The sequence below is a fragment of the Callospermophilus lateralis genome, chromosome 7 (assembly GCF_048772815.1).
Source record: "Callospermophilus lateralis isolate mCalLat2 chromosome 7, mCalLat2.hap1, whole genome shotgun sequence".
NCBI lineage: Eukaryota > Metazoa > Chordata > Mammalia > Rodentia > Sciuridae > Callospermophilus > Callospermophilus lateralis.
Genome location: NC_135311.1, coordinates 7,797,044 through 7,867,152, shown reverse-complemented (window position 1 = coordinate 7,867,152; position 70,109 = coordinate 7,797,044). Strand labels below are relative to the sequence as shown.

The window sequence follows — 70,109 nt, the reverse complement described above, 5'->3', positions numbered from 1 at the left end:
CCCCAGCCCCCACCCCTGCCTCTCATGGGAGACTGGAGAAGGCACAATAAAGGCTGAGGTCTGTTTGGACCCAGGTCCTGGCAGTACTGTCTCCATCTCTGTGATGCACTTCCTCTCCCCCTCCTGCAGGACTTGAGGTGGTGACCCGAGGGTGGTAAGTAAGACAGGATAAATACGCCACTCCATGAGGCGCTGAGCAGCCCGGCTGCTGCGGCAGGACCCAGGACAACTTGCCATTCCCTTCTGCTCAGGGCCAGAAGTGGTTGAACCCAGCAGGGAACCTTTCTGTCTGCCCTCCCTCCCGGCAGAGCCCAGCGTCCCCCATGCCCCATCTTTGCAGTCTCCTGCTCTATCTGGCCCCAGGGCAGGCATTTCCTCCCAGGAAATCCCAGGGCTGACTTTAAGTGGGAAGACCACGCATACAGCTGCCTTTGAAAGACATTATAGCTGCACCACAGGGGAGTCAGGGTCCAAGGCTTATATGTCAATGCCAGGACATCTGAAGGGGAAGAGGTGCAGGACAATGACCGCAAACCTTGATGAAGCAATGGGAGGGGCAGGTCACAGTTTGGGACAATCTTTTTTTTTTTTTTTTTTTTTTTAGTACTGGGGATTGAATGCAGGGCTTCACCATGCCAAGCACCCTCTTTACCACTGAGCTTCATGCTCTGTCCCTCAGACTCTTTAGTTTCCTGCATCTGTGTCTCTGGGACCACAGTGCTCAAGTTGCCACCCACTGCCACCAGTACTGTGCATCCTTGCTTGCGTCCTGCAACAAGAGAGCAATCAGGCAGGGTGAGACCATCTCTCTGACAGCAGCTATACTGCTACCCTGACAGAGTCAGGGTGGGCATTAAGGACCACCTTGGGGAACAGACCCCTCCTCTGCCCTTGCCCAGCATTGGTGACTGAAGCAACAGTGACGCCTAATGGTTGGCAACAGAACTGCAACTACTGGAGGAAAGAGCTGTACCCCCTCCCCATCTCTTTTTTCTGTTGCTGGTCTCCCCCAGACTTTTAGGAGAATGGAAGAGAGGAGATTCCACACAAAAGCCCTGGACCTAACATCCACACGCTCACACAGAGCTCACAGACATACTGAACCTGTACACACTGCAGAAGCTGCAGTGGGGGTCAAACCCTCTCCCACCAAGTCCCCAACCTCCAGTGCTGGGATTGCGTGCTCAGGAACAGCTGGTCACCTGGATGTGCTGGAGGAACTTTAGGAAGGGATTGGAATTTAAAGAAAAGAGGGCTTCAGGAATACCCTGCCTGCTGGGCACAGTGTAATCCCAGCAACTCAGGAGGCTGAGGCAGGAAGATTGCAAGTTTGAGGCCAGCCTGAGCAATTTAACAAGACCCTGTCTCAAAATAAAAAATAAAAAAGGGCTGGAAATGTAGCTCATTGGTATAACTACTGGTAGCTATTGGTATAGCACCCCTGGGTTCAAATCCCGAGTACAAAAAAATCCTGGGCTGAGGATATAGCTCAGTTGGTAGAGTGCTAGCCTCACATTCACAAGACCCTGGGTTCAATTCTTAGCACAAAAAAAAAAAAAAAAAAAAAAAAAAAAAAATCCTACCTGGGTTCTACTCTGAAGATGAGAGATGGCAACTGGCTCAGAAGGATTTTTGTAGTAGGGTATAGAGAAGCTAGAAGACAAGCCCTGATGCCATCTGTGTCCCAGAAAAGGAGTAGGTTTAACAAGGTAGCAAGAGAGCTGAAGTTTGGACTTCAGGAGGAACTTCCCTACTAATCAAGGAAGGCTTGTGGAGGGAAGACATGCCTTCTCTCCCAGGGACAGCTGGAGACAAGATACGGGTTGACCTGGGAAGGAGGGACGGACACCCACCACAGAGGAGGAAGGGTAAATGCATGACCTAAGAGAGAGAGTCCCGAGCACCCTTCTTTCTTGGGTGTGGTACTGAGAGTCAAACCCGGGGTGCTCTATCCCTGAGCTACACCCCAGCCCTTTTTATTTTACTTTATTTTTAATCTTGAGACAGGTTCTGGCTAAGTTGCCCAGGCCAGCCGTGAACTTGTGCTCTTTCTGTCTCAGCCTCCTGAGGCTCTGGGATCTCAGGCAGGCACCACCACACCAGGCCAGAAGCACAGTTCTTGGCCCCACTTCTCTGCCCAACTGGGACAGAACTCAAATAAATAGGAGCTGGGGTTGTGGCTCCGAGGGAGGGCGCTTCCTTGGCATGTGTGAGGGACTGCGCTCCATTCTCAGCACCACGTATAAATAAACAAACAAATAAATATCCTGCAGCTGGACAGAAGGTAGAAGATGGAGTGGAGACAGGGGAGCATAAAGAATGTTATAGAGAGTTCCATGTCTTGGAACTGTCGCTGTGTCCCTGTGACAGGTCCCCACCACCCAGGCAGAAGGGTACTGGGGATATTAGATCCCATGTCCCATCCCTTCCAAGCTCAGGAACAGCCGATGTGTCTTTGTAGGAGGATGGAGGACAGGTGCTCCGGGGAGAGAAGTCCAGGGACCCGGGGGAGGGGCAGAGGGAGTCGGAGATCAGGACAGCTGACCCCTGAGCCAGGCTTCAGTAGGGGCAAGCCCCAGTGAGGTGTCCATAGCTCCTCTTCCTCTAGCCTCTAGGCAAAGGGCGGCAGCCAAGGTGGCTCCCGGATATCACTGCCTGGGAAGAAGAGCAGGATACGAGGAGCTGAGCACAATGGGGCCTGCCTGCCATCCCAGAGGCTGAGGCACGAGTACAGCGAGCCTCAGCAACTTAGGGAGGCTCTAAGCAACTTAGCGAGACCCTGTCTCAAAATGAAAAGGCCGGAGATGTAGCTCCGTGGCAGCTCAGATGTAGCCCTGGGTTCAATATCCAATACCAAAGAAAGAAAGAAAGAAAGAAAAAAGTGGGTTCCAGGGAGAGGAGAGCAGCAGCCCACGTCTGTTCTTGGCGAGGTCTCTTACTCGCGTAATAAAGCTGTGCTCCCTCCAGTCCTAGGGGTCTTGGGCGGCAAGGCACCAGACCTTAGATGCCCAGTCAGGGGGCAATCCTGAAGAAACTGTGAACCTTCTCCTTGGCCTAAGGTCAACACCTGTGGAAGTTCCTCCCCTCCAAGTGTCTTGCCTTCTTCTCCAACTTTCTCTTGGGAGCTAAGGACAATAGGGATGTTAGTACACGGCCACTGTTTTAGTAGCTTTTTTTGTGTGTGTGCTGTGACTAAAAGACCCAACAAGAACAGTTTTATTGGAGGAAAAGTTTATTTGGGGACTCACAGGTTCAGAGGTCTCAATCCATACCATAGACAGCAGGCTCCATTCCTCGAGGCTCGGGGGGCGGACATAGGACAACATGGCGGAAGAGTGTGGCAGAGGGAAGCAGCGCTCATGATGATCAGGAAGCAGAGAGAAAGATTCCACTTGCCAGATATAAATGTGTACCCCAAAGCCACGCCCCCAATTCCTCACCTCCTCCAGCCTCACCCCACCACTCATCGGGAATTAATTCACTGACTGGGTGAAGGCTCTCATCACCCAATCATTTGTCCCCTGAACCTTCTTGCATCTTCTTGCACACGAGCTTTTGGGGGACACCTCACACCCAGACCCTAACAACCACCAACCCACAGCCGAGGTCTTCCACCTTGCAGTCAGGAGTTCCTGCAAAACCCCAGGGCAACACTGCCTGCCCCTGGGATGGAGGGGCGTTTGGGGTCCCCCCAACCCTGCAAGGTTGATAGGCTGATGCCGGCACCACATCAACTCCTTAGGAGTCAGGGGCCTGAACACTGAGTCATCTCCAGGTCATCCACCATGAAATTGAGCCATTCTGGGTCACTAGTAAGTGACCAGTAGGGTGACATCATCCCCGTCTGAAGAGGGTAGAAGAAGTGGCATTGAATATACACCAAACCAGGAATCCAGGTGGGTGGGCAGGGGATGGATTCAGACCGAGGATACCTGGAGAGCCCTAGTGCAGTCAGATCAGGGGGCTCCTGGTGAGCCCAGGTTCACGGGCGCGGAGGTCATGTTCTCACCTACATCCGACGCCTGGCAGAAGCAAAATTCTTCAAAGGGGCCACAAGGCTGAGTGTTGATGTTCCTGCTGTTTTTTTAAGTCCATTCTCCCCTTTTTCTCCACCCATGTTCTTGCTATTAAAAGGGGGCCCAGGCAAGTGAGGGGACACACACCTGTAATCCCAGCTACACAGGAGGCTGAGGCGGGAAGAACACAAGTTCAAGGCCAGCCTGGGCAACTTAAAGAGACCCTGTCTCAAAACAAAAAATGAAAAGGGTTGGGGAGATAGCTCCATAGTAAAACACTTGTCTAGAATGCAAGAGGCTCCAGTTCAATCCCCAGTACCACTCACACAAAGTAAGAGAGGCCTGGCTGGGCACGGTGGCACACACCTCTAATCCCAGCAGTTTGGAGCCCAAGACAGGAGGATCACGAGTTCAAAGCCAGCCTCAGCAACGACAAGGCACTAAGCAACTCAGTGAGACCCTGTCTCTCAGTAAAATACAGAATAGGGCTGGGGATATGTTCAGTGATCGAAAGCCCCTGAGTTCAATCCCTGGTGGTGGTGGTGGTGGAGGAGGAGGAGGAGGAGAAAGGTCCAAAGGGCCATGGGGCAAGTTTCACAGGGGCTCTGATGAGGAGGTGGGTGAGCACTGGGCCTGCTTATCTGGAGTCCCCTAACTCCGAGATACTTGCCAGAAGATCCAGCCCCTGCCCAGGAGCTTTGCTGACTGCGTAGATAGTCTCACCTGCTTCCACATGCCTTTCTGTGCACCCTGGGGATCACAGAGCATCTAAAGAGTTTGGTCTCCCCAACTCAGTGGAAGAGGAGCCCGAGGGATAGGGCAGGAGGGAGGCACTAGCAGGATCAAGATGGAGACGGAAGTCTTAAGACCAGTGGGTGCACAAGCTAACCTGGGGCACCTGGCATCCCTTCCTGGCTTACTCCCCACCCTCCCTTTCCCCCCCGCAGCTCTTCAAGCACAAGTGGTTCTCAGGATGATGGAAAGACAAGACGGGGAAGCAGGCAGTGTGGATGAGGAAGAGAGACCCCCAGAGGGCCAGGAAGAGCATACCTCTGACCCCCTGCCCCTTCAACCTGTGGGGTCTGGCCCCAGCACTGCCTGGGCTTGGAAACAAGAAGAGTGACTTTCTATGTGGTCATTTCTGGAGATGGGGGTCCCCTCCCGAAAGAGCAGAGGCACACTCAGGACTCCCCTCCCCTCAGGGTGTGTCAGGCTGTGTCCTTGCACAGGACTGGACGGGAGGAGGGAGGAGGCGAGATGCAGGGAGGGAGGGAGATGGGATCGTGGAAAGACTTCCACAGGGTGGGAGGCCCAGCTGTGAAGGGGCAGAAGTTTCTAAAGGGGAGACCTCCATGCAGGAAGGCCAAGGCTGAAATGAGATAATGGATACCAAGTGCTTGGTAAGCGAAGGCGCACTACACGAATTATTGTCGTCGTTATCTAATTGTGATATCATTTAAAAAGATGCTGCCGAAGTCCATTCGGAGACCCGAGGAGAGGGCCGGGATGAACTGCAGAGTGAAAAAGGGGCAGCAGATATCATAAGTGATGCCATTATTTTTTACATTGACAGGTTCAAACTCAGAACAGTGTCCGCAGTTATGAATATATACCTGGGTGATGGGATGGTGAATGATTTATCTCTTCTTTTTGCTTACCTGTATTTTCTCTTTGTTTTTTAAGCAACATACATTATTTATAGAGTGAAAAGCAAGAAGTCTTTTTTTCTTCTTTTTGCGGTACCCGGGGCCTCTCACGTGCTAGGCAAGCCGCTGCACCGCTGAGCGACATCCCAGCTCTACAGGTTTTCTTTCTAAAAGGTCAAGCTCCTGCCCAAAGGGTAAGAGTGAGTGCCTCAGGATGGCTGGGGACAGAGCCTGCAGGGCTCCTGATCGCGTACCGCAGGGCTCTCTCAGGTACTCCAACGACCGTTTTCCTCTGTGTTTTCTCATGGGCCAGAATCCATTTTCTTAAATTCAGGAGTGGCCATATGTTTTTGTAACCCCGTGGTGTTTTCCAGCTGGGGAGACCAAAAACAGGTGGAAGTAAAGAAAAGCAAACAGTTTTCAGAGATTCCCAGCAATTCTAGGCTCACCCCCAAGGAGGCTAACAGCTGTCGCACCTTTAGGGTCAACAAAATGTGAGGGGGGTGCTTCCCAATCTATAGGATCAGCTGCCACATAAAATGGCTGTACTTCATTTATTTCCTTTTTTTAAGGCAAATACTCTTTTAATATATATATTATTTTATTTTTATGTGGTGCTGAGGATTGAACCCAGTGCCTCACACATGGTAGGCGAGTGCTCTGCCACTGAGCCACAACCCCAGCCCCTCATTTATTTCCTTTCTTTCCTTTTATTATTATTAGTAGTAGTAGTAGTAGTATTTTGTACCAAGATTTGAACCTAGGGATACTTAACCACTGATCCACATCCCCAGCTCTTTTTTTGTATTTTATTTAGGGACAGGGTCTCACTGGGTTGCTTAGGGCCTTGCTAAATTCCTGTGGCTGGCTTTGAACTCTCAATCCTCCTGCCTCAGCCTCCAGAGCTGCTGGGATTATGGTGTATGTCACTGCCCCAGGCTATTATTTTTCATTTATTTATTTTTTATTGTTTGTAGTTCTAGGGATTGAATCCAGGGCCTTGTAGGCGATAGACAAGCATTCTACCTTGTTTTGTTTTTTTGAGCTAAGTTGCCGAGGCTGGTGTCAAACGTGAGATCCTCCTGCCTTGGCTCCCCAAGTCTCTGGGATTCTAGGTGTGTGACACCATGCCTGGTGACATACACTTTAATACACCAGTCAGGTGGGCTTCATTATATTGGTGACACTTAACAGATGAGAAAACTGGGCCTTAGGAAGTGAAGTAACTTGCCAAAATTCCCACAACTAATAAAGAGTGGTGACTTAAAGGCAGGTCTGTCCACACTCTTTTCCATTATATCACACTGAGATGAAAATTTAAGAATAAAGAGAGAGAACTGAGTTTCTAACAGATAAAGTGTCCCTTGGAATACGGAATGAGCGGCTGTGGACAACTCATGAGCCAGACAATGGAGCCCTGGGGACTAAAATGTATGAGTGCACTAAACAGCCCATAAATTATTTTGTGACTTTCCTCTTCCCTTACAAGTTTTCTGGAATGTAGTAAAGCAGAAACAAGACCTCAACAGAGAGAGACCATTTATACTTAATGAAGCTAGAGATAAAACATTTGATTGGATCAAAGGATGAACCTATCCCCAACATTGCCAAAAAAAGAAAAAAGCAAGAGGTATTAAAAAGTTAATATGCAGGGCTGGGGGTATAGCGCAGTTGGTAGAGGGCTTGCCTCGCATGCACAAGGCCCTGGGTTCAATCCCCAGCACCAAAAACAAAAGAAAAGTTAATATGCAATGAGTCTCTCTTTTCACCCAAATGAAAACTCAAAAACAAAAATAGGAAGCTAAGGGGGCTGGGGATGTGGCTCGAGTGGTAGCGCGCTCGCCTGGCAGGCGTGCGGCCCGGGTTCGATCCTCAGCACCACATACAAACAAAGATGTTGTTGTGTCCGCCAAAAACTAAAAAAATAAATATTAAAAATTTCTCTCTAAAAAAAAATAGGAAGCTAAGTTTTTGTTGACTTTTACATGTCTAGCCCAACATGCTCAGAGCGGTATAGGTGCAGCCTCCACCGTGACCAGACACAAGAGAGCACAAGGCAGGGCTCCGATTCTGTAGTTGCCTAGACCCTTTCAGAGAAAAGGCATTATGGGTGATCTAAAGTATCACTGCTCCTTTCAGTACTTTCATGGAGTGTTATGATCATTCATGAGGCTGACAAAACACCTTCTGCTACACACACACACACACACACACACACACACACACAAGCTATAGTTCTGCAGTTGAGTTCATGTTTGGGCTAAAACTGCTGCGAAATATACATTACTGAATGGGTAGAGTTGGGGCTGGTAGTTAGGAAATTGTCCTGGATTCTTGTTTCTTTGAGCTTGAAACTAGTCTTTCCAGGGAAATTCCCCACAGAGCTCTTTCATTCTAGTAATGGTTAAAGGTCTGAAAGTCCTGCTCCGTTTCCACCCTCCTCGGGTGTCTCTAACATGAAATCATTCCATGGAAAAGCAGCTACTTGGTGCCCATCCAGCTTTAGGGAGTTGAGTTCCTAACTCCTTGGCTGCTGTATTGACTGGTGGTTGAGATCCCAAGATCTGAAGCCAGATGACCTGGCTCTAACCTCTACTTCTTGCCTGTGTGACCTTGGGCAAGTTGCTTAATCTCCCTAAGTCTCAGATTCCCTGTTTGGAAAGCTGGGAGATTAATGATGGCATCTCTAGCCACACGTGGTGATGCATACCTATAATCTCAGAGACTCAGGAGGCTAAGGCATGAGGATGGCAAGTTCAAGTCTAGCCTCCGCAGCTTGGTGAGACCCTGTCTCAAAATAAACAAACAAAAAGGATTGGGGATGTAGCTCAGTGGTAAAGTGCCCCCAACTTCAATCCCCAATAATGAAAATAACAATGGCACAACTGTCCTGTCGTGGGCCTGTCATAAGGGTACATTCATAGCATAGAGCTTGCCAATGGCAAACACGCAGGACAGGAGGCCAGGATCTCTCTCCATCTACCATAATGCAGAAGTCCCACGCCGGAAGCTCCAGGTTCACTGTGTGACTGTCACTAAGTCTCTTGACCTTGATCTCAGTTTCCTCACCTCTATAATAGTGCCAAGTAATAAGGTAAAGCCAGGCCCTGACAGCTATTTATCAAATAATAACTGATTGTACAAGGCAATCGTGGGCTATTGTCATGGTACGGACTCAAAGATCGGGGGGGGGGGGTGGGGAGGGTAAAAATACAAATAAAAACTTATCAGATGGAACTGGAGACTGTCATGCTAAGTGACATGACACCCCAAAAAACAAAGGGCAAAGGTTCTCTCTGACATGTGGATGCTAACCCACAATAGGGAGCTGCGGTGGATAGAGTTCATTGGATTAAACAGAGGGGAATGAAAGGAAGGGAGGGGATGGGAATAGGAAAAACAGTCAATTGAGTCAGACATCACTTTTCTGTGTCCATATATGAATAAACCACAGTGTAACTCCCCATCGTGTACAACCCCAAGAATGGGAAGTTATACTCTTTATAATATGTCAGAATACATTCTACTGTCATGAATAACTACAAAGAACAAATAAAAAATTTTAAAAACTCAACAATTGTTCTCCCTGAAAGCATAACAGGGTAGAGACACAAAGTGAAGGAAGTTCTCATGAGCTCCTGCCTGGGCTATCCTTGGCATATTGAACACACATCTCTGATTCCCTTTGCCACTTTCTTTCCAAAAGTCCTGGCTTGGAGCTTGCTACAAAAGACAAGATGTTGCACCTTGCATTTCCTAGCATAAAGAAGCAAGCCTTGATGTGGCCTCTTTGATCCTGGAGACAATGTAAGGTGTGTTTAAGAATATAGCTTCAGGGCTGGGGATGTGGTTCAAGCGGTAGCCACTCGCCTGGCATGCCTGCAGCCGGGTTCAATCCTCAGCACCACATACAAACAAAGATGTTGTGTCAGTGGCGTATGCCTGTAATCCCAGCAGCTCGAGAAACTGAGGCAGGAGGATCGCAAGTTCAAAGCCAGCCTCAGGAAAAGCCAGGCAAAAGCAACTCAGTGAGACCCTGTCTCCAAATAAAACACAAAATAGGGCTGGGGATGTGGCTTAGTGGTCAAGTGCCCCTGAGTTCAATCTCCAGTATCAAAAAAAAAAAAAAGAGAGACTATAGTTTCAGAGCTGGGGTTGCCTAGCAGGTGTGAGACATTGGGTTTGATCCCCAGCACCACATTAAAAGGAAAAACTAAATAAAATAAATGTGTCCATCTACAACTAAAAGTATTTTTTTTAAAAAAGAATATCTTCAACCCAGTTTTTGGGTGACCAGAAAGTTGCCAGTTCAAGTGCTCTCAGAGCAGGTCCAGGGAGTAACCATGCTGCCCTGCCTCTCAGGCCATGGGTACTTGAAATACCTGCAGTGGACACGGGAGCTGTGTTGGCAAACCTCAATTAAGAATTGCAGTCATACCTAGGATTCTGGAACAAAGTCATGTTCTTTCTGACAAAGAACCAAGCTCTCAAAAACAGCTCCTGTTTTGCCCTAACAGGGACTGAATGCCTGACCAGTGAGCACCAAGTAGCCATTCAGCGGGAGCCACCCATCCTAAGCCAAGTGTTGTAAGAGCCACTTGAGTTATATGTTGGAGCTGAAAAGCAGTAACCAGTATGTGATGGAAATGGCCCTTTGGACTGGGTTGAGCTGGTCCAGAATGCAGACATCGACTGCATGAGCAGGGTGGCTCAGGCCACCTGCCTGAACTGCACTACTGCTTCCTCTTCAGTCAACACCTAGGTTATCCCGGGGTGGGGAACTCACCACCTGAGTGATATGCCTCGCACCAGAATCAGTATGGCCCCAGTCAATGTGTCCCTGAAGGACAGTGATAAAGGGAAATCCCACTAGGAATCAGAATTATGAGCATAGTGTGCTGTAGGGAGTGACCATCTGGAATAAAGATATACATGGACTATTTCCCAAGAGTCCCATGGAAAATGACCAGTCATTGGTCAGGACCTTGGGAGGAAAACCTCTTGTACCCAGGGACTCTCTGGGCATCTGTCAGTGCTGTCACGTCTGGAGATGGTTGGTAATGGGTAGCTACAACAATCAACAACAGGACCCACTCCTCTGAACTGGGCCTCGGCTGCCATGGGTAACTGTTATGGATGAGATGGAAAGAGTGGTTGCTGCCATGAATGACTTCGTTGTCAAGGATGAGATGAAAAGAATGAGCGATACACTGGAGCCATTGGCATCGAGTGGGACTATTTTAATCCTCAGCAAGGAGCAGGTGGAGAAGCTGGAGGAGCACTTCCTGAAGGACCTCTTTCCATCCCACAGTACCCTGGTGGCCCTGGACTCCCGCCTCGGCCTAGAGGAGAAACACATGCAGGATTGGTTTAGTGTGCAACGTAAGATAAAGCATAAACGAGGCTATCATCTGTATGCACGAGGCTATCATCCATATGCAGGACACTTCCATGGGCCCTCACACTCCTCCTGCGCCCACTCATCCTGGTCCAAATTCTGTTGTATATGCCCATCCTGCAAAGATAACCACTCTCCCAGCTCCAGGAGACCCAGAAGGTTCTCTATTCAGGTCCAGGCCTGTGAGAAACTCCGGGGTGGTTCCCAGCAGAGTTCCTGGCCCCTGAGGGGAGAGGAAAAGGAACTAGAAGCCACCTTGAAGAGACTCTCCGCTGCGGAGCCTGAGGAAGGTGACCTTGAAGACACAGACAAATCAGGTCCAGGAGATTTCTGAGTGGATGGGGGTCCTCCACCTGCCCCATTCCACAGGTCCCTCAGGTCCTCTCTCTGGCTATTATTCATCACCTGTCATTTGAGTCACCTGGGAGAGTCTGGGTCTCCAGTCTGGGAGTGGAATGGGTGTTCCTGGGTGCACTTCCTTCCCTTGATGCTGCCCCTGGCCAATGTTATCACTATCTTTCCTGGTTTATGGGGGTCTTGGTCTGCAGCCCAGTGCAGCGGTTGCCTGCATCTCCAGGAATGAAGGACCTCTGCTCTCCCACAAGGATTTCCCCACAGTCTCTGCTGAGCCACACCCACATCAGATCCCCACCCCCAGCTGCATCTTTTAGAGTCCATATCCAATCCAATTCCATCATTTTGAAATAGTTTGGAGCTTTGTCTTAATTTAGGTATTTTTTCCTTCTTATTTCCTTTGTCTTTGCTTTGTTAGTTGTTTGAGGTTATTTTTCTGCTGATTTTCCTCGATTTTCAATAAAGTTTCTTTTGCTTCAGTGAAAAAAAAAAAAAAAAAAAAACAATCAACAGGGCAGGGCATGGTGAGACCCTGTCTCAAAACAACAAACAAAAAAAGGAGGGCTGGGGATGTGGCTCAAGCGGTAGCGCGCTCGCCTGGCATGCGCAGGGCGCTGGGTTCGATCCTCAGCACCACATACAAATAAAATAAAGATGTGTGTCCACCAAAAACTAAAAAATAAATATTAAAAAATTCTCTCTCTCTCTTTAAAAAAAAAAAAAAAAAGGATTGGAGATGTGGGGTCTATACCTTTTGGAAATGAAGGTCTGGATCAACCTACCTGGATTGTCTTCCAGACCAGATGAAGTGCTAACTGGAGGTGGGGGGTGTCTAGAATGTAGGTGGAGAAAGGAAAAGATGAATATCAATTAGTGCTTCTGGCCCAGTTACAACTATGATTAGGCTTTTATCCCACTAATATTTTTACCTTAGTCTTTGAGAAAAACACTTGGCCATCCATCATCTTGAAGGAAACCCGTGACTAACTGGGTAATACAGCTCCCTTCTTGGGGGATAAATTAAGAATTAGAGCTGAGTGTGGTGGCGAGAGCCTGTGATCCTATGACTCGGGAAGCTGAGGCAGGAGGATCACGAGTTCAAAGCCAGTCTCAGCAACTTGGTGAAGCCCTAAGCAATTCAGTGAGACCCTGTCTCTAAATAAAGTACATAAAAGGGCTATCCTGGTACAAAAAAAAAAAAAAAAAAAAAGAATTAGTAATGTGTTTGTACAGAACAAATTTAAGCCTAATACTGTGGCATGGGAACTGGATAGAATGAGAGGGTTCAAGGTAGGCCCTTGTTGAATGCAACATTCGTATATTCCCCTTAGGATCTTTTTTGTTTGTTTTGTTTTGCAGTATCAGGGATTGAGCCCAGGGGAGCCCTACCACTGAGCTATACCCTCTACATCTTCAGCCCTTAGTGTTTTTTATTTTTGAGACAGGGTCTTTGTAAATCGCCTATGCTGACCTCAAACTTGCAATTCTCTTGCCTCAGCCTCCCAAGTAACTGGGATTACAGGTGTGCCCCACCACACCCAGCTAGAATCGCTTTATTTTAAAAAATACATATTTATTTTTTAGCTTTAGGTGGACACAATATCTTCATTTTATTTTTATGTGGTGCTGAGGATCAAACCCAATAGCTCATGAGTCTTAGGCGAGCACTCTACCACTTGAGCCACAACCTCAGTCCCAGCTAGATCTCTTTAATTGATTATATCCAAAAGGGATGCTCCAAAATCACTGTCACCTTTGCTAGAGTCTCACTCCTGTTTTTGCAGGGGCAGGAGTACCAGGGATTGAACTCAGGGGTACTCGACCACTGAGCCACGTCCACAGCCCTATTTGGTATTTTATTTAGAGACAGGGTCTCACAGAGTTGCTTAGCGCCTCACTTTTGCTGAGGCTTTGAACTCAAGATCCTCCTGTCTCAGCCTCCTGAGCTGCTGGGATTATAGGGGGTGCACCACCATGTCTGGCCCCCACTTCTTTTTTTATAGCTAAATCTGAATGGAGTCCAAGTTGAATTCTTCAGAAGGTATGGTTTTCACACCCCACAGGTTGAGCCCATCTCTGAGTCACCCCTCCATTTCTGATTAATACAAACACCACTTCATGGGCGATGGGGTCTGGTTTCCTGAGTGGATGCTTAGGAATGCGGAGCACACAGCCTCCCAGGTCAGTTCCTATGGGATAACCTTGACCAATGGGAGAGGAGGGCAAAAAGGAACTGAGCAGATAAACTCCGCCCCCTTTCTCCTTTCTGTGGACTACGCCGAGGTGTGATTGCACTTTGCCCTCTGAGAAAAATCATCTTTACCAAGTGAAAGTGCCTGTCACACACCTAACTACTGCTCTTTGCAGCTGAAGGTTCTGCAGCAGTGTGTGTGTGTGTGTGTGTGTGTGTGTGTGTGTGTGTGTGTGGTGCTGGGCCTTGAGCAAGCCAGGCAAGACCCTCCCCATTGGCCTATATGGGGTACTTTCCCTTTTCTCACTCTCATCACTCTGAGCTTGGCTCCTCTTCCAGAAACATCGGTCCCCACTCTTCAACTGGATTGACTCTCCACCACTCAGCTCCATTTCCTCTTCTGGCATCCCAACCCCCTACATACGTGTGCAATGTGCATGTGCACGCACACACAGCCCAGGCTAAATCAGGGGCCTCTGAAGGTGGCCTCCTCTAGCATAAACCCACATCATTAATTTGCCACAACTTTTTTTTTGGGGGGGGGTGTTATCAGGGATTGAATCCAGAGACACTTAACCACCAAGCCACACCCCCAGCCCTTTTCATATTTTATTTAGAGACAGCGTCTGGCTGAGTTGCTTAGGGCCTTGCTCAGTGGCTAAGGCTGGGTTTGAACTCTCGATCCTCCTCCCTCAGCCTCCCAAGCCGGGATTACAGGTGTGCACCACCACGACTGGCTCAGTTTGCCACACCTTTTAATAGGTGTCTGTCCATCTCCCCGACCTGATGTCTTGAGACAAGGTCCTTTATCCTCTCTGGGTTGTTGACCCCAAGAACAGCGTGTGAACCTTTGGCCTAAATCATAGTGAAGTTAGTTAGAGAAAGCATAGTTTCCAGTCCCAGCTTTTGAGACACTGAAAGACCCTGGTCAAGGTTTAATTTCTCTGAGCTTCAGTTTGCACTCCTGGGAGATGGGAATAATGTTTCCTGTCTCCTTCTCAGTTTGTAAAAATCAAATGGAAGAGGGGCTGGGGTTGTGGCTCAGTGGTAGACAGCTCACCTCACAAGTGCGAGGCCCTGGGTTTGATACTCAGCACCACGCAGATAAATAAAGATATTGTGTTCAACTACAACTAAAACATAAATATTTTTTAAAAATCAAATGGGTGGGGCTGGGGATGTGGCTCAAGCGGTAGCGCGCTCGCCTGGCATGTGTGCAGCCCGGGTTCGATCCTTAGCACCACATACAAACAAAGATGTTGTGTCCTCCGAAAACTAAAAAATAAATATTAAAAAATATTTAAAAAATCAAATGGGTGAGAATGGGATTGGTCTCCTGCTCTGGCAGGAGGTATTGAAAGTCTAAGACATCAGCACTAATATCAGCATATCTTGTACAGGGGATTGAATCCAGTACCTAGCACTGAGCTATATCCTCAGCCCTTTTTATTACTATTATGATTTTATTTTATTTATTTTTTTAACATTTTTTTCTAGTTGCAGTTGGACACAATACCCTTATTTTATTTATTTATTTTTATGTGGTGCTAAGGATCGAACCCAGGGCCTCGCACATGCTAGGCAAGCAATCTACCTCTGAGCCACAACCCCAGCCCTGATTCTATTTGATTTTTAATACTGGGATTGAACCCAGGGGTGCTTAACCACTGCTCTATTATATCCCAGACCTTTTTACTTTTTATTTTGAGATAGAGTCTCATTAAGTTGCTTAGGTTCTCATTAAGTTGCTGAGGTTGGCCTTGAATTTTCAATACTCCTACTTCAGCCTCCCAATTTGCTGGGATTGCAGGCATGCGTCACCACACCCAGATCTGTTATGTTTTCTCTTGAGACAAGTTTTCACTAAGTTTCCCAGGCTGGTCTAGAACTTATGATCCTCCTGCCCTGACCTCCTAAGCCACTGGGATTACAAGCATGCGCTACCACACTGGGCTACACCTCAGATTTTGAATCCAGAGTTTTCATGCTTAGGAAAGGAATTCTTTCTACCTTTCTCCCTTTCCAGTGCTGGGGATTGAACCCAGGGTTAATTGACCTACTACTGAGCTGCACTTTCAGGCCTTGGGAAATAAAATGATAACGCTGTGGGCAGGTGGTACATGCTTGTGGTTCCAGCTGCTTTGGAGGCTGAGGCAAGAGGATCGCTTGAACCAAGGCTTGAGCCCAGAAACTTCAGCACAGATATTATTGATGACAACTGCAAATATTGTCTATATTGATAGTGACCTACTTGTAGGAATTCTCCTTTCTTCCTCCAAGATCGCCTGGTTTTGCTCTAATTCACCTCCATTATCTGCTCAAGGATGGAAGCCCTAAGTCCTTGTCTCACAGATGTCATATGACCTCAAAAAGTTCCTCCAGAAGTCTGACTAACATCCTTCCTGTTGCCACCATCCCCTCCCTTCTCATATCTCCTCAAAGCATAATCTTGAGTGTGAATCTCTAAGCAGTTCTGAGCACCTTAGAGATTTTATTTGGAGGTAAAGGAGCAGAGAAAGAATCAGAATGGATGAAGGTCAAATAGCAGGAAGGCCCTCCCAACACCTAAACACCGAATGACATAAATACTCACCACCACAACACCTTCAACTGCCTGGCTTCCGGGGTGGGACAATGATCTTTCAGCTTTCCATGACGTGGGTACTCTGCTGGGGCTAAGGCTGTGGGTGAAGCGACACTTCCTGTCCCTGGGGGCTGGGTAAGAGGGGAGCTGCTGAGTGTGCATACCTGTTGAGAGCCACAGACACACGCCCTGCTCTGGGGCCCTGCTCCCATGGAGATGCCCCTGGCCCAGATATGCCCCCCAGGTAGGTGTGAAGTTTCAGAATGTGGGTGGGAGGGGACACCAAGACCCCCACCACTCCTGCTGCCCTGGGTCTGAGCTCCCACCTCCGGGGTGAGGGGTCCACACCAAGCCACAACTGGCAGGCCGACTGGCCAAGTGCCTACCACTCCTGCTCCCTCTGGGGTCCCTGTCTACTCAAGCCCAGAGGACAAAGGTGTCACGGTGGGCTGAGGCTTCTTAGGAGAAAGGAGACACTGGGAGGATGGGGTGGCAGGCAGAGGCTCCTGGTCCCGAGAGGGGCCTGGCCTGGAGCCTTCCTCTCCGTGAGACCCACAGGCCTCATTCCCAGCCTCTCCTTCCTGGCACCCCACTTGCCCTCTGGCTGCACCAGCCCCTCTGAGACACCTTGGCAGCGTATTCCTGACCCGAGGAATTCTCCACTGCTGTCCCTCTTGCATTTCTCTTGTCATGACGGTGCTGTCCTGTCGTACAGGTCCCTGGCCAGAGGCCTTGGAGTCACTCTAAGCCTGGGCGGAAGGGGATAGAGGCAGCTCCTTTCTGAGGAACCCAGCAGCCTTCTTTGTGCCAACAGGGAGTTATGAAGTGCCTGCCCCAACCTTCAGCACTTTCCAGACCATGGACTTGACCCGCAAGAGATGCCCGAGCTCGGGCTTGCTCCAGGAGCCCCAACAGCAGGCCTTGAAGGCCAAAGAGCCCCCGCCTAACTCGGGGACGCTGGCTGTCCACGCTGCGGTGAGTGGGAATGTGGGGGGTGGAGGGAACCCTCTCATCGGCGCCCACCTCCCAAGGGTGAGGATGTGCGCCTGGCAAAGGTTGCCACGAGAGTGGGCAGGGATGAATGATCTGGGGGCTGCCAACAGGGCGGGAGCCCCCAGTGGGGCCAGGAGATGGGCAGTCCCTCCTTCCTGGCTGAGTTGCCTGCTCACCCCTCGCTGCTCCTCTGCCCCTGGGAAGCTCAGGCTGGGTCCACAGGCAGGCCACCAGGTTACAGTGCACAGAGTCCCAGAAGAGACACCTCATCTGGTGCCTTCCTCTGCTCAGTGCACCCCCGCCCCCACCTCAGCCCTTCTCACCACCCAGACATGAAGTTGCCTGGGAGCCAGCCGGCCCTTCCTGCTGTGTCCTCTGGAGTGACTTTCTGCCTCGTCTCCTTTCTGCCCACCTGGAAGAGCTGGCTGCCTCTCTCCCCACTATGTAGCAGCTCACTGTGGCTGGATTAAAGGCAGGACCCAGGGGAAGGGGGAGGAGGGTCTCTGGAGACCAAACAGCTGGAGCTGAAGAAGCGATTTAAGCTGTGACCTTGGGAAGGACTTTCTGGTCAATTCTACCCTAAAATAGGTGCAGCTGAACGTGAGGGTAACAAGGTAGTGGCTGGCGTGGATTCAGGTGGGAGAAGCCCCCTAATCACCTCCCTGAACTCCTCTCTCCAGGCATCTCCCTGGACCCCAGAGACTGCTTCTGTCCCAGGGAATACTGAGAAGGCTGAAGAGGTGCCGGGGGAAGATGGCCTGTCCCTGCAGGCGGAGATCCTTGCTTGGTTCCAGAAGACCCAGGCCCACTGGCTCCTGAAGCAAGGGACAGCACCAGCCTGGTTCCATGGCTTCATCACCCGGAGGTGAGTCACCCAGAGAGCAGCGGCGGCAGGTGCCAGGTCCTGCAGTCAGTCAGTGTGGAGGCACAGGCCAATAATCCCAGCTCCTGAGGAGGCTGAGGCAGGAGGATCACAAGCTAAAGGCCAACTGGGCAACTTAGTGAGATACTGTCTCAAAATAAAAAGGACTGGGGATGAAGCTCAGTGGTAGAGCACCTCTAGGTTCAATCCCCAATGCCTCAGGGAAAGAAAAAAAGAAAAAGTTGATTGAGGCTGACTCCAGACTCCAACTCCTAGAGTTTCCTTTCACTGAAACCTCTCTCTGGGGGGAGACCACTGGAGAGGCAGGTCCAGCCCTGTGTGTGCCTCTTTCTCCTCTAGGTTGCCTTAACCTTCAGTCTCTCTCCCGCCCTCCATCTCTCTCTCTGGCTCTCTCCTGCCCACACTCCTCCTACTCTTGCAGAGCCCCCTCCTCCATTTCTCAGCCTGTGATCTCTGAGCTCTAGAAGTTAATTCCATCCCTGTTACTGCAGCTGCTGCCCTGGTAGGATGCAGGGTGTCCGGAGCGGAGCCTTGCCCCTGGCCACACCCAGTCCCCCCCCCCCCCCCCCCCCCCCGCGCAGTGGAAGAGCGGCGACCCATCCTCCCTCTGCATGCCCACCCTCCCGCTCTGCGAGCCTCCCGCATGCTTGCTTGGGGGTGGGGGATCCATCCCCACGAGAATCACTGGGGCAGAGAGAGGCCAGGAGGGTCAGGCCCAGGTCCCGCCACTTGTCTGCATCACCCTCAGGGAGGCCGAGAGGTTGCTGGGGCCCCAGCCTCAGGGATGCTACTTGGTGCGGTTCAGCGAGAGCGCCGTGACCTTCGTGCTGACCTACAGGTGAGGGCGGGGCCGCGCCGGTGCGTGGAGGCGGGGCTTCGGGCTAATCACCTGGCGGGACTGGGCTGACTCAGCCTCTCCCCACGGGGGCTCCCGCTCCTCCCTCTGATGGCTCAGGGTAGAGACCCTGAAACTGGGAGGCAGGAGTCGCGGCTGGTGGCCCTGGCCAGGGAGAGGCAATGGCGAATCTGATCCTGATTGGCGCCCTCCAGGAGCCGGACTTGCTGCCGCCACTTCCTGCTGGCCCAGCTCAGGGACGGGCGCCACGTGGTGCTGGGCGAGGACAGCGCCCACGCGCAGCTGCAGGACCTGCTGCAGCACTACACCGAGTGTCCGCTCAGCCCCTACGGGGAGACGCTCACCCGGCCGCTCGCCCGCCAGGTACGCCCGGAGCCCGGGGGGACTCTGGCCAGCCCCTGTTTAGTCCAGGCCCATACCCCAGCACCAGGCACTTTCTCAGCCCACGACCCATTCCTGATGTCCTCGCCCACATCTTCCAGAAAAATGAGTGCTGGGGAGGAAGGAGCCCTTGGGAGGCCCCAACAGCCCCCCAGGCAGAGGCCCCCAGGCACACGGTCTTTTTCTTTTTTTCTTTACTGGGGATTGAATCCAGGGGCCCTTTACCACTAAGCTACATCCCCATCCTCCCCTTCCCCGCCCCCCTTTTTTTGTGACAGGGCCTGCTGACTTTGCCCAGGCTACCCTTCAACTGGTCATCCTCCTGCCTCAGCCTCCTGAGCTGCTGGGATTACAGGCACGCCCCACCTCCCCAGCCCAGTCCTTTGTTTTTTAAGTTAAGAGACATTTACTCAGTACCTAAAGCTACCTACCAGGTACTGGAAGGCCCTGGGAATAGACTCATGGACAAGACAGGCGAGTTTTACACTTGCAAACCTTACTTTTCAGCAGGAAAGACAGACAAGTGATAGGGATCCAGTATGGAGATGGTGGTGCCAGGAGAATATGGGAGTGTCATTTCACCTAACAGGTGCAGAGCCAGGGATTGCCTCTCTTAAAAGGTTCAGTCTGTTCTGAGAGATCACTGTGTGCCCGACATCCTTCTGGGCATTGGGGAGACAGAAGTGAACAACACTGACCAAAATATCACAGCCTCAAGAGGGTTACATTCTAGTACAAGGAGACAGACAGCAAGTAAATAATAGAAATAACAAATAGTGCACAGTGCCTGGCATGGTGGTAATCCCAGCAGCTGGGGAGGCTGAGGCTCAAAGATTTTGCAAGTTCAAGGCCAGCCTCAGCAACTTAGCAAGGCCGTGTCTCAAAATAAAAAATAAACAGGGCTGGGGATGCGTCTCAGGAGTTAAATGCTGCTGAGTTATATTCTCAGTACCCCCCCACACAAAAAAAAAATAGTACTTGATTATGTCCAGTAACAGTAAGTAAGCATCGAGAAGAAAACCCAACACCATACACAGTGGTGTGTGCCTATAATCCCAACAGTTTGGGAGGCTGACATGGGAAGATTTCAGTTCAAGTCCAGCTTCAGCAACTTAACAAGACCCTGCCTCAAAAAATAAAAAGGGCTGGAGATGTAGCTCATTGGTAGAGCACCCGGGGTCCAATCTCTAGTACTGAATGGGAGAGAGGAAGAGAAAGAATACATAAATTGACCACTGGATTTACTAAAGGAAGTCATTGGTGACCAACAGGAAGTTTCATGGAGTTTGATTTGGTTCAGTGCCTTTGAGAGGAATAGGCAGGGGAGAACCCCAAGATTCTCAAGCAGCTGTAGCAGGATATAGGAAAGTCTTGGGGAGAAGGGAAGCTGGATGGAGCTGAGAAAGCTAAAGGCATTCTGTCGGGGACTGAAGTATAAGCCAAGGTCACACAGGGTCTTGCCACTCAAACTCTCAGGAGTTTGGTTTATCCTGGGAAACAGGCAACCCTGCAGGTTGTTAGGGAGTTTGGGTAAGGAGACCAGAACAGGTTGGGAGGGTAAGAGGAGGCAGGGAGAGATGAAGAAGCCCTAATAAGGGTGGTGGCTGCAGGCTTGAGATGAGTGGGCAGATGAGAAAGATATGTAGGCAGTGGACGAGGCAGACGGGTATTGGATTTGATGTGGAGGGACAGTGGGTATTGAGGCTGACCCTAAGGTGCTATTTGGGCAGCAAAGTAGCATTGCCACTTTTTAAAAAAAAATTTTTTTTTAGTTGTAGTTGGACACAATACCTTTATTTTATTTATTTTTATATGGTGCTGAGAATCAAACCCAGCGCCTCGCACATGCTAGGTGAGTGCTCTACCACTGAGCCACAACCCCAGCCCCTGTGTTGCCACTTTTATTTATGAAAGAATTCCAAGAGAGGAGAGCGTGAGGACAAGGAGAAAGAGGATTGTGATTTGGATCCAGTGGATTGCAGGAGCACAAGAAAGTCCCTGTGGCTTTCGCTTACCAGAAGCAGAAGGCACACGGAGAAGATTCATGAAGCTAGGGTTAATGCTGAGCTAAAAGCACCTACCATGGGACGTGACCTTCCCACTGTGAGGCTCATCTCTCTTCAGGCAGTCTCTGCCCCTAAAAATTTAGCTTATATCTCCATAAATTAAGCTTCTTGCACATGCAGAAATTAAACACAGACACAGCTGTCATGGAGATCCATTCCCATCCTGATAATTTTGAAGCTAAAGACTTTTCTAAAGCCATGCCAGGCACAGTAGTGTGTGCCAGTAATCCCAGCGACTGGGGAGGCTGAGGCAGGAGAATCACAAGGTCAAGGCCAATGTGGACAACTTAGCAAAACCTGTTTCAAAATGAAAAACTAAAAAAGAGCTGCAGCCAGGCATGGTAGTGCTTGCCTGTAATCCCAGTCTCTCCGCAGACTGAAGAAAGAGGATTGACAGTTCAAGACCAGCCTCAGCAACTTAGTGAGGCCCCAAGCAATTTAGTGAGACCCTGTCTCAAAATGAAAACCCAGTACCACAAAACCAAGACTTCACATTCTTGTATTTGACAACCACAGGCGCAAATGAAGATTGGCCTGGTCCCGTGTTCCAGATGAAATTAAGTTTGATGTGTACACAGCCTATGACCAGAGTTTGTCTCCCTCCATCTGACCCCTAGCCTCCTTGCCATGTCCATCCCCTCTTCCTCACCCAGAGAACCCAACCCAGGCCAAATTTCTATGTCTCTTCCCTCCCCTGTCCTCTTCTTGGACCAGATTGCTTGGTCCTCCTGAATCACCTGCCCACTGGCACCTGTCCCCTCCCGCATCAAGTCCCTCAGCCCTGCTTCTTTCCCAGCAGACTCCTGAGCCCGCAGGGCTGTCCCTCAGGACTGAAGAGTCAGATTCTGGAAGCCACAGTCAGAACCCAAGCCCCCAGCACAACCCAGACATGCAACAGGGGCAGGCACCAGCCCTACCGCACAAAGAGGGGGCCTGGGAGCCCAAGGAGGTACCGCTTTGAGCCACAGGACCAGCAGGAGACAGCGAGGCCTGAGAGGGCGGAGCCAGCAGGAGAAGGGTGGAGACATGGGGAGGAGCCAGCAGGAGAGGGTGGAGCCACGGGGAGGGGCCAGAAGGAGGGGTGGAGCCACAGGGAGGAGCCAGTAGGAGAGGGGTGAGCCATGGGGAGGAGCCAGCAGGAGAGGGGTGGAGCCATGGGGAGGAGGAGGAGGGGCCTAGAGGGTAGGAGAGCCCGGCTGGTGGCAGCTGCGCCCACTGACCTTCCTCCCTGGCCTGGTCTTCCCTCCTAGCCCACTCAGCCGCCCAGGACCAAGCCTCCCGTCCCCGCCAAACCTCAACTGCCCCCGGAACTCTACACGAGCCCCGCCCCGCGACCCCGCCCAGTCCCACCCCCCAAACCCACCCACCCCATCTACCAAGAGCCCGAGGAACCCATTGCCTTCTACGCCATGGGCCGGGGCAGCCCTGGGGAGGCCCCCAGCAACATCTATGCCGAGGTGGAAGGTCTGTCAGCGACGGTGTCCGCTGGGCACCGCGTCCTCCGCAAGTGCCTATCCAGGCCTGTCCCAGGAGGCCAGGTAAATGAGGGTGCAGGGAGAAGGAGTCCAAGAAGGACTTCCCGCGCCATAGTTTGAGGAGGATGGAGAAGGTATTCAGACTGGGTGCTGGGTGAGATCTTTACCCTCGCGAGGGGGAGGGACAGAAAGGTCCAGACTGCCTGACCCCTTTTCCCAGCCCCAAACTAGCGCCTCTCCTCTTCCGGGGTCAGCGCTCCAGTCCTGTGTGTCTCTCAGATGCGCTCAGGGGAGGGGCACACGCACTCCTGCCTCCCTCTTCCATCCTCCCACGTCGTCCTCCCACTGATGAGTTCAAGTCCCTGTCTAGGTTACATATTGTCACATAATGTGTTAGACCCACTGGCCAGGACCACCCTCTCCCTCTGTCTCCATCCCCCTCCTTGCTCACCATCCCTCCCTGTTGGAGCCACAGACTCCCCCTCAGCCCTTGTGCCTGCCCGCGCCCACACCCCCCCACACACCCCTGCCAGGAGCTGATGTCGCCAGTCCATGTCACCATCCAAACTTCTCTGTGGTCTGGTTCACTCTCCAGTGTCCCACAAACTCCACACTGCCAATCCTTGCCCCTCAAATTGTTTCCTTCTGTGTTCCATATCCTGCTTGCTAAATGAATGAGAGGATTTTAGATTCTGCCTCTGGAGGGCAAGTCTGTTAAGCCCAGATGACTTTGCCCTTGAGACTGCATCTAGGCCTAAGAGGCAAAGTAGGGTTGTGACCTAGGACTGTCCTTCTCTCTGCAGAATCCAGGTGGTCCACAGAGGTACTCTGAGAATTCTGGGGCTGGACAAGGCCCTCCCCTGCCTCAGCAGCCTCCACTCCCCTGGAGGCACACCCTTCCCCACAACCTCTCTAGACAGGTACTTCAGGACTGAGGACAGGTCTGGCTCCCCGTTGGGCCTCCTCTATAGGTGGTAAGTCTGAGCTGGTTGGGGGAAAACTTGGGACATCAGGTCCAGAGACCTTCACACAGACATGCTGGGTGTCCTCAGGAAATGTGGATGGTATATAAAGGTGATCAAAACTGGAAAGAACTTCAGCCTTCATCTATTGCAAGGATGGCAAAGAGGTGTCATCTTGCATGCCAACTCCAATCCGTTGGTCGTGGCTGCCTAGCGAGCCGCATTGGAAAGGATGCTAAGGTCATACCTGAACTCAGCAGAAAGGAGCACCATGATTGATTAGTGAGGTCTGCTACTGATGCTGGAGGGAGGAGGAGCAGTGTTTCATCTGCCCTGACTGATCAAGTCCAGCTCCCTCCTGTGCAGATAAGGAAGCAAAGCCAGAGAGGGATAGTGACTGGGTCAAGGTCAAGGACTAAAACATAGGTTTCCTGACTTCCTTGTTCAGGGTCTATTCCTTACCCCCTATCCTCTAACTCTCTCCATAGGAAACGTCAGAGACTTCCTCAGATAGGAAACCTGGCTGCTTTTCCAGACTTCTGCCACGTCGGGGTCTGAGTGCTGGGTCCCTCTCCTGGATCCTGACTTAGCCCTGTCCCCTGACAGGTCTGCCCTCTCACACACACAATTTAAAAAAAAAAACAAAAACAAAAACCTGGACTTCAGAGGAGCAAATGTGGAATCTGCCTCCTCCTCTTAGGGACACACACACTGACTGCTGAGAGTCCCCAGAAATCCAGTGGCTTGATGCTTGGTGATCCTCTAAGACAGCAAAGTAGTGTGCTACCAGGGCCCTCTGGCTCCTGCTGCCCTGGTTTCTCCTCCTGGAGTCTAATTTCCTTGGCCCTCTGGGCCTTTGAGTCTGGGCCCCAGTCCAATGCTGCTGTTGTCTGAGGAATGGTTTGGTGAGAACAGATGTTAGAACTTGTTTGTTGATTCTTGTCTGGCTAATAAATCATCGCCAACAACCTCCCCCCACAGGGATCCTTCTCTCTCTTTCTCTCTCTCTCTCTCTTTTGTTGTGGCTGAACTGCCAATGCTGCCGGGACAGAGGGATCTAGGGGTTGAAAGACACCTGGGCAAGAGCATGAGGTCTGCTGGCTGTGGGTGGGAGACCCCAGGGCACAGGCGGCAGGCCTCTCTCTGCAAAGTATCCCTGCCCAAAGTAGTGAGCGGGGGACTGAGTCCGAAGGGCTGGGGGAGTGGGGAAGCTGCATGACCTAGCCAGTGCCAGTAAAGATAGAGGTGCAAAGCCAGGTGCAGTGGCACATGCCTGTAATCCCAGCTATTCAGAAGGCTTGAGGCAGGAGGATTGCAAATTCAGGGCCAGTCTCAGTAATTTAGGGAAACTCTTACCAACTTAGTGAGACCCTGACTCCAAATAAAAATACTGGAGATAGGGGCTGAGACTATAGCTCAGTTGGTAGAGCACTTGCCTTGCATGCACAAGGTCCTAGGTTCGATCCCCAGCACCATCAAAAAAAAAGATGCTGGAGATGTAACTCAGTGGTAAAGTGTTCTGCTGGATTCAATCGCGCACACACACACACAGAAATGGGCAGGGATGGGAGTGACTGAAGGGTAGCCCCTTCACCTCCTTCCTAGACCCTGTGCAAAGCTTGGGACTGGGGAGGAGGAAGGTGCCTTTTAAGCCTCTGTGTATGTGCCGTGAACCCCTGAAATGGCTCCAGGGCATTTCTGTCTCCTGAGCCTCCTGGGTCTGGGCCCTTTGCCTCCCCGGCTCCTTGTGTGAGCTTCTTTGTCCAGACCTACTTCAGGGCTAGCAAAGCTAGCCTGGGGCTCCAACCACCTATAAGCATCTGCCCTGGGTTTCAGTTTTGTCTTGGCTTTCTGAAGAAGGGCTGTTTGCTCAGGATGGTCCCCAGGTCCCCCTGGGGCCTGGGTTATGCTGGGCCCCTCCCCTCCGCACTGCCTGTTCTCACACACTGTCTCTGCAGTCAGCGCCTGTCAGGGTCCCACTTCCTGTCAGGGTGCAGAGCAAGAGGATGAGGTCTGATGGCTGTGGGTGGGAGACCCCAGGGCACAGTGACTCTGCAGCCCCCTGTCCCTGGCTACCTTCCCTAGGCCTGGGCACTGCTGCCACACCACCCCCAGCCTGGCCCGGGCGCCAGCTCCAGTAACTAGCCAGTTCCCTCCTTTCCACTCCAGTGCAAATCAGCTGAAGGAGAAACAGGAATGCTGAGTCAACAGTTGGGGTTCCACTTCCTTTGTCTGTAGGTCTGAACCCCTCCTGAGCGAGAAGAGGAGGGGCGTGGGGAGCAGATGGCTCTTGCTGAGATGGGTAGGAGGCTGAAAGTGCAAGAAAGCTCTCAGGGTAGACTCAAGGAGTGGCCTCCTGGCTGATTCCTTGTGGAAGGGGGAGGAGGCAGAAAAGAGTGGCTGTTTTTTGGTTTTTTGAAACTGGGAATTGAATCCAGGGGAGCCTTACCACTGAGCTACATCTCCAGCCCTTTTATATATATATATATATATATATATATATATATATATATATATATATATATATATATATATATTTTTTAGAGCAAGTCTCACTAAGTTGCTCAGGGCCTCGCTAAATTGCTGAGGCTGGCTTTGAACTTGCAATCCTCCTGCCTTAGCCTCCAAAACCCCTAGGATTACAAGCATTTGCCATCACACCCAGCCCTTTTTTATAATTTTGAGACAAAGCTTTGCTGAGGCTGACCTCAAACTTGGGATCCTCCTGTCTCAACCTCTGGGATTACAGGTGTGTGTCAGTGGTCCTGGGGATGGGGGTTAAGAGGAGCAGAGGTCAGTGGTCCCGGGGATTGAACCCAGGGCCTCTCACACTTGCTAGGCAAGGCGGAGTCAGAAAACAAAGGACTTCTCCAGACTTCAGGATATAATGAATGGGCAGGTGGGAGGGAAGCAGGGAAACCTAGTGGCCCTCTTGATATTTCTGCAAGGTGAGCATGGTGGGACTCTGATGGCCTCCTTTTCCCTTCCACAGTGAGGGGTGGCAGGAGAATGCAGATGATGGGGAGTCATCAGAAGCCTGTTGGGGTGCTGTGCTAACCAGCTGTGCAGCCTTAGGCCCTTGTTCGGTGCTACTGTCACCACTTCTTATGAAACGGAGACCATGCAAGTAAAAGGCTCTGAAGTGGGCCCGCTAGGCACAGAGGAACTTCAGGGAGCCTTCAAGATGGGAGTTTGGGTGCAACCAGAGAGGAAATAGAGCTCTAGAGATGGGAGGTGACAGAGCTGGAGGCAGTCGGGCCCAGTGCCCAGATTCTGTCATCCCAGGCCAGCGTTCTGATAGCATAAGGTGCCTTGCAGGCAGCAGGACAAGGTCCCAGTCCTAGAGGGCTCTAGCGGCAGCCAGACCTGCACACCACGGTGGTAAACAACTCTCCCCACCGCTGACTCTAACCCTGCCTTTCCTACCAAGCTGAGGCCTGGGTTGCAGTGAGACCTCAGGATGAAGGTGAGGAACTTGCACAGGAAAAGGGAACCAGGATGATTATGCTGAGCAGGTTCCTGTGTCCCCAGTCAGACACCACTAATGCTAGGAGGGGAGGGCATCTCTAAGCTGACTCAATCTTCCCAGAGCCATTATGTCCCTCCTGCCTGGCAGGACCTGTGTGACTCGGCCCACTCCTAGATCGGCCGGAGAGCCTCTCACCCCCAGAGCACGTGGAAGTCCTTGCTGTGAGCCAAGTTCATTGTTCCCACTGCCTAGTCCAGTTTTTGGCCCCTTCAGCACCATGGTTGACGGTGATGGCCCTCATTATCTTCTTCCCGCTCCCTTCTCCCCAGGTGCCCCTTTCATTCCATCTTTTCCTTTAGTTAATGTAGAATGTTTCTGTAAGGCCGCCTGGACCTCTGCAGGTCGCTGGCAGACAGGGGAATTGAGAAACGGAACTTGTAAACTCAGCTATCCCCATTTCGCAGCACTTCACATTCTGCTCAACATGCAGCTGGGGTGAAGACCTGGCTGGGTCCCTGCCCAGGAGCCAGCAACACTGAAACACCCTCCACAGGACAACTTTGCTGTCCCCACCATGTGCAAGGCTGATCCTTAGACCTCAGCTTCCCAGCTCTGCTTCCTGGTCAACTGCTTGCTCGGCTCTGCCCTGGTCCCCGCAACAGCTTCCAGGACCACATGGACCCACTCCTGACCAAGACCCTCAGTCCTTCCTCCTCCAGCCCTGTGGCTGATGCTGCCAAGACAGTTTATCCAAGATCAGTCCTATTGCTCCTTATCTCTCCCTCACCCATCTCCTCTTTCCCACTATCAGAACCTCCAGAAGGCCTGCGATGGAGTCTGTTCACCTTCTACACTGCTAGCATTTCTTTGTGACCAGAAAATTACAACCACTAAATAAAATGCCATCTTTGGTAGGACAAAAAAGCGGCTTTGAAAATAAATACATAAGACTTCTTGAGAAATGAAGGTGAGGAGGAATGTAGCTCAGCAGCAGAGCGCTGGCCCAGCATATGTGAGACCACGATTTCAATCCCTAGGACCACCAAAAACACAGAGTAGAAGGCAAGAAGCCCCTTAAGAGTGAACTGATCTAATTCTGCCCATCCCCAAAAGACACTGGGACTTTCTCTTCCCATGTCCCTCCATCCCAACCCAAAGAACATTTCCTGCCACATCTTGGAGCAGCCCCTAAAATAAGTTAAACTTTTGGGGGGCTGGGGTGTGGCTCAGCGGTAAAGCACTTGTCTCCCATGTGTAAAGGCACTGGGTTCGACCCTCAACACCGCATAAAAGTAAATCAACAAAGATGCTGCTTCCATGTACAACTAAAAATACTAAATAAAATAAAAGAAGTTAGACTTCTGAATCCCAGGAGCATGGCAACTCAAGACAGGAAAGGCTCTACGACAGCATGCTGGGCCCAGGAGAGCAAGCACGACTCAGGAGGACCTCAGGCCCTGTACTCTGCTGCGCCACCTCACCCACCTTTGACACCTAGCAGGGGCGGATCTCACCCTGGCCCCAGCTCCTCTGTGGACAGTGGGCATGTGTTGAGGGCTGATGCTCCTAGCTGAAGCCTGGCTGGATTCAAAGATTTGGACAAGTACAGCCTGAGTGTCCCTGTGGGACGCAGGAGCCCTGTCTGGCTCCTACCCGAAGTAGGTCAGATTTCAGATAAGCGGGTGGTTTTCCTGTAAGTGACGGAACCCTCCAGTGTGCTTAATGAGAAACAGCCTCCTCAACTTACCCCAGCACACACACCAGAAGCACGAGATGCCACCCTCTGCCTCCCCCTCCCATCCCCAAGTACCCACCACGCACCTCTTCAAACTGCCCCCTGGCCTTAGCCTTGCAGAATGCTAACTCTCCCTGTGTTTCCCTGAACAGGACAAGCATCAGGGCGTGACTGACCTTCTATCAGCTCTCCTTTCCTGCAGGAAACCTGGCAGCTAAGTTCTCCTGGAGTCCCAGCACCTGACAGTGTGTTTTAGTGGAGGTTCACAGTACGAGTGGCACACTGTTTTTATGACCATCCCCACCTGAAACTTGCTCTGAGATAAAGAAATCATGCCATCTGTCCTGTCCCTTCATCGCAGAGCCCCACAGCTAACTGAAACCTGTAGGCCCTGCCACCTCCATTCCCCAACAGAGGCTGGGAACTGGGGAGTCTCTGAGGTGTGTCCAGACCTCATGCTTTACCCTAAGCTTTCAGAAGAGCTCAGGTCAATGACATCAGTGTAAATTTGATTCACCGTTAGGAAGAGGAATTGCACCACTGCCTGCTGGATATCATCTTATATCTAATCATTAGCACCTTCATGCCACAGAAGGAACCTCAGGATGTCCCCCATCTCCAGAGGCACCTGAGATCAGCATCGTTTTCTCTATTTGGGATCACAGGCCCCTTTGAAAAATGATCTTGACCCAGATAAAACCTTGCAATTCTAGGGTCTTCGAAGGTCATGAACCCAGTTCTGGCCATTGGGAAAAAGCAAAGCACTTTCCAAGGCAGCTCAAGGCCCTCTGCAGGGACGCTGCACACAGACATCACACTGAGGTCCAGGCGCAGGAGGGCAGCGTCTGTCAGACTGAATGTTTTATTTCAACAGACATCCCTGGCTTTAAAAAAAAAAAAAAAAAAAAAAAAAAAAGGGTAGGGGAGAGTTCAACATTTCATCACACCTGACAGGGAGCAAGACTCTCACCCGAGAACTCGGAGCCCCTCCAGCGGCATCACTCAGTCTGCTAGCTCCAACACGGACAGGAGCTCAATTTTCTAACTTGTTAAGAAAAATCTATCAAATATGTTCATTCTCGCAGAGGCGAGGGCTGGGTCCTCAGGGAAAGACATCCTGGGCTTAGAGCAGCTGGGGTCCCAGAGGTGAAGCTGGGGGCTGGGCCAACTAGGCTGGCAGGAGATCCTGGGAGCATCAGTTCCAAAGCCCTAGAATCCGTATTTGGCTTGGGTCTGCCGGCGGCTGAGCTTGTTCTCTGACCAGGTGTTCTTCAGTTCCAGCTCCCGCTCTTTAGCCTGTGGCAAGGAAGAAGGGGTGAGGGCTGTCACAATAGCATCTGTGTATTCGTACGGTGCTAGGAACTGGACCCAGGGCCTTATACATGCTGAGCAAGCATACTGCCAGCCCTTAAACCAGAATTGTGAAAGACATTTTCCTCTCATCTCTGTGAGCTTCCCAACTGAAAATCTTTTTCCCAGCAAGATTTTCACTGTGCCACACACCTGTAATTCCAGCCACTACAGAGGAAGAGCAAGGAGGATGTCAAGTTCGAGGTCAGCCTGGACAACTAAGTAGGACCCTATCTTAAAATTTAAAAAAATAAAATAAAAAAATAAAAGGGCTAGGAATGTAGCTCAGTGGTAGTGTTCTAAGTTCAACCCCCAGTACCCCTGTGTGCACGTACACACGGACTTTCTCCCACAGTAACAATTACAGGAAAAGAACAAATCCCTTGGGCTGGGGCTGGGGCTCAGCGGTAGAGCACTCGCCTGGCATGTGTGAGGCCCTGGGTTCGATCCTCAGCACCACACATAAATAAATAAATAAAGCGAAAAATCCATTGGCAACTAAAAACAAGAAGGAACAAATCCCTTGAAAGACTTCATTTTCCCTTATCCACAAAGGAGAAGACCACAAAAAAGCAAAGAAAAATCATCTCTTTGGAGAGCTAACAAGGCTCAAGCAGAACAAGGACTCAAGAATCCTTGTGCTTGCTCTGGTAGAATTAAAACTGAGGCGCTGAAGTGGGAAATAGAAAAAGGAGAACTAGAAGCTGGCATCTAAATCAGATGCCTCAGTTACCCAACCAGCAGACCAGGAAAGGACAGTCTCAGAGACTTGGAGAGGTCACCAGAGGATGCCAAACAGCCAGAACTTAACTCTAAAACAGAGGTTTGCTGTTGTGTTGAATATAAGACATGTTGCACTCCAAAAATTCGTACCTCCCCCTGCCCCACCCCAGTACTGAGGATTAAACCCACGGGTGCTCTACCACTGAGCTACATTCCTCAGTCCTTTTTGGTTTTTGAGAGAGGGTCTCACTAAGTTGTCCAGGCTGGCCTGGAACTTGCAATCCTCCTGCCTCAGCCTCCCCAGTCACTGGGTTTACAGGTGCCCAACCACATCATTTTAAAGTAATCTTTTAGAGCTGTGAAAAATTCTACCAGTACTAGAAAAATGACTTCTCTCTTCTAATCTCAGTATCTCCTGGCTCTTCTGGGAATGTACAAGCACCATCCTGATAAGGGGGCTCCCCAATCCCCAATGTTATCTGATGCCTGCTCATTTCTCCTAGACGTGCTGGGGAAGACAGTAAGAGTTTGGGTTTAGAAAAAACTCTACCCTCAAATTCGTCCCCTAAAAATTACAATATGGGGAAAGAGCCCAAAGGAGTTCCTGAAAAGGAAGATAAAACTATGACAAGGACCATGAAAGCAAGATTTTCCATTGAAACCACCAACCAGAATGCACACCCCTTAGGACATAGCCAGGAAGTGCCTCATGTTCTTGTCTGTACCTCTGACAGCTTTCAGTAATGTGGGTCTCAAACGGATGTTTAAGGATTTGAAAATAGTACCAAGACATATTCCCAAACACATTTTTTGGATTATCTAGAATTCTAAAATTTGTGTTGGCAAATACAAATGGACCTTTTTAGATAAAGGTCATATTTGTGAATCAATTTTTTTCTTAGGTTTTAAAAATTATTAGATAAATTTACTATCTAAAAGGACCTTATGATAAACCATTTCACTCTCCTTTTTTTTTTTTTTGGTGCTGGGGATCGAACCCAGAGCCTTGTGCATGCAAAGCAAGCACTGTACCAACTGAGATATAGCCCCAGCCCTTCACCCTCCTCTTAAACTGTGTTTTGGATATCTGAATTTTCTCTTCTGGAGTCTATTCTTTTTTTTTTTTTGAATTGGGGACTGAACTCAGAGACACTTGACCACTGAGCCACATCCCCAGCCCTATTTTGTATTTTATTTAGAGACAGGGTCTCACTGAATTGTTTAGTGCCTCACCTTGCCTCCACTGAGGCTGGCTTTGAACTCACAATTCTCCTGGTTCAGCCTCCCGAGCTGCTAGGCTTAGAAGCAGACCCCACCAGACAGGCTCTTCTGGAGTCTGTTCTAAGTCTGTTCTAAGACTGAGTCTGTAACTCAGTCTTCTGTGCAATAAGAGGTAGAACAGGATGATACTGAAGGACACATCTCCCCCTGGTGGCCACCCAGAAAACAGGGGAGGATGCTGCTGGTAGCTGGTCCTATATGTGGGCTTCTTACTCTTAACCCAGATCTCAATTCCCAGGTCTAGGGAATCCTGCCTGGCTCAGGCCTCCTGCCTTCTCACCTGATGAATCAGATACGTAATCTGGTGTTTCCGCCGCTGCTGGCCTGTTGGCTGCTCGCCTTTCTTCTGCAAGGGAAGAAAATACAGACCTTAACCCACAAGAAGAGAAGCAGAAGTTTCTCATGTGCCTATACTGTGCAGGCTGGGGACTGAAAAACAAATTACACAGCCCAAATCCTGTGGGACAGAAGTCAGTGTAGAGCTGTTTTTATGTCTATATACTTACAAAACAGTTATTTTTACTAAAGCCATTATGCAAAAAGCCCAAGCTCAGAATCACTGCTGAAACAGGCTGCTAATATCCCCATTAGGCTGGAAATACTTTGAGGTCAGGACCATCTTGTTTCTTTGGTAACTCCCACCTCCTCCGCCCTAAGCTCAGGACACCCGAGACCAGCTTTATGCCATCAGCTTGTCTGATAGCTAAGTGCCAGGGCACAGGTGGCGATCTTCTGCCCTCCCTCCAAGAACTCCTCACAATCCCTGTGCCCATCTCCCCCTTAAAATCTCTTCGTCTCTGTTCCCTTCTCCCCAGTCAGGCCAGATGTCTAGTCTGTCTCCTACCTACTGCTTACCAAACTCTCCCATCAATCACCTCTGGCCAAAACCCCACTTCACCCATTCTAGAAGGTACCAACAGCTTCCTTGGAATTAGAAATTTCACAACAACTCCACTTCTCTCCAGTCCTCCAATCTCTGCCTATCACTGCACTGAACGCCTAGCCAAACTTTGATGTAAACGATTTACTGTCAAAGTCTATGCTGGCCTGGGCTTTCATTCTGTGGTTTTTCTATTCTCTGCCAGAGCTGTCTCAGGCTAGAAGCTTCCTAGCGAGCCCCACCCAACTCTCAAAACTCCTCTCCAGAGTCTCCTCAGCACTTATGTAATCAATTTGCGCTGTAATCATTTAAACTCAAGTGTCCTTAAATCTCTTCTTCCCAACTACACTATCAACTCCTCAAGGACGGGGACCATATCTTCATTCTAAAAAGCTAGTTCACTACAATGAGATGATGGGGAGAAAACCAGGAGCTGGGAAAAAAGCATATTCTAACTCCATGCTATTACTGCATGTCATTTAATGTGACAGTTAAAGATGATATACATAAAACATCACCGCCATTCCTGGCCCACGGTGAGTGCTAACAACAGCCATTACTATGTGATGATGCTTCTTGGCCTGCAGTTAGTAGAGCATGCTCTCCTAAGTGGTTTTTCCAGTAAACAGTGATGGATCTATGCTGATCTAACCACAATCCTTTGCTCTGTCCTGTATGACCGCCAGCATTCAGTTAAAACAAACGGCTGGGGCTTGGATGGCCATCTGTGGCCACAGAACAAAGCAAAGCAAATGGGCGAGCAGGGGTAAAATCTTTGACTTTGGCCTTGCTGGTGCTGGGCTTAAATCCAGGGCTTCCCCACATATTCCCCCCTGTGGCAAGCTCGTAAATGTCCACAGTTGCTCTACTCAGCTCTGGGTGAAGAGATGTTCATCACACTGTAGAAAACTAGCACAGAGAAGGCCGGGCATGGGCTGGGAAACGTGAGGAAGAAAAGCATTTGGAAAGACCACAGCTGGCTACAATAAATAATGGAGAGAAGGAGTGAGGACGAGCTGCATTCTCAGGACCTAGGGACCCCAGCACTCTCAGGCTCTGTTGAGCCCACTCCTTAAAGATGTGCTGAGACAGAACCCAGCTTACCAGGAGGGGGACAGCAATGAGATACAGGAGAGCACAGAGTGGCTGCGGGCTCTGTCCAGCCCAGGAAGGAGCCACAACACATCAGAGATCTTCCCACGACAGTGCTCCAACTAACCACTCTTAACACCAGACTCCACCATCCAGACAGATCACAGTTAAAATGCTGGAAAGTTCTAGAATGCCAGAGGTATAGCTGTGAGGCTTGGTTCATACTCCAGGACCATGTGCAACAAGTGTTTGTTAATGATGTGGCTATAATGGTGCATATGGGGCTGGGCAGCGAGTAGGACAAGATTTTGCTTTGAAGCTTCCCAAACTGGTCACCCAATAGGCCTTTCCTACTTACTTTGCTGAATGACTTCATGGTTTTCTCTTCTGTCAATGACTTGGTCATCCACTGCTGGGCCCCACTGAGCTGGTCATCACCTTTGATCTCTACAAAGTTGATTTCCTCCCTCCCTCGGTTCCTCTTGCCCTGCAGCCGTTTAAACTGGGAAAGAAGAAGAAAATGCAGGAGTTAAGAACCCAGGTGAGGAGATCAAGAGATGTCACTAAAGATCTAGAGTTTTTGGAGTGACTTTGTTATTTGCAGTACTGGGATTGAACCCAGGGGTGGTCTACCACTAAGCTATATCCCCACCACTAATTTTTTTGGCAGGGGTGTGTACTGGGGATTGAACTCAGGAGCACTCGACCACTGAGCCACATCCCCAGCCATATTTTGTATTTTATTTGGAGACAGGGTCTCACTGAGTTGCTTAGCACCTCACTTTTGCTGAGGCTAGCTTTGCACTCACGATCCTCCAGTCTCATCCTCCCAAGCCCCTGGGATTACAGGCATCTATTTATTTTTGTTTTGAGACAGAGTCTTAATAAGTTGCCTAGACTGGTTTAGCACTTTCGATCCTCCTGCCTCAGCCTCCTGAGTCACTGGGGTTACAGGAGTGTACCACATACCCAGCTATGACTTTGTGACTCACCAATCCTACCACACTCTCAATTCCTCTTTGCAACATGTCCTTTCACCTGCCATCTACCAAGCTCTCTTGACAGAAGATGAAAGGCCTGCTTCTCATAGGATCTCTTGGACCCCAAGAAAGGGAAGACAAAAGGTGTCCCCAAATATGAACAAGTACAGAGACCCAGCAGAATAAATCTGTACTCAAATGTGTATAAACTGTATCTACCTAAAAGGACTGGGTACAATTTGCACAATAAGAATTTAGGGTAAGGGGCTGGGGATGTGGTTCAGTAGTAGAGAGTTTGCATAGCATTCTTGAGGCCCTGGGTTCAATCCCCAGAACCATACACACACCCAAAATAAATTAATTAAATATAAAAAAATGAAAGAATTTAGGGTAAGCTGGGTATGGTGTGCACACCTAAACACCCAGCTATCTGGGAGGCTAAGGCAGGAGAACTGCTTGAGCCCAGGACTCCAAGACCATTCTGAACAACATAAAGAGACCATGTCAAACACAAAAAGTAGAGGCTGAGGTTGTGGCTCAGTGGCAGAGCACCTGCCTAGTATGTGTGAGGCACTGGGTGCAATTCTCGGCACCATATGTAAATAAATGAACAAAATAAAAGTCCATCAACGTCTTAAAAAAAAAAAAAGAATTCAGGTTGTTAAAAAAAAAAAAATCCAAGATTTCTCCTCTAAAACTCAGTTCTCTTTCCACCTCTGGTACTACTCACTAGTTCAGTATCACCAATCAGCAGTGGACATGGGAGGGAGAATGTGGAGCTGGGTTGGGGAGCCTCACAAAAAGGGCCCAGCAAATTCTCCAGGAGACAGCTACTCTTTCCTCCTCCTCCTCCTTCTCCTCCAGAAAAATGGCAAGTCACCCGAGTCAGAGATGTGCCTGGAGGGGAGCGTGGAGCAAGGGGAACTAAAGCACCCCAAAATTTCAGTAAGACCCAGGTCCTGATCTGAACATTAGTGATGCCTCCTAGCTTGCTCTACCTACTAAAAACTGAATGTGACCACTGAACGGCTACCCAACTGCCCCTAGGCGGAGGAGCAATAGGACCTAACGACTCACTCTACACTTGCCAAGAGGCTGTGGAAGAACACAACACCAACAACAGGCAGAAGTGTGCAAAGCGACAGACTCCTTTCTAGAGGAAGGTAAGTAGAGGCTGTGTGTGTGATACCGGGGATGAACCCAGGGGCACCCCACCACTGAGCCACATCCCCAGCCCCACTTTTTTTTTTTTTCTTTCATTTTGAGACAGGGTCTCACTAAGTTGCCCAGGCCGACCTCAAATTTGTGATCCACCTACCTCAGCCGCCCAAGTGGCTGGGAGGCTACCTGCCCATCTAAGAACCTCCACCCAGAGGTTAGCGATTCCCCGCGCCTAGATCCCTTCTACTAAGCTATGACTTCCCTACTGAAAGAGCAGTGCTTTGAATCTTAAATGTGGTTCTGAATGCTGCAGGACACACAAAAAAAGTCATGTTAACTTACTGCTTCGTCATCGATGAAGGAGGCATCTGGGGCAATTTCCTGGGAGGGGACCAGAGCCGGGTCCTGTGCAGGATAGTAGCCACCACTGTAATAATCCTGTGGCCGGAGGGGAAAAGAACACATCAAGTGAAGACATGGAGACAGACAAGGTTGGCCCAGAAACAGGCGCTGACAAGGTGGCCCCTCCAGCCCCTCAGATGAAGCAGCTAAAGACGCAGATCCAAGGACCCACCCGCTAACCCACCAACATTCCTGCACTTTCTGATCTGAACTATCCAGACAGAGGGGAGGTTTTTAGGGAAGGACAGCAAGAAATAAAGACATTCTCTCCTCCTTCAATCTGTGCCTTGCTCCCTCATTGCTACCTGAGGCAACTCCCACCCTTCCCTTGCCCAGCTCCCCCCACTCGTGAGACCCACTGGGCCATGGTGTGACGAGGTAGGCGCCGTGCCCCCTGCTCCTCACCCCACTTAGGCCCTCTGGACACAAGGAGACCGTCCACAGGGAGGGGAAGGCTGTGGATCTCTGATATTAAATAAATCACTATTGAAATATTGTTGAACTTACAAAGCTAGGACAAACTAGGTTTGTGTTACCATATTTTTGCTGCAGGAATCTAATGATTCCCCTCAGACTTGGGGTGCTCAGTCGTTGCTGTAGACCCCAGAGGAAGACGGGTGGAAGAAACACCCCTCCCAGCCCCGCTTTGGCCAAGTTAGGCCAGCAGAGAACCCAGAAACTGGTTCCTCTTTCCTCCTTGCCTACTCTATTTTCCCTAATTCTTTCACTTTTGCCCAAAGCTCCAATAAATTTCTATCCATCTAGGAACATTCATTTTCTAATGAGTTAAATGGAAACAGTTTAATTTTCACTACACAAAAATATACAAAAATTCCAGCACAATTAAGAATTATGGATTTTCTATAGTAGCATTCACAAAAAGATACATTTCAATTTCAGGGTCCCTTAGAATACTCAAAAGTGCTTTACCAGGCATGGTGGTACACAGTGTAACCTCAGGGACTCGGGAGGCTTAGGCAGAAAGACCACAAGTTCAAGGCCAGTTTCAGCAACTTATCAAGATCCTGTCTCAAAATAAAAACTTTAAAAGGGCTGGGAATATAACGTTTGCCTAACATGCCTAAGGACCCTGAGTTCAATCCCTAGTACTGCAAAAAAAAAAAAAAAAAAAAAAAAGCTCAAACCTCCTATTATCTTTCTCCTTCCTCCTAATAATAGCCCTGAGGGGAGACATAGTCTCTGATCTGTCTACAAGATACAATAAAGTTTAGGAGCAAAGATTTAGGGAACACAACTGTTTTCAAAGTCTTTGGTCAGAACAGGGTCCCCTGAAGCCCTCTTTCCCTACCCACACCCAGACTGAATATAAGATTAACGATGACCAATTCAGAGAATCACGGTGGACGAGGGGGACTTAAATCTCCTTCAAACCATCCAGGTGGGCAGTAAAATTTTCTGCAACTGCCAGCCAGGGGCCAGCTACCCTCCTGCTCAACCATCACCTGAGCCCAACTCTAGGAGCTCCCCCCACAGCCCCCCTTCTGGGGAAGTTCTGACTGCTGGGAGTCTTCCTTCCCTATTTCTCTTTCTGATACTGGAGACTCAACCCAGGGGTATTCTACCACTAAGATTCAGCCCCAGCTCTTTTTACTTTTTGGAGACAGTCTCAGTTGCCCAGGCTGGCCTTGCATTTGTGAACCTCTTGCCTCAGCTTCGTGAGTCACTGGAATTACAGGCTGTGCCACCATACCTGGCCTTCCCTGTTGTCTCAAGATTTGCCACACCCCCGGAGACCCTTCCTGACTGCTATCTGGAAGTGTACACTAATCCTAACCCTCATCCTCCAAATTTGAGGAGCCCATTTTCTAAGATTAGAAGCTGCTCCTCTCCTACCTTCTCCTGAACCTCTCACCAGCTCCTACGATAAGATTTGGTTTTCAGAATGCTATAGTTTGGGGTCAGGTGCAGTGGCACACACCTGTAATCCCAGGTTCTCAAGAGACTGACACAAGAAAGAGGATCTCAAGTTCAAGGCCAGACTGGTCAACTTAGTGAAACCCTGCCTCAAAATAAATAAATAAATAAATAAAATAAAAAATGCAGGGGATGGGTAAAAGCACCCCTAAGTGCAATCTAAAGTATGCCAGGAAAAAAAAAAAAAAAAAGAAGAATGCAAATCATTTGAATGTTTCCCCTTAAGATCCTTGTGTTTTTGTTTTTTTTTTAAAAAGCCTGGTGGCCAGCTCCATGGCATTACTGAGAAGTTGTGGGGCCTTTAAGAGGTGGGGCTTAGTGAGAGGAAGTTAGGTCACTGGGGGTGGGCACCTGGAAGGAATACAGGACCCCAGCCACCAGCCACAGTGATATGAGCAGCTTCCTCTGCCACACACTCCCACCATGATGTACTGTCCTGTCACAAGTTCAAAAGCAACAGGCTTAAACAACCAAGGACAAAAACTGTGAGCCAAAAATAAGCCTTCCTTTTTTTTTTTTTTTTTTTTTGTTTAAGTTGATTATCTCAAGTATTTTGGCACAGTGATGGAAAGCTAACACAGAATAAGGGTGCTGATTATGTTGTCAACTCTGTCAAAATTAGATGAGGTAAGGTTCAGGATAAAGGAGTGTTTTTTATGGTCACACCATTGGCTCAAACCTTCTGTGGCCTGCTGTGTGTGGCCCTCACCTGATAATAAGCACCAGCAGCATTGGCATCGCCATATGTGGAAAACTGATTGTAGCTGTAGTCGTCCCCAGGCTTAGGCACCCAAGGGGCCCCACTTGAGCCTGCTGCCATCTTGAACTCAAGGGGGGCATTGGCTGCATCGTCCTGGAAAGCCGGCTCTGGTTCCGTGCCTGGAGGCAGCTCTTCGGGGATCGTGGGGACAGGGTAAGGGTATGGCTCAACTCCAGGTGGCTCGGCCTTGTCAGGGAGGGAGAAAAAGTTCTCGGGGGCCACTTCCTCGTCACTGTCATCCTCCTCTTGCGTGATCTGCTTTGTCACCTGTAGGGCAGCACTCTTGGCAGCAGCCTTGATGGCAGAGGGTGACGGAGTGGTGGTTGTGGTGCCCACGACAGGAGCGAGAGAGGAAGGCTTGGCCTTTGCAGCCAGTCTGGAGGGCTTGGTGTCGGAGGAGCCGTCCAAGGGTTTCCGGGAGAAGGCGTGGGGCAGGAGCAACCTGTTGGTCTCTTTCACAGTCAGGTTTTTAGGCTGGGGAAGCAAGGCAGACAGACCAGTCCCCTCGCTGGATCCCTGGGGAGGTGCGGTTGGGGGCAAGAGGAAAGAAAGGTGAAGAGTGAGATTTTTAAGTCATGTACTGGTGACACTGAAAACAAAAAGCACAGTTATGTGCTCTGGCCCAACATCCTCCTCAGCCCTTGCTCCTTCTCACCTCCACCCACTCAGGCCAATCTGGGCTCATCAACTCCTGTATCACACCCTTCTGCAGCTGCTTCTCCTGACATGAGGTGCCATCCCTCTTCTGCTCAGCTCCATCACAGCCCGGCTCCACAGCCCTCTGCCAGAGTCCCCCTTCACTCTTGTGTCTTTGGCAAACACACTGCTCTTAATCTCACATCATCCTTAGCCTCCCTCCAGCTAATCACTCGACCTCTCCCCAAGTTCTGAACCCTGAACTCTCCTTCCTTTGAATTGCTACCCAAAGCCAAGAATAAGGCTCTGTCTAAAAAAGGGACATTCATACCTGTTGCCAAAAATCCCCTCTGTCCATCCTACCCCACCCCTGCCCAAGGAAAGGCTTATACTTATGGTGTATTAGCTTGTTAATGCCAGAATCAAGCATTTAACCTAACAATTTGTAAGCTAACTGGCTCAGCCATCCAGAGTTTCTACTACTCCCAAGAACCTCTCAGATCCTGCAGTGGTGCACGCCTGCGATCCCAGCAACTCAGGAGGCTAAGGCAGGAGGATGGCAAGTTCAAGGTCAGTCTCAGCAACCTAGTGAACCCCCAAGCAAGTTAGTACGACCCTGTCTCAAAATAAAAAATAAAAAGGACTGTGGTTCAACTCCAATACAAAAACGAAGGAATCTTTCAGATCCTGCTTTCTGTATGATAAAAAGCCAGCTTGGTCTAGCTACGGGGCTGAGGGAGGGACCAACTGGAGAAAGGAAAGTGGTATGAGGTCACCATGTCAGTGTCCTAGAGTACCAGTGCAGTCCACAGGAGACCCGCTCATATGGACAGAGGCTCTTTTCCACTGAGCTTACAGATTTGAATCAACTCAGGGTGGCAGCCCCCAGAGGCTCAGGTTCACAGAAACCATGCTGCAGTGTCCTCCTCAGGCCACTTTAGGAATGTGTGGCTCCAGCACCATCTGGGATCATGGCTACATCCCTCTGCAGGGCTGGGTCCTCACTCCAACGTGAGCTCAGAGTTCCTCTGTCAACGCATCTCTTCATGCCACCTGGAATTCTGCCCTTTATCATGGGGTTCTTCAGAGCCAGTCCATCTCCTCTGGAACACCCTGATAACAGGAGTCTCAGCTTCCTGGCCTCTTCCCTGCCTCCTCTTCTTTTTCTTTTGGTACCAGGGATTGAACTCAGGGGCACTCGACCACTGAGCCACATCCCCAGCCCTGTTTGTATTTTATCTAGAGACAGGGCCTCATTGAGTTGCACAGGCCCTCACTGTTGCTGAGACTGGCTTTGAACTTGCAATCCTCCTGCCTCAGCCTCCCTAGCTGCTGGGATTACAGGCATGCACCACCGCACCTGGCCCATGCTTCTTCTTTAGCATCTACTATAAAAACAGATGCCACAGCAGCCTCGCTTCAACCTGTGACCTATGCCCTCCTGGAGGGGAAAGAAACACCTTAACAGTCAGGGGAAGAGGCAGCCACAGCGTCATAGATTTGAATCCCTAGTCAACTACCTTTTAAAGACAGGATATTTTTCCCTGAGACACAGTGTCCGCATGAGACTGGAGTGTGTAAAATCACCAAGTGTGGAAAAAATAGGAAGACACTCCGAGGCAGGCAGAGTAAACACTGGGACAGGAGAAACAAGCAAACAGCAGAGAGCTCGTTGTCCCGGCCTTGATAACAGAGAAGCAGCCAAGTGCAGCAATCACATGGGCTCCCTAGTAGTCAGACTGCCTGACTCAACTGTGATCTCAGTTCTGCCTCCACTAGCTGCTGACCCGAGGCAGGTTCCTCAGTTCCCTAAGTCAAACAGGGATGATAACAACACTATGGTGTAGGCACTAATAGAAGGATGGTATCCGTAGGTGCTGGTAAAGCACTTAGAACGGAGCCTGGTATAAGCTAAGTACTGTTTAAGTGTTTATTTCCAGGTTAAAAATGGGACAAGGAGAAGACGGACAATTTTAAAACATAGATGCTCCCTAACATCATTTTGACTGATCCATTTATTCCACTGTCCCTAAATAATCCTTTTATCTGAAATACATGAACTGAATTGAGTTATGATCCGCCCCCTACCACTGCCTGTATCTAGGAGTTTAACTCCTTCAAGCTACACCAGGAAGCAGCGAGGGACCAGTGGGCATGTACGAGGCCTGAAGCTATAAAGGAAACCAAAGCCAGACCCAAACAGTTCTCAAATATTTGTGCTTGAGCTAAACATGCCTTGAAAACTGCTAGGTAGCTAAGTCTTGTCTTTCAGGAAACAATGTGGGGAAAAGGAAAAAAATGGCTTACGGTATGTCATCAAGCTTACCTGAAGGACAATTTTCTTCTTGGTGGGTTCATCTTCCTCAGAATCTGACTAAGAGAAAAAGAAATGGAATAAGGCCTCGCTGTTTTAAGACAGTGGAGCATACTAAATGAATACATAAAAGGTTAGACCACAAAGACCCTCTGACGGGGTGTCTGCCTCAGTACAGAGGCAGAGCCACCTATGCCCAGCCCCAAAGCACAGCTTCCCTGATGATCTCAGTAACCTTCAGAGAATGGGGTGTACCTTTACTCCCTAGGTTCTCAGTCCCCAACCCCCCCACACTTGCTGCACAGCCTTCTTGGAGTCAATTTCTTTTTATTTTTGGTACCAGGGATTGAACTCAGGGGCATTCAACTATTAAGCCACATCCCCAGACCCATTTTGTATTTTATTTAGAGACAGGATCTCACTGAGTTGCTTAGTGCCTCACAGTTGCTAAGGCTGGATTTGAACTCACGATCCTCCAGTCTCAGCCTCCTAAGCCGCTGGGATTACAAGCGTGCACCACTCTGCCCGGCCTTGGCATCAAATTTCTATTCTGTTAAATTGAGACTATTTCCTCCCATTGAGTCTGTGGTAGAAAGAACAAGCTATACCCATTCTACTTCCTATAAATCTGTCCACTAGAAGATGAATGAGATTTGGCCCACAATCTCACCCAATCTCAGCTTCACTTTTAAAACCACTTACATAGACTACATAACCACAGGGCCAGGGAAGTCCAGTGGGATTAAGTGGTGTGTTAACTACTCTTCTATGAGGCATTAAAGGTCAAAGCCATCGAAGAAATCCATTCCCTCTCCAAAGTATGATCTATTGTCTGCCAGACAGAGTTGTTCCTGTCCAGGAAGAAAGCAGGCAAATGATGACTGTTAAGATCTGGGGCAAGACAGGAGGTCATTTGTGTCATCCTTTGACTCAACAGGACTGTTTCTAAGACAAGCTGTTACACTGAAAAATATCTAAACTTTTATTAGCTCAATACCAATTCCTCAGCATCTTAAACTGAGGGAGGATGCAAGGCATATGAAGAGCAAACTCTTAACTTTGTAACCACTCCCCAAACCAAAAATCTTAAAGCTTTCCATTTGTTCCTTAGTCAATGTATCTGCAAATAAAGGTGATTAGTCAGGAATTTAAATGCCGTCCATCTCCAAGACACTGTAAGACTTCAAATCCTTACTGGGCATGGGGGTGCACACCTGTAATCTCAGAGACTCAGGAGGCTGAAGCAGGAGGACTGCAAGTTCAAGGCCAGACTTGGCAACTCAGAAAGGCTCTATCTCAAAATAAAAAAGGCTGAGGATATAACTCAGTGGTAAAGCTCCTTGGGTTTGATCCCTACTGCTGAAAAAAGAAATAGTAATCCTGACTTTCAAATCTCCCAAGTTCCTTTTGGAATTTGTTTGCTACAAGGATCTTTCAATCATAATTACTGAGAACCTACTATCAAGAGACTATGCCTAGGGCTGGGATTGTAGCTCTGTGGCAGAGCACTTGCCTCGTATGTGTGAGGCACTGGGTTCGATTCTCAGCACCACATAAAAATAAATGAAATAAAGGTCCATTGACAACTAAAGAAATTAAAGAAGAGACACTATGCTAAGTATGCAGCTTCTAGCTGGTGTCCCAGGCAGGGCTTGAGGCAGCTGGAAAAGTGGCCCCTAGACAGTTCTCTCTCCAGAGGTCCAACCTGGACCATTTATTAACCCAGTGTGTAATTTTCCATGTGTCAGTAGCCTCTCCACCAAAGACTCAGAATGCAGCTGAACATGGTATCGCACACTTGTAATCCCCGTGGCTCGGAAGGCTGAGGCAGGAGGATCAAAAGTTCACGTAACTTAGTGAGGCCCTAAGCAACTTAAGGAGACCCTGTCTCAAAATAAAAATGAAAAGGGCTCAGGACTGGATATGTGACTCAGTGGCTAAGCACCCCTGGTACCAAAAAATAAATAAATCAATAAAAAAGACTTACAATCCAGTTAGAATGAGAAGTACAAAGAACTGAAGAACTGCAATAAAAGGTAGCAAGCTGGTACACTGGCACATGCCTATAATCCCCATGACTCAGAAGGCCGAGGCAGGAAGATCCCAAGTTCAAAGCCAGTTTGGATAACTTAGCTAGATCCTATCTCAAAACTAAAAACTAAAAATAATGGGTTGGGGCTGTAGCTCAGTGGTAGAGTGCCCACCTCGCACGTATCATTGTATCCAAGTACAACTGAACTATATGTGTGTGTGTGTGTGTGTGTGTGTGTGTGTGTGTGTGTGTATACATATATATATATATTAAAAAATAAAATAAAAATGGTGTAGCACAATGGAGCCCCCCTGGGTTCAATACTCAGCACTGCAAAATAAATTTAAAAGATTTTAAAAAATAAAGGCTGAGGGCATAGCTCAGTTGGTAGAGTGCTTGTCTCACAAGCCCAAGGCTCTGGGTTCAATCCCCAGCACCAAAAAAATAAAAATTAAATTGAGGGTCCAGGTTGTGGCTCAGTGGTAGAGCACTTGCCTAGCATGCATGAGGCACTGGGTTTGATCCCCGGCACCTCATAAAAATAAACAAAATAAAGGTATTGTACCATCTACAAGTAAAAAAAAAAAAAAAAAATCAAATTGAAATAAAAAAGTACTTTTTTAAAAAATCAAAATGAAATTCCCCTCCCAAAAATCTGCTGTCCCTGCAACTGTGCTTTTTTCCTGTCCGTCCTCCCCCTGGTCACACCCGCCAGCTGTAGTCCTATGGCCACCACGTCTCTCCTTTCCATCTGAACTGTGTGTGCCCTCCCTGACTCCCAGCTCCCAAGCAGTCTCTCTGGTGACCTCAGCCGCTCTCCTTCACTCAGCGTCTCCACCTCATTCACATTAACAACGTCACGTTACCTGGGGCTCAGGGCTGCCTGCTCTATATCACGGAGGTATTCTCACCCTAACTCTAAGGCAAAGGGGATGTATTACAGTTGAATATTGCAGCCCAGCAGTCGGGAGGCATGACTTTAATTACTAACTGCTGCCTGCTGCCAAATACATTAAAAAAAAAAAAAAAAAAAAAAAATGCTGGATTGGTGATGCACAGTTGTAATCCCAGCAACTCCAGGAGGCTCAGACAGGAGAATCACAAGTTCAAGGACAGCTGGGGCAATTTAGCAAAACCCTGTCTCATAATAACAATTTTTTCAAAGGAGCTAGGATATAGCTCACTGGTAGAGCATCCCTAGGTTCAATTCACAATACTGTGGAAAAAAACAAGCAAACAAGGAAATAAAGACAGGGGCAGCAAAGGAAAGAACGGCCAGCCACAGCGCACCTGCTACATGTTGGGCAATTTACGCCCAATTTTTCACGTAATCCTCATAGTAACATTTCAAAATAGGCATTATGATCAGTTTTACAAAGAAGGAAAGTAAGACTCAGTTAAACACTGGCTAGGACGGGCAGAACCAGGATCTGAGCCAACTCTGGCTCCTATGCTTCTGTGGTGACTCCACACTGAGCTCTGTACTGGTCTAGACCTGAGACCCACAGGACAAGGTTATGTTAGATCCCAAATGGTAGAGCTTGGGACCCACATGGCACAAAATCAGACATGGGTTTCAATCTCAGTTCTGCCTTATTGGCTCGAGAATCCAGCTATGTAATCTCCCAAGTCTCAGTTAAAACCACTACTTCAGCGTGTCAGAGGGATGCTCTCAAGACTGCCGAGCCTCAATGTTCTGATAGCAGCTGCAAACACACAATAAGGGGGCAGAGAACGGAAGTTCACGGGATTAGACAAAGGGGAATGAAGGGAAGGGAGGGGGCTGGAATCATCATGCGCCATATATGTATAATACGTTGACATACACTCTACTGTCATGTGTATATAAAAAGAATTTTTTAAAAACTGAAAAGAAAAAAAGACTGCCTGAGCTACTGTCCTGACAATGTATACAAACTAAGATTCCTGGCACTTGTGGCTTGGTGGCAGAGCGCTTGCCTAGCCTGCGTCAGGCACTGGGTTCCATCATCACACTACAGAAAATCAATTAAAAAAATAAAGGTATTGTGTCCATCTACAACTAATTTTTTTAATTAAAAAAAATTTTAATAAAAATTCTAAACAGAGTTCAAGGATCATTCTCTCCAGCTTACCAAGATGTCAAAACTCCTTGGGGAGAAAGTCTCAAGTACTCATCACCTAAGCATGCTCTACTTTTTTTTTTTTTTGGTATGGGGAATTGAACTCAGCAACACTGAGTTCAATATATTTTTTTTTTTTTTTTTGCATCCCTGGGTGGGCACAAAAGTAGCCCTATTTTTGTATTTAATGATTTAGAGATGGGGTCTCACCGAGTTGCTTAGTGCCTCACTTCTGCAGAGTCTGGCTTTGAACTCACCATCCTCCTGCCTCAGGCACCTGAGCCTCTGGGATGGCAGGTGTGCGCCGATGTGCCCAGTGTGTTCTACCTTTTCCTTCTGTTCCAAAGGCCACTGCCTCTCTTAGGGGCCACATCCCCATCCCTTTTCTTTTTTTTTAATACTTATTTCTTAGTTGTAGGTAGACACAATATCTTTGTTTTACATTTACGTGGTGCTGAGGATGGAACCCAGGGCCTTGTGCATGCTCGCCTGGCACTCTACCTCTGAGCCACAACCCCAGCCCCCTCCCTTTGTCTTTTGACCCCAAAGATCTATGTATCTGCTTTCTGGCAAACCAGAAAGCCTGGAGTCCTGGTCATGGAGTCCTGGGTCACATTTAAACTTTAACATCGTATGCAATAGATCCAATGGCAATGATCTGAAAATAAACACATTTTTTTCCAAATTTAAGACTGTTTATAAAAATTACACAAGCATATTCTTATTTTTCACTTGCTGAGACAAACAAAAAGTAGCCACTGTGAGAGTTCAGCCAAACTGTCCTACAGCTAATAGAATTGAAGGCCGGATCAGCTGTGGGAAGAAAATTCAATATGACTTTAATGTGACAGGTTGTCTTTATTATACTGACAAGCTGAGTTTAAAGTGTAAAAGCACAAAAAAGAAAAAGAATAAAACCTGTACAAGACTTTAGAATACCCTATGATTTTTGGATTTGCTATGGCTACTCCCAATCATCATTCTTTGAGCATCTTTTTATAAACTTCTACTGAACCCTGTCATAAGCCACTGCATTACACTCACTACACTCACTGTGGCAGACAGCCCCCCCAACCCCGAAACAAAACACAAAAATAAAAACCTCAGAAGTGTGCTGAGTCCCTAATGTGCTAGCTAAGTCATGGTTACTCACCTTTGAGGGGGTGGTAAAATAAACATCTACCTCTAACAGATGACAGTCCTTAGAGAGATTCAACAACCCACTCACCCTGGGCACAGTGGTGCACTCCTGTAATCCCAGCAAGTCAGGAGGCTGAGGCAGGAGTCGCTCAAGTTCAAAGCCAGCCTCAGCAACTTAGGGAGGCCCTAAGCAACTTGGCAAGACCCTGTCTCAAAATAAATTATAAAAAGGGACTGAATCTATGGCTCAGTGGTTAAACACCCCTGGGTTCAATCCCCAGTATCCCCACCCCACCCTCCAGAAAACCTACTCACAGCCAAGGTGAAGCCCAGGGAACCAGCAAGACAGGAAAACAGAATGAGGACCTACTGCTTGCCCTGCACTAACCCCAGCACACGTGTTCCACCCTGAAGAGGATGCTAACACGGGTTGATGGGTTCCCTGCAGAAAGATGTTTAAATGCCACTCAGAGCACTTCTAAGCATTCAGGGACCAGACAGAAGCTAACAGGAAACAGAAATACAGCAAGGAATTATCTTAACACTTCACAAAAGAAAATAAACTTCAGCCAAGTGTGGTGGCACACACCTGAATTCCAGTCACTAGGAAGGTTGAGGCATGAGGCCTCAGAAACTTAGCAAAGCCTTAAGTAACTTAGTGAAACCCTGTCCCAAAATAAAAAACAAAAAGGGCTGGGATACAGCTCGGTGGTAAAGCACCCCAGGGCTCAATCCCCAGTACCAAAAACAAACAAAAAACAGAAAAAACTTGATGCGGTGGCACACACCTGTAATCCCAGCAGCCTGGGAGACTGAGGCAGGAGGATCGTGAGTTCAAAGCCAGCCTCAGCAAAAAACAAGATGCTAAACTCAGTGAGACCCTGTCTCTAGATAAAATACAAAAAATAGGACTGGGGATGTGGCTCAGTGGTGCCCCCGAGTTTAATCCCTGGTACCAAAAAAAAAAAAAAACAGAAAAGAAATTTCAGTGTAGAGCAAACTCCAAATGCTAAAAGATATGTCATGTGTGATATTTTCCAATCGTCCTGGAGGAACACAGCTGTCTTGGAGCATTTGAAAGGAAATCAATTCAGCTGCTATCGTGAACTGGGCTAGAGGCACCAGGCTTACCCTAAGCACACAGGATTTAATTTAGACACAGAGGAGACATCTTTGGTGATGAGTAGTATAGGAACATTTCTAAAAAGTTTTCTTGCTTTGTCATGGTAAAATACATATACATAAAATTTACCAAACTTTTTTTTGGCACTGGAGATTGGATCCAGCGGGGATTTACCACAGAGCTACATCCCAAGCCTTTATTTTTTGAGACAGAGGCTAACTTAATTGACCAGGTGGACCTCAAACATGCACTCCTCCGGCCTCATCCTCGGGAGTCACTGGATCACAGCCATGTGCTACCAGGCCCGGCTTTAACCATGTCCAACGGCACAGTCTGTAGGCACTGGGTCCATTGTCAGTGCTGGGCAACCATCATCACCGTCTATTTTCAGAACTTTTTCATCATCCCGACATTCTGTACCTGTTAAGCACAAACTCCCCACCCCTACTCCCTCAGCTCCTGGTGACCTCTCTCCATGAATCTGCATCTTCTGGGCATCTCTATAATATCAAAATATTTGGGGCTGGGTTGTGGCTCAAGTGGTAGAGCGCTCGCCCAGCACACATGAGACACCAAGTTCGATCCTCAGCACCACATAAAAACAAAAATAAAGATGTTGTATCCACCTAAAACTAAAAAAATTAAAAAAAGAAAAAGAAATCATAACATTTCTCCTTTTTTTTGGGACTGAACCCAGGGGCACCTGACCACTGAGCCACATCCCAGCCCTTTCTTCTTTTAGTATATATTTTATTTAGAGACAGGGTCTCACTGAGTTCCTTAGGGCCTCTAAATTGCTGATGCTGGCTTTGAACTTGAGATTCTCCTGCCTCAGCCTCCCCAGCCACTGGGATCACGGACATGCACCACCACGTCCCGCTGACACCTCTCCTTTTGATTGGATTATTTTACTCAGCATAATGTCTCCATGGCCCATGTCACAGTTCTATCAGAATTTCGTCTCTTTCAAAGGCTGAATAATATTCTGGTGGGTGTACATGCCACACTTTGTCCATTTTCCTTGATGCCCACTTGGTTGCTGGCACCGTCAGCTCCTGAGAGCGGCACTGCTATCAACACTGGGGTTCTGATGTGTCTACGTTCCTGCTTTCAGTTCTTTACACCTACGAGTACCGTGGTGGATCACACGGTAATTCTGTTTCACTTTGTGTTACAGTTTGGATCTTTAATGTTCCCCCAAAAGCTCATGGTAGGCAACATAAGAGGTGAAATGATATACTAAGAGAATTGCAATAATCCTTTGATGGATTAATTTTTTTCCCGATACTGGGGACTGAATCCAGGGGCACTCTACCACTGAGCTACATCCCCTGTCCTTTTTTATTTATTTATCTATTTAGTTATTATTTTGAGACAGGGTCTTGCTAAGTTGCCTGGGCTGGCCTCAAACTCGGGATCCTCCCACATAGCCCCCAGGGTTGCTGAGATAACTGGCACCCGCCACAACACCTCCTGACAGACTAATACTGTGAATGGACTCCTGGGAGGTAACTGCAGGCAGGTGGGGCTGGGGAAGAGGTAGGTCAATGGGGAAGTGGCCTAGAGATACATGTCCAAGGTCCTTTCTTTCTCCAGCCATAAGCCAAGCAGTTTTGCTTGGCCACTCCCTTCTGCCATGAGATTCTATCTTGGGGTCTGCCGACCAAGGATTGAGACCTCTGAAACCATGAGCCCCAAGTAATTTGTCCCCCTCTACATTGTCCTTGTCAGGTATTTTGGTCACAGTGGTGAAAAGTTAAAACAGTGAAGCATCTCCAACCTGCTATTCTCAGGAGTACATTACACAGAGACTGTGGACTTAACTCCTAAAGGTACTCAAGTGAGCTAAGAGGGTGTGCGTCAGTCCAAAAAATAAGGCAGTGCTGGAAACACCAGGGCCCCAGGGGCTCAAGAGTGCCGGGCCAGGACAGGTCCATTTGGTTTTAGAGACACAAACTGATCGTGTCTCTTAAGAACATATTATATTTCTTCTTGGCCTCACAAGAACCTGAGCCTCATGGCCACCACTGTCCTCTCTGCTCAATCTGCCAAGAGTGACAAGACACACACACCCCAGACTGCTGAGCAAGAACGGAAACAGACATATTCCATTAAGCAGGGTCCAGTGGGATCTGCTCATCCATCAGAGCCTCATTCCCATGGCAGCCTCCCTCTTATCTTCCCAGGCTCTGTTCAGAGACTCCCTCTCCAAAAAGCAATCATTGGCTGCCAGGGCCAGGAGCCAGGAGGAAATAAGGGTCCAGAACAGACACTCCACCCTCCAGAGGCTCCAAGTTCTAATCACTACTATTATCCTGATTAGCTAGATTCATCAACTTTTTAACTCTCTGGTCTCAAGTATCTTCTGCTTACACCTGCCCTTCAGTTAGGATTTCGTTTTCTCTCCCAATTTTGTCTTACTTGCTTGTCCTGCTTTCTCATTTCTGGCTGCCTGTGGCTCTTCCGTCCGTCTTTTCAGTAGACACCAAGAACAGAACACCTCTAGGTCCAAATCAACCTCTGCCACTCCTACACTGCCTGTTCCTTAAACCCCTTCCTTCTCAGTAAACTAAAGGAAAGAGCCCAACACAGAGGCAACACTCAGCAGGTACCCAAAATATCAGCACACTCACCCTTCCGTTCAGACTAGGACCAAAACTTCAGCTAAGTCAGCTGCAGGAACCTGACTACTTGGTTACTACAAACGACAAAAATTAGGGAGGGAGTGAAAAAAAAGGACAAAAATCAAAGAAATTTCAGTCTCAAGAGTTTCAAACTTCCACTATGAAAGTAAATAGTCTAAAAGTAGTAGTAATACTAATCCAGATAATTCAAAAATTTCTTTCATTCTTTCTTATTATTTTTCCTCTTGCAGTGTTGGGGACTGAACCCAGGGTCTTCTTGTGCATACTACCCATGAGCTACACTCCTAGTCCCAATCCAAAAGTTTCTATTTGCTTTGGAATATACACTATGTGAGTGAACTATTCTAGCAGAATTACTCTAATTTTTTTTTTTTTTTTTTTTTTTTGAGGGGGAAGGTAATCCTGATTTCAGAAATCTGCATCCCATGAACACGTGAAATCAACCAATGAAGCCTGGGTCAGAGCAACAAGGGTAACAAGGGAAAAGAGAAAAAGAAAGATTATCTATTTTATGGATCACTTCTAATTCCCCAATTAAATCAAGCTGACTGGCCAGGTGTGGTGGCGCTCGCCTGTAATCCCAGTGACTTGGGAGGCTGAGACAGGAGGATTGCGAGTTCAAAGCCAGCCTCAGCAAAAAGCGAGGTACTAAGCAACTCGGTGAGACCCTGACTATAAATAAAATACAAAATAGAGCTGGGGATGTGGCTCAGTGGTTAAGTGCCCCTGAGTTCAATCCCTAGTACCCTCCCACCACCAAAAAAAATAAAAAACATCAAGCTGACTGAAGTTGATGTAGGAATGCATCTGCAAGAATTTGGAACTACCTGGACAACTGGTGATCCAATAAACTAACCCAAATCAAATCAATCAAATTCTCTAGAAAACCAGAACTGGGACTAGAGATAGTTAATCTGGGGATCTGTAAAAGGAAAAAATAAAAACCTTCAAGGGCTGAGCCTGGTGCAGCAAACCTGTAATCACAGGACTCAGGAGGCGAAGGCAGGAGGATCTCTAGTTTAAGGTCAGCCCCAGCAGCTTAGTGAGACCCTGACCCAAAATAAAAAAGAAAAGGGGTGGGGATTTGACTCAGTGTTAAAGAGTCCCTAGATGTGCAAGTTCTAGTATCAAAAAAAAAAAAAAAAAGATGGGCTGGGGTGGTGGCTCAGCGGTAGAGCGCTCGCCTAACACGTGCAAGGACCTGGCTTCGATCCTCAGCACCACATAAAAACAAATAAACAAAATAAAGGTATTGTGTACAACTAAAAAATAAATTTTAAAAAAGGGAGGAGGGGGATCTAAAAGTGTGACTTGAGTGTGCAAAGAGCAGCTGCACAGGTCCCCAAAAGATCCCCATTCCTGGGGCTCAGTGGTACAGCGCTTGCCTAGCACGTGTGAGGCAATGGATTTGATCCTCAGCACCACAAAAAAAAAAAAAAAAAAAAAAGAGAAAGGTACGTGTCCATCTACAACTTAAAAAAAAAAAAAAGGCCAGGCATGATCATGCCTGTAATCCCAGCAACTGGACTCAGGAGGCTGAGATGGGAGGATCTCAAGTTCAAAACCAGCTTCCAGGGCTGGGGATGTGGCTCAAGTGGTAGCGCGCTCGCCTGGCATGCGTGCGGCCCGGGTTCGATTCTCAGCACCACGTACAAAGATGTTGTGTCCGCCGATAACCAAAAAATAAATATCAAAAAATTCTCTCTCTCTCTCTCTCCTCTCTCACTCTCTCTTTAAAAAAAAAAAAAAAAAAAAAAAAAACCAGCTTCCAGTACCAAAAAAAAATTAGGTTGAAATCATAATCTAGAGCTTGGGCATTATAACATCATATTAATACTATCTAATAGTTTTGTAATTATGTAATTATTATTATATAATTATATATTTTGTACTGTATGTAAGTTTTTATGGGTATTCCCCATTTGGGACAATAGGGCAAAATAGGTTAACGAGGTAGACGGGGGTGAAGTCCTAAGAAACATGGGTTTTTGGGGGTTTTTTGGTATGAGGATTAAACCCAGGAGCTATATCCCCAACACTTTTTATTTTCTTATTTTGGGACAGGGTCTCACTAAGTTGCTCAGGGCCTGAATAAATTGCTAAAACTGGCCTCAGACTTGGGATCCTCCTGTCTTGGCCTCTTGAGTCACTGGGATTACAGGTGTGTGCCACTGCACCCAGCAGAACCATATTTTTATGCCAAGACTTTTATATGAAGGAGGATAAAACATTAAGGTATCTGGGGGAAGAAACCACAAATGCAAAAATAGAAATGACTGCAGGCAGATTTGGAAAGATACAAAAATTACAAGACCAAGATCAGCGAAGATTAATGTCCCCTATCTATAATCCCAGCAGCTAGGGAAGCTGAGGCAGGAGGATCCCTGGGAAACTTAGCTAGACTGTCTCAAAATACAACGTAGACTGGGGTGTAGCTCAGTGGTAGAGCATCCCTGTGTTCAATCCTCAGTACAGAAAAAAGGTTATCAAAGGTGAGCCAGGGATTGACCAATAAACTTCTCAAAGAAGATAAAGAAAGAGCTCCCTGGCAGCGCTAAACCTGTCCCTGCCCTTGACTTCCAATCACCTTTACCCTCAAGGCCCTAGGTTTTGTGCTATTTTTCTGCTCCAACATCTAGAAACAAGATAAGCATGACTGCCTGTTCTAGAAATAGTACCGGAGCATCCTAACCGCCAAAGGCTGAAAATGCCAAAATGGTGCAACCAAGGTACAGGTCTGAGACTCCCAGAGACTCAGCCTTTATACCCACTCAGCCCTCCACCAGGTAGGACCTGCCCCTCCACCAGGTAGGACCCTGCCCCCTCCACCAGGTAGGACCCTGCCCCCTCCACCAGGTAGGACCTGCCCCTCCACCAGGTAGGACCCTGCCCCTCCACCAGGTAGGACCTGCCCCTCCACCAGGTAGGACCCTGCCCCTCCACCAGGTAGGACCCTGCCCCCTCCACCAGGTAGGACCTGCCCCCTCCACCAGGTAGGACCTGCCCCCTCCACCAGGTAGGACCTGCCGGCTAAGCCTCCTACTTCTCCTCTCCAGGGTTCCACAGCCACTGAAGGAAAGGGCCAGTGCCTGCCATCAACAAAGACTCCATTTCTTCTCGAACTGCCTCAAACTCAGTGTCGGGGACCCACTTTCCCCCAGGCCCTGATGATTGAGTTTGGCGGCAAAGGAAAGGCTCGGTCCTGGACATTCAGTGTCTTCAGGTGCCAGACTTCTTCCTGTCCCTCGGCACAGGAATGTGGGAAAAGCGAGCCTGGGATGAAGACACCGTCTGGGGACGGAGGGTCCCCAGGCAAGAACCTGGACCTGTCAGTGCCAGGCGATGACGACAGTGGCCCTGTGCAGACAGCCCGGCTCTGAACACCCGCCTGGCCGAACACCTAACCCCCCAAAGCTGACGGACTTCGGCTCAGCGGTTCGCCCTGTTCGAGGGTCCCGGTGACTTCGAGCCAACGGAGGAGTTTCTAACAAGGGTCCCGTCGTCGCCACCGTCACCTAGGCGCGGGCTGGGCGCCCTCCCCGGATACTCACATCCCCCTTCTGCAGCTCCGGCGCCGCGATCTTCACCGGCTCCGTCCTCTTCTTTGGCTTGGGAAGCCCCAGGGGGGGCCCGGCGCCGCCGATGGGGGGGGGCAGACTGAGGCCAGGGCCTCGGGGCGACGGCAGCCCCAATCCCAGCCCCTCCCCAACTCCCGCCGCTTCAGCCGGGCTCACGCCTGGAGGTGGGGGGAAGCCTCCCAGGCCGAAGGGCAGGGGGGGAGGAGGCTGGAGCCGGGGGTCTCCGGTGGGCGGGGGCAGCAGCAGCGGCGGGGGGAAGGCTGGGGCCAGCATCTGGGGGGGCGGGGGCAGCAAGGCCGGACCCTTGGGAGCGGGGAGCGAAGCGAACAAGCCCCCTAAAGTGGGCCCAGACGCAGGGGCCGCCGCCTCCTCTTCCTCCGGCTCGGGCTCAGCCTCGTCTGGCTCACTCTCATCGCTGCTGGCGTAAGCAACCAGCGACATGGCGCCTCCCGCCTTTGGAGCGCCCTTGCCGGCAGACTAGGCCTACGTGAGACCGGGGATGCCCGGAGGCCTAGTAGGCCCCGCCACGGGGCGGGGCGGAGAACCGAAAAGCCCGCCTGCTCCGTATTCTAGGACTAGCCCCGGCAGGAGCCCATGGCCACAGTTGATTTCCACCGAATAAGGCTTCCCTCTTCACTTATGCTCCCAGTCCCAGGCAACTACACACAGCTAATGGCCGCCGAGTCACTCCGCCTCCTCCTCGCCTCACCAACATAGGAACTACAACTCCCAGGGAACACTTTGGATACAGCCCCATTCTTCCCCCGCAGGGATCTCGGCGCAAGGCACGGCGGGAGTTGAAGTCCGAGGGCGGATTAAGGGGTGCGCATGAAGACAGGAGGGGAAACCCGCCTCTATCGCAGGGACCCCTGGGATGAGTAGTTTCTTTTGGTAGGCTGACAATTCCTAAGTGACTACAAACCCCATCGGTCACCGCGGTAGTCAAGGAGACAGAAGGAGAGCATTTCGGTACTTGAAGTTCCCTAGGATTGCCCCTAGGACGCTAAGACTTATGGGAGTTGTGGTGCGCTTAGAAGCTGCAAGCGATGTCGGGAAAGAGAGGGAGTCTGGGAAGGTGGCGGAGTGAAAAAGTACTTTAAAGGGAAAGTGACCTGGGGCTCCGGAGTCGACTGGGCCTGGAAGTTAGAACGAAACGCCCCAAGAAGACCCAGGACCCGAGGGACCTGAAGGAACCTGGGCTGCAAGCCAGAAGGAAGAGAGACTGAAGCCCTGATACTAAACATCTGAGAGCTGAAATAAACACGACATAGGAGGAAGCCATCGCCCTCTGCACGTTACCCCGGGGCCTGTGGCCTGGATCCCAAAGCAGCAGCCAGGGAGACAGAATGGGCAGGGAGCTGGAAGCCAGGGTCGGGCACTTGTGGTTAATCCCCTCTCGGTTAAGTAGGGCAAAGACGCCGGCTTGCGGCTCAGGCCTCTTCACAGTTCTGAGAAATCAACCATCCCTGGCCGCTTGTGCCCCTCACCTGTCCCCTGCGAGTGTCCTTTGCATCCCTTTATGTCCGTGCATGGAGTCTGTTCCGTCTTCGTGTGGGAACTTCTTACATCTGTCTCTTCCAGTGACCTTCACATTCACCCAAGTTTGTGGGTGGCCTTTTCCGGCTCACTTCTGTCTGCCCATAATGATGTACCCTGCACCTGGCCTTCCCGGGTCACCTGTCACTTCGTGTCCTTTTCTTGTTTATCCCATCTTTGCTTCTCAGCCCTGAGCATGTGCTTTACATGCTACAACACCTGAACCTTCTCTTGTGCTCAGCCCATGAAGAGGCTGTTGAGCTTTGGGGAGGAGGCTGAAGAGGAAGATGGGAAGGGTGATGAGGGGGAACAATGATGGGGACAGTAATGAAGAGGGACCGACCGTGAAAGGCCTGGGCTTAAATTCTCCATCTGACAAACCTGATATGGCTCTCCTCCCCACCCCCTGCATGTGCCCAAATTCAACTCAGCTTCATAAACAAATTTAGGGGCCACCCTCTAGGTAAAGCCCACTTGTCTGTGTATTGCCCAGAACATCTACTTGTGCATCTGTGTGAAGAGGTGCTGTGGGGCACTTCCTGGCATGATGAAGCTATAGGTCAGATCCCCAGCCCTAAAAATGAAAAAAGCCAGATGTGGAAGCACACGCCTGTAATGTCAGCATTTCAAGAGGCTGAGCCAGGAGGATTACAAATTCAAGGCGAGCCTGACAATTTAGCAAGACCTTGTCTCAAAATAAAAAAGGTTGGGGATGAGGACTGGGGATACAGCTCAGTTGGTAGAGTACTTGCCTCGAATACACAAGGTCCTGGGTCAATCCTCAGCTCCACACACACACACACACTAAAAAAGGTTGGGGATGTAACTCAGTAATAGAATGCTCCTGAATTCAATCCCCAGTGCCACACACACAAAAAAAAAAAAAAAGAAAAGAAAAGAAAAGAAAATTATATATATAAAGTAAATAAATAAAAAACATACTGGGGGTGGAGCTGTATAGCTCAGTTATTAACTAGCATGCCCAAGGACTTAAAAATGATTCCCCAGCATCCACATAATGTACACTAGAAAAACTTCCAAAAACTACAAATGTCTGAATCCAGCTGAAGAGTCCTCTATTCTGTAAGAGTGGGGTGGGGCCCAGAAGTCTGGATCTTTAAGAAACGCCTCAGTCAATTGCAAAGCAGGTATAGCGAGGACCACATGAGAAACTAGACCATCAAGTCCTATCTAGCAGCTGATGTGCCTTGCACAATACTGACTTCTAAAACCTGCTTTGGAATCTAGGTTCCCCAACCTACTCCCTGGTGATTGTGGGCAGTCACTTCTGAGTCTCACTTTCCTCCTTTGAAAAATGGATGGAGGTCTAGGGCTGGGGCTCAGTGGCAGAGCACTTGCCTAGCATAAGTGAGGGACTGGGTTCGATCCTCAGCACCACATAAAAATAAACAAATAAAAAGGACATGCTGTCCATCTACAACTACAAAAATTAAAGGAAGGAAGGAAGGGAGGGAGGGAGGGAAAGAGAGAGAGAGAGAGAGAAAGAAAGAAAGAAAGAGAAATGGATAGAGTACAGGGAGCCCTGTCCTACTTCTGGGGGAAACACCTGATATTAACACATAATAAAATGGTGTAAAAAACTGCTGGCAACATGGCACATGCCTGTAATCCCAGCAGCTTGGGAGACTGAGGCAGGAGGATTGCTGAGTTCAAAACCAGCCTCAGTAAGCTGGGGTTGTGGCTCAGTGGTAGAGTGTTTGCCTAGCACACGCAAGGCCCTGAGTTCCATCCTCAGCACAACATAAAAATAAATAAAATAAAGATATTGTGTCCACCTACAATTAAAAAATAAATATTAAAAAAATCCAGCCTCAGCCAAAGCGAAGCCCTAAGCAACTCAGTGAGACCTAGTCTCTAAAAAAAATACAAAATAGGGCTGGGGATGTGGCTCAGTGGTCGAGTGCCCCTGAGTTCAATCTCTGATACCCAACCTACCCCAAAAAAATGGTGTAAAACTAAAAAAAGGATTGTCCTTGCTATTTGTCAACATACCTGCAGACAAGAAGCCCCACAGAGCAGGGGCCTATCTTTGTTTAAGAAATATTTTCTAACCAGGTACCTATATTCCCAGCAACTTGGGAGGCTGAGGCAGGAGGATCACAAGTTCAAGGCCAGCCTGGGCAACTTAGCAAGGCCCTGAATCAAAAAAAAAAAAAAAAAAAAAGGCTGGGAATGTGGCTCAGTGGTAGAGCACTTGTCTAGCATGCAGGAGGCCCTGCCTTGGATTCCCAGTATTGTAATAAAAGCAAGAAAAAGAGAAATTTGTAACATTACTTAAAAACAACAATAATAAAATCTTCCAGTAAAGGAGTAAAATGAAGACATATCAAATTTTTTTCTCTACTAAAACTTCAATAAAGGAATTTTTTTTTGTTTAAGATGCTACCCAGGCTGGTCTAAAACTCTGAGCTCAAGTGACCTGGGCCTTCTTAGCCTCTGGAATCACTGGGACAACATTTGTGTGCCACCATGTCCAGCTTAAAAGATTTGTTTTTTGTTTGTTTGTTTTGTTGTTGTTGGTGGTGTGTGTGTGTTTTTGCACAGTTCTGGGGATTGCTCTCAGGGCCTTACTCAGGCCAGACAAGCACTCTAGTACTAAGCTACACCCCCAGCTCTTTTGATTTTTGTTTTGTTTGGTTTGGTTTGGTTTGGAGATAAGACCTCTCCCTAAGTTACCCAGGCTGGCCTCAAACTTTCTATCCTCCTGCTTCAGCCTCCCAAGTTACTAGGATTATAGGTATGTGCCACCATGCCCACTTTAAAGGGACTTTTTTTTTTTTCAAAAAGACATTAAATATAATTTTGAAAAGACAGACCCAAAAAGATGGGCAATCAGAAGAAGAGAAAGAACAGTGACAACATTATGGAGGGTAGAGGGTCGATGTGCCAGAGGTTATGACTTGGCACATCCAAGAGAGATGAGAACCACAGTGGCCTCAGGGAATGGTAAAAATCAATCTGGATCAATATTATAGAACCTCAAAATGCTCAGGGATGGTGTCATCAAGTGGGTCTGGAAGGGAATGAGAAGGGAGAGGAATAAAAATAAGAACTGGTTAAAAGACATTTAAGAAACAGTGAGCTGCCAGGCAGGCGCGGGAGCACAGGCCAGTAATCCAAGAGGCTCAGGAGGCTGAGGCAGGAGGATCTCAAGTTCAAGATCAGCCTGGGCAACTTTGCAAGACCCTGTCTCAAGAGAAAAAATAAAGAGCTGAAGCTGTAGTTCAGTGGTAGAATAGTCACCTGGCATGTGCAAGGCCCTGGGTTCAATCCCCAGTATCACTAAAAAAAGAAGAAGGAGGAAGAAGAGGAAGAGGAGGAGGAGAGAAGAAGAAGCAGAATTACAGAAAACTTCCCAGAATTGATGGACAAGAATTTTAAGATTGAGCGCTGGGGGTGTAGCCCAGTTGAACGAGTGCTTGCCTCTCATGCGCAAGGCCCTGGGTTCTAATCCCCAGCACCACCACCAAAAAAAAAGAGAGAGAGAATTGTAAGATTGAAAGGACCCACCGACTACCAAGTGTAATTAATAAAAATGGTCCACACCCTTAAGAAATTTCAGAGCACTAGAGCCAAAGAGAAAATCCCACAATGTCTCAAGGGGAAAACAGAAACAAACAAAATGTCTCAAAATGGATTAGGACACAGTGGCTTTGAACTTCATAACAGCCACCCTGGAAGAGAGGTGACACCGGGCCTCACAGATCTAAAGGTAAAGGGAGGGGCTAGGGAGGGGCTCAGCGGTAGAGCACCTGCCTAGCACCCATGTAGACCCCGGTTCCACCCCAGCACTGAGAAGACAAAAGGGGAAAAAAAAAGAGAACTCTGAAAGCAAAACATTTTCAGCCTGAAATTCTACACGGGGCCTGCTGTGGTTTAAAGGTCTCAGGTTGAAATTTATTTGGTTTATTTAATTAATTTATTTTTTGCTATTGGGGATTGAACCCAGGAGCACTCTACTATTGAGCCACATCCCCAGCACTTTTTATTGGTTTTGTTTTTATTATTTTATTTTTCTGAGTCAGTCTCACTAACCTGGTAAGGAGGGCCCGAACTTGTGATCCTCCTGCCTCAGCTTCCTGAGTCTCTGGTATTTCAGGCCTGCCCAGAAGCTCCTGGCTCTTAATGTTGAGATTTAATCCCTGTTGTAAGGTATTAAGAGGTAGGACTAGGTGAGACCTCTAGAGAGTGATTAGGTCGTGAGGGATCTGTCCTCATGGAAGGATTAATGCCTCCATGGATTAATGGGTTAATGGGTTATCTTGAGAGTGGGTGTGTTCTAAAAGTCAGTTTGTCTCTGGGTTGTCCATGCCCTGTTCTCAACACAGGATGCCCTGTGCCGCCTCCAGTCTGCAGAGTGTCTGCCAGCAAGAAGGTTTCTCCTAGCTGATGTCCCAGAACTTGAGTCTCACAACCTCCAGGACCATGAGCTGAATAAACCTTGATTCCTTACAAATTATCCAGCCTGTGGTATTCAGTTATAGCAACTGAAAACGGGCTAAGACAGAGCCAAAGAGTCAAATAAGTATAAGGATAGAATACAGATAATTTCAGACATGTAAATTCTGTGTTCTAAGCACACACCCCCAAGTTACTACAGGATATGCTCCTTTAAAAAAAAAAATGATGAAAGGCTGGGATTATATCTCAGAGGTAGAGTGCATGCTTAGCATGTGGAAGGCCTTGGCTTCAATCTTCAGGACCAAAAAAAAAAAAAAAAAGAAAGAAAGAAAGAAAGAAAGAAAGAAAGAAAAGAAAAAGAAAATGAACCATGAAAGAGAAACACCTAGTATTTAGGAAACATAATCTGCAACACAGGATAAAGGGTGAAGGGGAATCCCCAGAATTATGGGCAAGGGAGATTCCAAAAGTACAGTTGTGCCCCCAGATATAGGCCATAGACAAAGTGGACCCAGTCATACAGTTCGAGGCCAGCCTCAGCAACTTAGCAAGGCCCTAAGCAATTTAGCAAGACCTTGTCTCTAAATAAAGTATAAAAGGAGCTGAGGATGTGGCTCAGTGGTTAAGTGTCCCAGGTTCAATCCCCAGTACCAATAATAAACAAATAAATATTTGAGACTGAAATAGTGGAGGATTCATGGCTGAACTAGTGAAAAATAGCCTAGAAATTTAAGCAAAGAGAAAACAAAAATTAGCAATTTAGGGAAAATAAAATGTTCATGAAAAGAATAAATGATCCTGGTTCACTACATGACTCAGATGTGACTGATTATGTGAACACTAAATATCTGTACCAGAAAAATCATGACCTAGGGGCTGGGGATATAGCTCAGTTAGTACAGTGCTTGCCTCACATGCACAAGGCCCTGGGTTCAATCCCCAGCAACACACACACACACACAAATCATGACCTAACACTATCGGGACAGTGGGAGCCGGGGAACAGGAAGAGTCTACAAGGGAGTCAGAAAAGAACTAAAACTTATGTGCCACAGGTTCCATGAACAGGTAATGCCCAAAACTAAATAAATCAAGAAGGAACCATACAAAAGCATGTTGCTTAGGGATATATGGAGATAAATTCCCCCAAATAAATTAAGATGGTTTAGGTTTTATAGTTTCCTTGTACAGAAGATTAAACCCAGGGACATTCTACCATGAAGCTACATCTCCAGCCATTTTTACTTTTAATTTTGAGGCAGAGTCTCACTGAATTGCTGAGGCTGTCCTTGAACTTGGATCCTCCTGCCTCAGCCTCTGGAGTCACTGGAATTACAGGACTGAGCCACCCCACTCAGAAAGTTAAGATGGTTTGAATGTGGAATGCTGTCTTCTCAGGAGAGAGGAAATAGAGGCTGAGATTACGACAGTTAAAATGAGTTCAAATGAGATTACAACATTAGAATGTTGTAGAACTCTGCTTCTTTAAATAAGTTCATATGTGGGGCTAGGGATGTGGCTCAGCAGTAGAATGCTTGCCCAGCCTGTGTGAGGCCCTGAGTTTGATCCCAACACTGAGACCAGCAACTTGGGAGGCTGAGGCATTATCATTGCAAAGTTCAAGACCAGACGGGGCAATAGAATGAGATCCTGTCTCAAAACAAAAACTATAAGGGTTGGGGGTATATTTAGTGGTAAAATGCTCTTGAGTTCAATCCCCGGTACCACTAAATAAGTAAATAGGCAACTTGATACAGTGGTGCACCCCTGTAGTCCCAGTGGTTTGGGAGGCTGAGGCAGGAGGATCATGAGTGCAAAGCCAGCCTCAGCAACTTAAGGAGGCCCTGAGCAACTTAGTGAGACTCTGTATATAAATAAAATATAAAAGAGGTCTGGGATATAGCTCAGTGGCTGAGCACCCCTGGGTTTAATCCCTGGTATCAAAATAAACAACCAGCAAAGCAAGTACTGGGCCCCACGGGCTGGGGCTGTAGCTCAGTGGCAGAGTGTTTGCCTGGCATGCATGAGGAACTGGGTTCGATCCTCAGCACTACATGGAAATAAATAAAATAAAGGCATGCTGTCCATCTACAACTATAAAAAAAAAAAAAAAAAAAAATTAAGAAAAGAACTGGGCCCCAGTGGCACATGCCTATAATCTCAGGATTTGGAAGGCTGAGGCAGGCGGATCACTTGTGCCCAGGATTTCTTTATTTTTTTCCACACTTTTAAAATGGGTGCATTATAATCGCACATAATGGTGGGATCTGTCGTCACACAGTCACACATGCACACCTTGTAACAATATTATTTGGCCAATATCACTCCCCAGTCCTCCCCTCCACAGAGCTCCCTCTGTGTGCTCAGCATTTTGAGGCCAGCCTGGGCAAAATATCTCAACCCTCTCTCAAAATAACATAAAAATTCAAAATAAAATAAAATTGCTAGTGGCAGACACAAGGTCCTGGGTTCAATCCCTAGCAGCATTAAAATAAATAAATAAATAAATAAACATGGAAAAATGGAAGCATCCAAACTGGAGTACTGAGGTCAGAGAAAGGGCAGGGTGTGCCCAGGTTGCCCAACAGAACCCAAAGCTGGAGACCGGCCATCTCATGGGTAAGCCTATTTTTTTTTTTTTTTTTTTTTTTTTGAGCACTGGAGATTGAACCCACCAAGACACATCCATCCTCAGCCCTTTTTTGTATTTTATTTAGAGACAGAGTCTTACTGAGTTGCTTAGGGCCTCACTGAGTTGCTGAGGCTGCTATTGAGCTTGCAATCCTCCTGCCTCAGCCTCCGGAGCCTCTGGGATCCCAGGTGTGGGCCTCTTAACAGCCCTGGCCAGCCACCTGCCTTTTTCTGGATTTTTTTGGGAGTGGTGGGAATTGAACGAGCTAAGCATGTACTTGACCACTGGGCCACATCCCCAGGCCTCAACAGTTATTTTCATATTTAGAAACCTCATACCCCAACCTTCACTGGGAGCCTAGCACCCAGCAATGCCCAAGGGAGCGGGGGACAAATGAGTGACGAGGGGAATGGATGAAGTCCTGAGCCCCCAGGTAAAAATGGCCCTTCAGGGGCTGGGGTGGTGGCTCAGCGGTGGAGCACTTGCCTAGCACGTGCGAGGCCCTGGGTTCGATCCTCAGCACCACATAAAAATAAATAAATAAAGGTATTGTGTCCAACTATAATTAAAAAATAAACATAAAAAAGTGGGCCTTCAGTACTCCCTCTGCCATCTGTCCTCAACAGAAACCACGGTATCAGCCTCCTCCAGCAAGCACAGAGCCGCCCCCCAACATGGGTGGAGGCTCGCTCTCTGCTGAGCTGGAGCGCAGAGAGCCCACTCTGGCCCAATCTTATCAGTACAGAAAGGGGGACCCCACCCCTCCTCACCCAGCAACCCCCAGAGCCCTCTCCTCTCCCAGGGCTGAAGGCTGCAGCCAGATATGTTCAGAGTCACCCCAAGTCTGTCCACCTGGTTCTGGCCCCACACCTTTTTAGTTTAATTCCCAGGGACCAAAAAAAAAAAAAAAAAAAGAGCGAATGAATCTTGGTTTGTGGCTGTGCAGAATGTCGGCTTTCTTATGCACCCTGGGGCACCCTGGGGGACCCTGGTCGGTGGACAGAAGGTACTCCAGCTCCTGTGAAGGGCCTTGTACCTTTTTTTGTTTTGCAAAGTGGTGAGAGATGTATACAGTATCATTCCGACAGCATTAATTGCTTGATCAAAAGAAAGGAAGCAACCTAATTACCCTTTAGGTGGAGCCAGTGAAAGGATTTGTGACACAGAAATACTGGGAACTATTACCAGTGAAACCAGTGGGCGGGCGGGGCTCAACTGTCCCACACCTGTAATTCCAGCGACTCTGGAGAAGGGCTGAAGCAGTGGGATCCCGAGTTTCAAGGGCAGCCTGAGCGCCTTAGCAAGACCCTGTTTGAAAAGTAAAAAAAGAACAAAAAACAGGAAAGGACTGGGCTGGCTCAGTGGTAGAGTACCCCTGATTTCACTCTTCAGTACTACAAAGATTAATTAACTTATTAAATGTTTATATACTAATATGAAGGAGTCTTGAGATATACCGCTAAGTTAAAAAAAAAAAAAAAAAAGTAAAGTCCAATGAATGTGGTATTTATTCTACCATTTATGTAAAAGAAATAAGTATTTCTGCCTTTGCTTAAAAATTGTAAAGAGGACATCATTGGAAGAATGTGTACAAAATCAGTACTATTTCTGCTTTTTTTGTGTGTGTATGTGTGTGTATGTTGCTGGGGATTGAACCCAGGGCCTTGTGCATGTGAGGCAAGCACTTTGCCAGCTGAGCTATATCCCCAGCCCCTATTTCTGCTTCTAAGACGAAAATTTGGTTGTAAATAGTAGGGGTAACTTGGAGATGAGTTTTCAGAAAATTATCTCCTTCACCTTCTAAAGTCCTTTCTTTTATTTATTTTGTGTGTGTGTGTTGGTGATTGAATATATATTTATACATGTATATTATGTGTATATACATATACATATATACATACGTGTGTGTTTGTGTGTGTGTGTGTGTGTATATATATATATATATATATATATATATATATATATATATCCTAGCAACTCAGGAAGCTAAGGCAGGAGGATCACAAGTTCAAGAGGTTAGGACAAGAGGATTACAAATTTAAGGCCATATTCAGCAATTTAGCAAGACCCTGTCTAAAAAAAAAGGCCAAGTGCAGTGACAGCACACACCTGTAATCCCAGCAGCTCAGGAGACTAAGATAGGGGGATCAGAGATCAAAACTCAGCCTCAGCAAAAAGCGAGGCTCTAAGCAACTCAGTGAGCCCCTGTCTCTAGGTAAAATACAAAATAGGGCTGGGGATGTGGTTCAGTGGTCGAGTGCTCCTGATTTTAATCCCAGGTGCCCAAATAAAATAAAATAAAAAAGGACTGAAGATGTAGCTCAGTGGTAAAGCACCCCTGGGATCAGTCCCCAGTACCAGGAATAACAATAATAAATGCAGTCACAATCCATTTTATCTAGCACTTTTTAATGTTCCAAACTGTCTTTGAAGCATTTTTAAGTGTTTAATTCATTCAATCTTCACCACAACCCCATTTTACAGAGTGAAAACAGACTGGGGCAATTAAGTATCTTTCCTAAAGTGGAAAAAAGTGTCACAAAGTGTCCACCGCTGAGCCAGTACAGACCCTGTTATCTCTGAACCCACAGCCCATACACTGAACCACTCTGACTCCACACAAAGTGCATAAAAGTAGCACTGATCTTTTATTCTGGGAGGCAAGGATGGGAGGAAGACATGGATACACAGTTTTGAAAACCAGAGGTCTAATCTGACCATCTTCCTTTCCTTCAGCTCACAGAAGAGTACCTGGGGCCAAGAAGTTGTGATGGTGCAGGTCACAAGGGGCTGAGGGCCAAACCTCTGGATTCCTTCATGAGTTAAAGGGACGGAAGCTGACATTTCCTTTAAACCTATTGAGCAGGTGAGGTTTTGTATTCTATTGTTAGAACAGAGGAACATTTTGTTTAGAAATGCAGCGGTGCATGCCTGTAATCCTAGCAGCTCTGGAGTCTGAGGCAGGAGGATTTTGAGTTCAAGGTTAGCCTCAGCGGCTTAGTGAGGCCCTAAGCAATTTAGTGAGTCTCTCTCTCTCTCTCTCTCTCTCTCTCTCTCTCTCTCTCTCTCTCTCTCTCTTGGTACCCTGGATTGAACTTGGGGGCACTTGACCACTGAACCACATCCCCAGCCGTATTTTGTACTTTATTTAGAGACAGGGTCTCACTGAGTTGTTTAGTGCCTCGTTTTTGCTGAGGCTTGGATTTGAACTTTCGATCCTCCTGCCTCAGCCTCCTAAACTGCTGGGATTACAGGTGTGTGCCACCATGCCCAGCTCTCTTTTTATTTTTTTAATTTTTAATTTTTAAAAAAATTTTTTTAGTTATACATGGACACAATATCTTTATTTTGTTGATTTATTTTTATGTGGTGCTGAGGATTGAACCCAGGGTCTCTCACATGCGAGGCAAGCACTCTACCACTGAGCCACAACCCCAGCCCCTCTCTTTTTAATATTTATTTTTTAGTTGCAGTTGGACACAATACCTTTATTTTATTTATTTTTATTTGGTACTGAGGATGGAGCCCAGGGCCTCCCACGTGTTAGCAAGTGCTCTACGCTGAGCCACAACCCCAACCCCAACCCTGTGCAACCCTATCTCTAAATAACATATGAAAAAGGGCTGGAGATGTGGCTCAGTGGTTAAGCACCCCTGGGTTCAGTTCCCTGTACTAAAAAGAAGAAGAAGAAGGGGAGGACGGGAAGGAGGGGGAGGTAGAGGAGGGGGAAGTGGGGGAAGAGGAGGAGGAGGAAAATAAATTCTAGTTAAGTCATTTGCTCCTAGCTCTAAAACTGGTAAATGACCAGCAGATTCAAACCCGGGTTGAATGCAAAACCAGGCTGTTTCCATGACAAGACCCTGCCTCTTCCTCCAGTGCTCTGTCTTGTAGCTGTCAACTGCTTCCTGATACATCCATAGCTGACCTTGCTCCTCCAGAACCCTAGAACCAGATCTGCATCTACAAGCATTATCTGTCCTAAGGCTCCAAGTCCCCTCATTTCTGTCTTGACCTCTTTCCCCGTCACCACAAATTCAGAATCATGCATCAGCAAGCCAGGCACAGTGGCACACACCTGTAATCCCAGAGGCTATGGAGGCTGAGGCAGGAGGATCCCAAGTTCAAAGCCAGCCTGGGCACCTTGGTGAGGCCCTAAGCAACCCAGCAAGACTCTGTCTCTAAATTGAAAAAGGAGGGGGGCTGGAGATGTGGCTCAGTGGTTAAGCACCCCGGGATCAATCCCACATACAAAAAAAAAAAAAAAAAAAAAAAAAAGTCACATACACCATCCACAGAATTTTACTGAAATACTTGGGAACTAGTTCCGAGTTGGGCTGGCAGGTTGGAGGCCTGTGACTCATGTTGTTTTAGATCCTTACTACTCCAATATCCGTTAGCATCAGAAGTAGCAGCAGCTACAGTTTGGAACTTGTTAGAAATGCACACACCCTAAACCTACTGAATTAAAATCTGCTTTTTAAGAAAATTCCCAGGTGATTTGTTTGTGCATTAAAGTGTGCAAAGCACAAAGGGAGACCTAAATCCCAGGGGAATCAGACTCATTCCCGCCCATGTAACTGACCCTCTGAGGCTCCTGGCTTGGTTGTTAGGGGCAGCTGTGAGTTGGTGGATGATGTAAGAAGAACTTAGATATTAAATTGCAATCAAGGCCTGGGAGATTATTGCAACAAAGGGAAACTCCATTTGTATTATTGCAGCCAGCATCTGCAGTGTGCATTGAATGAGAGGCCCAAGAAATTTGTTGCAGTAAGAATTTAGAAGCCTTATTAACACCTCCAAAGTAGAGAAATGAGCAGGACCCTTGGATTTAACTAAATTGACATGTGCTCAATTGGAAAATAGTTTAAAATCAGGTTTGTTGCCTGAAACTGCCTATTTATAATACTAACCTGGACACTTAAAGGAAACCTATTGTGGGCTGGGGCTGTAGCTCAGTGCTAGAGCACCTGCCTTGCACATGTGAGGTACTGGGTTCTGGGTTCTATCCTCAGCACCACATAAAAATGGTAAGTAAAGATATTGTGTCCATCTATAACTAAAAAAAAAAAAAAAAAAAAAAAAAAAGAAACCTATTGTGACACTGATCTTACCCTTGAAACATCTTTAAGAATTTGTAAACTGGGTGTGGTAGCTCACACCTGTAATCTCAGCAGCTCAGGGGGCTGAAACAGGAGGATTGCAAATTTGAGGCCAGCCTCAGTAATTGAGGGAGACCCTGGCTCAAAATAAAAAGACCTGGGGATGTAGCTAGCTGAATAGTAAAGCATTCCTGGGTTCAATGTCTAGTACCAAAAAAAAACAAAACAAAAAAAAAAGTGACTAGATTCTCTCCTAACAATAACATCAAATAGGATTAGCCTGGCAATCTGTTCCATCACACTACTGCATTTCAAACTGGAATGCATCGGAAAGTAAACACCAACTGGAATCTAGTTACTCTGTTGCAACAAGTTTAGATTTGCTATGGAAACAAATTTACAAGTCTGTATCTGAGGGACTGCATGGTGCTTTATTGCAACAGGAACTTGCAGAATGCCACACTGTGCCAATAGGGTCTTATGTGCTGGTGGCCAGGGCCAGAAGGACTCCTATCACAGGGGGAATCATGCTGAGAGGCCACAGTGTTATAAAGGCAACACTTGAGAAATGCACTGCCGTGGGCATGAAGACAGCCAAGTGTTGCACAGGACTCTTGAGAACAAGGGCAGGCCTCCACTAGTGATAAAGTCACTCTGGGCCTCTGTTGTTGGCAGGGCATTCAAGAATCCCATCTGACAGTGAAAACAGAGGCTTAGAAAAGTTCAGGGAGTTGCCCAAGTTCTCATGATTGGTGAACCTCAGTGTAGAATGTGGACCTGAGCCTTTGGGCTATATCTTGCACTTTTTTTTTTTTTTTTTTTTTTTACAGGGAAACTTTTCATATGCTTTGAAATAAGATCTGGAAATTTGTTGGGCGCCACATGCATATTTTACCTACTCAAACCTTGCATATTTTGATGCAAAATTTTAAGAATCTGCATGTGCTGTAAGACCCAAATACCTCATTTCCTTTCTCTTATTTTTTTGAATGGTACTGGAGATGGAACTCAAGGGCACTCTACTACTGACCTACATCTCCAGCCCTTTTTATTTTTGGTTTTGTGACAGGGTCTTGCTAGATTACCCAGGCTGTTCTCAAATTTGCTCTCTTCCTGCATCAGCCTTCTAAGTCGCTGGGATTATAGGGGTGCACTACTGGACCCAATTCAAATGCCTTTTTCCTCCCCAGTGTGCTCTACCTGGAATGAAACCCAAGGCTTCAGCACTCAAACACTGATCCACAGCACCAGCCCTTAAACGCCTTACTCTCCCATCC

At 48.2% G+C, this 70,109-nt stretch overlaps 2 protein-coding genes across 2 annotated transcripts; one reads left to right on the top strand and one right to left on the bottom strand.

Annotated features, from left to right (window-relative positions):
* The first annotated feature begins 16,372 nt into the window (after positions 1 to 16,372).
* Positions 16,373 to 24,499, top strand: Sh2d2a (SH2 domain containing 2A). Its single transcript, XM_076862063.1, has 9 exons — positions 16,373 to 16,433; positions 17,004 to 17,085; positions 17,856 to 18,047; positions 18,814 to 18,903; positions 19,116 to 19,284; positions 22,168 to 22,317; positions 22,619 to 22,906; positions 23,647 to 23,817; positions 24,294 to 24,499. Exons 1-8 carry the CDS (start codon positions 16,400 to 16,402, stop codon positions 23,776 to 23,778), a joined length of 1,137 nt encoding a protein of 378 aa, XP_076718178.1. The 5' UTR covers positions 16,373 to 16,399; the 3' UTR covers positions 23,779 to 23,817; positions 24,294 to 24,499.
* A 5,385-nt stretch (positions 24,500 to 29,884) lies between these two features.
* Prcc (proline rich mitotic checkpoint control factor) lies at positions 29,885 to 55,873 on the bottom strand. The gene is made up of 7 exons (XM_076861529.1): positions 55,117 to 55,873; positions 42,536 to 42,583; positions 39,523 to 40,089; positions 36,819 to 36,914; positions 34,694 to 34,837; positions 32,644 to 32,709; positions 29,885 to 30,305 (listed from the first exon to the last, which is right to left on the bottom strand). Exons 1-7 carry the CDS (start codon positions 55,582 to 55,584, stop codon positions 30,219 to 30,221), a joined length of 1,476 nt encoding a protein of 491 aa, XP_076717644.1. The 5' UTR covers positions 55,585 to 55,873; the 3' UTR covers positions 29,885 to 30,218.
* Positions 55,874 to 70,109: the final 14,236 nt, after the last annotated feature.

Coding starts and splice junctions, on each gene's coding strand:
- Sh2d2a (XM_076862063.1), top strand. CDS start 16,400: ATGGAGATGCCCCTGGCCCAGATATGCCCCCCAG. Junction 22,318..22,618: donor GGGCCTGGGAGCCCAAGGAG/GTACCGCTTTGA, acceptor CTTCCCTCCTAG/CCCACTCAGCCGCCCAGGAC. Junction 22,907..23,646: donor GGCCTGTCCCAGGAGGCCAG/GTAAATGAGGGT, acceptor TTCTCTCTGCAG/AATCCAGGTGGTCCACAGAG.
- Prcc (XM_076861529.1), bottom strand. CDS start 55,584: ATGTCGCTGGTTGCTTACGCCAGCAGCGATGAGAGTGAGCCAGACGAG. Junction 42,584..55,116: donor CGGAGCTGCAGAAGGGGGAT/GTGAGTATCCGG, acceptor TTTTTCTCTTAG/TCAGATTCTGAGGAAGATGA. Junction 36,915..39,522: donor CTGCTGGTGCTTATTATCAG/GTGAGGGCCACA, acceptor CTCCGGCCACAG/GATTATTACAGTGGTGGCTA.